This window comes from Vicia villosa, linkage group LG4 (assembly GCF_029867415.1).
Source record: "Vicia villosa cultivar HV-30 ecotype Madison, WI linkage group LG4, Vvil1.0, whole genome shotgun sequence".
Taxonomy (NCBI): domain Eukaryota; kingdom Viridiplantae; phylum Streptophyta; class Magnoliopsida; order Fabales; family Fabaceae; genus Vicia; species Vicia villosa.
This window is the reverse complement of record NC_081183.1, coordinates 15,780,678-15,852,766: the sequence shown is the minus strand read 5'-3', so window position 1 is coordinate 15,852,766 and position 72,089 is coordinate 15,780,678. Positions and strand designations below refer to the sequence as shown.

Genomic DNA, 72,089 nt, shown 5'->3' with positions numbered 1-72,089 from the left:
GCTGAACCAGTAGGGCTTTCATCTTCAAGCGCCACAGACTGAAATCATTCACTCCGGTGAACTTTTCAATCTCATACTTTGTTGAAGGCATCTTATCCACGCTCACCACACCAATTTGTTGTGAATTCAATGCCAAGAACAAAGTATAATACAAGGTAAGAATAAAGGACAAGGAAGAAGAGGAACACAAGAATTGGTTATAACGGCTATTCTTTTACTTTCTCTTAAAACAAGATTACAAGTTTACAAGAATAAAAAATAACTTCTCTCACCCTAGATTAGGATTTGCAGCTTTTCAATGATGAGAGACTAGTATGCTATTTATAATAAAATCTAACATACTAACTAATGGGCTTTTTTCCACAAGACCCATTACACAAGCCAACTTAATAAACAAGCTAACTTAACAAATTAGGGTTTAAACACTAAAACCTAATTTAACATGCTAACAACCCTAGCATCTTCGACACAAGCATGTGAACAACCTTCGACTTCATGCTTAATCCTGTCGAACCAAGAAGCTACCCTTCGACCATACTAGAGTTCGATCCAATATCTTACAAAAAAAATTATGGCTAGGAATTGTTGTCTCACTAGTTGATATGCATGTCAACTTATCCTGATTCACCAACATAGTTTACTTCCTACTAAGTATCTCTTCAACAATGTAGATGAGCATTGGCGGATTCATCATACGTCAAGGGTGGGCCTTTGCCCGGGCTCCACCCAGCCCAATTTTTTTTTATAGTTATATCATATTATAAAAATTAATTAAAAATAATTTTAAAAAAAAAGAAAAAAGGGGAAGGATAAGGGCTGAAAGTTGAAACACACGCTATAGGAGAAGAAAAAAACCGTTTCTTCTGCCGTCTCTCACCTTCCTCCTGGCCATCTCACTCTTTCCTTCATCTCCCTCCCTTCGTTGACTATCTCCCTCCATCGACTTCCTCCAATCTTTGCCTATCTGTCTCTCCGTCTGTCTCTTCGACTCCGTCGCCGTCGCAATCACAAATCTCGCAAATCACACGCTTCCGGATTCCGGTATAATACTTATTTATCATTTTTCGTTTCTGTGTCTGATATATAGCATTGTTTTGATTTGATTAGGAGATTTTGTTGTTATTTAGGTTTTTCACAAATTGGTCTTAGAGTTATAGTTACAGGAACAGGAAGGTTGAAGCTGAATTAGAGTTACAGTAAGCTGAATTAGAGTTATTGACAAGTTTGTTGTTATTTCTGGTATATAGAAGTTTAGAGGGAATGTGAAGTGCTTTATTTACCATGTCATCTACCCTTTTGTTTGTTAGTGCTTTATTTGTTTACTTATTGTATCTATGAAGAGTTCTATAAAACAATTTGTATTTTGTCTTATCCTAAAGACAAAAGTCTATTTAAAATTTAGCTTATATCAAAATGATAAATTTAACTCACATAGTATGACAATGTTCACACTTATATTTATTTAAATAGTTTTTTTTCATTATAAATTGGTTTATAGATTTTGTTGTTATTTAGATTATTAATAAATTAGTTTTCATTATGAATTGATTTATAGATTTTGTTGTTAATGTGAATGTTATGCAATCGAAAGCTGAATTAGAACCACCGCTTAATAATGTGGTTAATGAGTTTAATCCAAATGAGATTGTGCGTGATCCAGGTCGTAGGAAACAAATTAATGAGTATGCTCCGAATATTCAAGACCAAGTGAGGAGGGCATATATATTGAAGGGTCCAATGAAACCAGATTTATCAATCTTTCCTCGTACTCAATTTGGAAGTGTTAAAAGAGCATTTTGTAAATCATGGTATAAGAATTATACATGGTTAGAATACAGTGAGATAAAAGATGCAGCTTATTGTTTTTATTGTTTTCTATTTAAGCAACCCGGGAAGGCCGAGCACTTTGGTTTTGAAGTCTTCACTAAAAGCGGATATAGAGATTAGAAGCATGAATCTCAAGGCTTGAAAGGTCATGTTGGTAGTCATAGTAGTTTGCACAACTCATGTGTCAAGCATTACGATGATTATAATAATCAAAGACAAAGTGTGACAAGTAAGTTTGCTAAAGGAACCAAGGAATCAGAAGAACTGTATAAGATTCGTTTGACTTGTTCTTTAGATTGTTTAAGATATCTCATAGCACAAGGCATGGCTTTTCGTGGCCATGATGAATCCTCTACTTCGCTAAATAAAGGTAATTTTAGAGAGATGGTAGATTGGGTAAAATCTCAGAATGAACAAGTGAGGGATGCTTTTGATCGTGGTGGAAAAAATTGCACAATGACTTGCGGTGACATTCAAAAGGAGCTTGCAACGTGTTGTGCACATGAAGTTACCAAGGTGATTATGGAAGAGCTTGGTGATAGACAATTCTCCGTGCTTATTGACGAGTCACGTGATATATCTATCAAAGAGCAAATGGCGGTGATGTTAAGGTTAGTAGTTGTATTTTCCAATTTCTAATTTTCATTACCTATTATTCTTTACGCCGCCAAGTAAAATTGTTAAATTTTTAGGTTTTTGAACGACAAAGGGAGTGTGGTGGAACGATTTATTGTTTTACATCATGTTAAAGATACTACATCTGAGTCATTAAAGAGCGCTCTTTATGGTATTCCTGATAAGTACACATTATCTATTTCAAGGATACGAGGGCAAGGATATGACGGAGCTTCAAATATGAGAGGTGAATTTATGGTTTGCAAAGAAAAATTATAAATGAAAATCCTTATGCTTTCTATCTCCGTTGTTATGCTCACCGTTTGCAATTGGTTGTTGTGTCTGTTACTAGTAGTTGCTCATCTATTCATGATTTCTTTGAGTACATCACCTTGATTGTGAATACAACAAATGCATCTTGTAAGAGGAGGGATGCTTTGATAGAGGCACAACACCAAGATATTTTAAATAAACTTGAGAGTTGTGAGATATCTAGAGGAAGGGGCTTGCACCAATCATCTAGCCTCACTAGACCCGGGGATACTAGATGGGGTTCACATCATACTACATTGCTTCGTTTGGATCAAATGTGGTCCTCCGTGTTAAAGGTGCTTAGTATGGTTGATGAAGATGGACGTGGACCATCTCAAGCAGCAGGTTTGATAGAAAAAATGGAGAGCTTTAAATTTGCTTTTATTTTAAGGTTAATGTTAAAGTTGTTTGGTATTACAAACGAGCTTTCAAATGTATTGCAAATAAAAGATCTTAATATTGTGAATGTCATGGAATTAGTTGACGTTGTCAAAGCTCGGTTGAGCACAATGAGAGAGAGTGGTTGGAATAATTTTTTTACTGATGTCCAAGGATTTTGTGTTGCTAAAAGTATTCCAGTATCAAATATGGATGACGAAATACCAGTTCGGGGTCGTTCAAGAGTAGAAGGGAGGACTATCACTAATCTTCATCATTACCGTGCAGAAATTTTTTATGTTGCTATTGATAAAATATGTGTGGAGATGGATCACCGCTTTAGTGAAGGAAGTAACATGATACTTGATTGCTTCTCATGTCTTGACCCGAAGAACTCTTTCTCCAAGTTTGATGTTTATAAACTTGCTCGTCTTGCTTCAAGTGAGAAGAAATGCTTCATTTTCCACTTGTGAAGATGTTCAAAGTTTAGCTATGAAGATGGTTCAAACTGAGAAACATTCGGTATTTCCATTGGTTTATAAACTTATTGAGTTAGCTTTGATATTGCCGGTGTCGACAGCATCTGTTGAAAGAGCTTTTTCAACAATGAAGATTACCAAGTCTAAATTGCGCAATAAGATCAACATGTATGGTTCAATGACTTGATGGTATGTTACACCGAGCGGGAAATATTCAAGTCACTTGATGATATTGATATTATTCGAACATTCACCGCAAAGAAGACTCGGAAAGGACACTTGTCTCGCAATTTTATTTAACTCGGTATTGTAAGTTTATGTTTATTTCTTTTATTTTAAACATTTTTTTTGTTGACAAAGTGACGAGTCTCTTTTATTTTGATTGATGACTATTTATATATTATATACAATGTGAATCTGCAGTCCTTAAATTTTTGCCCGGGTTCTATAATTTTTCTGGCTCCGCCACTGTAGATGAGCGAAAGAGATAGAGGATCTCTTTGCCTCAACCCTTTAGAGTAAAAAAAATAAGCTTGCAACTTTTCTATTTATCATGATTGATAGTTTGAATGAGTGTATAGTGATAATTATCCAATCACAAAACTTTTGATCAAAACCAAATTGAACAAAATCTTTAAAAAGATTATTTGAATCTAAAGTATCAAAGGCTATTTTTATGTCGATTTTCAAAGTCATACTACCTCCAAAATATTTCTTTTTTAACATATTAATGGTTTCGGAAATAATCTCAATGCATTCATAAATATATCTGCCACTAATGATGCCTCTTTGGTGTTCTGAAGATTTTTTAGGAGTTAAGATGGCCATACCATTTACAATAATGGTAGTGATGATTTTGAATTGAAAATTTGCAAGTGGAAGATGTCTATATTGCTCTATAGAATCTACTCCATATTATTTACATATCAAAGTTAATTAATTCAACCTTGTTCAAATAATTAATTAACTAAATTGATCATATCATACCCTACTATATTCTAATAGGTTTGAAAAAGCCACCCCCAAAAAGACACTAGTGCCTGGAGCAGAATTACCATTCATATTATGCATTGCATTCTTAATTTCCTTCAATTGAGACAATCTACTGAGATATTTATTATCCACATGATTTTTGTGCTTGATTTTTTGGAACTTACATTTAGGCGTCAGAGAGAACTCTACATTCAAAAGTTGAACACAAAAGTAAAAACTCATAAGAACACATGAATTAAAAATCGATTCTCACAGACAGCATTACAGTTTCGTTCTGGAACTAGAAATATAGAGAGGGAAGCAGAAGTTATGACAAAGTAAAGCTTATGATGCAGCGGGGCAGAGATGTACTTGGAAGGTTAACTCTTTGTCGCTCAAGTTAGTCATGATAAAACGTTTCATTTCAAAGCATTTTAATTTTTCTCTAATTAAACTTTGGATAGGTCAAACATGATAAAAACGTGTTCTCACAATCAATATACTTTTGTATTATTTGTCTTTGACACTTTTAGTTTTCTAACACTGCGATGAATCTTTTACTCAATGGCTCATGCATAGAAATGTTGTATTACCTAGGTTAATTGATGTATTTTTTTCAGAAGATTAGTTTTATCATTTAAAAATGAGTAATAGCTTAACTTATTCTTTATTTGCCTGCTACTTACGTATAATCAATATAATCAATTTTAGAAATATAGTAGATTTTCAAATAATGTTGAAGTTGGTAAAAAAAAAAATTGATTTTTTTTAATTAAATCTATAATTGATGTTATATTGTTAGTATAGAATGACAGTTTTTTAGCAATTTTGTTTGTTAAAAAGAACTAGACAAATTGTAGTGCGTTGCACGGTTTGTTATAAATAGTGTTATTAAGTTATAGTAAAGTATATGATAATTATATTTATCAATTATATAAATTTATATATATAATAATTAAAATTATACAATATAAATAATAAAATATTTGTATTTTGCGCACAGTTAGAAAATTTTAATGTAACTGAATAAAATAATTAAAGACATTATAATTTGATTTTAAATATATGCACCAAATTGTTAAATTTAAATTTTGTATATTTTAAGTGGATATAATTTTCTTATTCGGTTTAGTCCCCTTTTAAAAATATTATCAAAAATAAATATTTCTCTCATGTTTTCTTATGTATTGATATATTGACAAATTTTTGTTTAGTATTTTTTATATTATATTTTAACAAATATTTTTTCCAATTTTTTATATATATATTATTGGTAAATATTTATTAAATATTTTATTATTATTATTATTATTATTATTTAATAGAACAATTAATTGATTAATATTTTCAATGACAATTTTTTTAAAATATTTCTTATTTATAATTATCAATGACAAATATTTGTCTCTAATTTCCATAAACAGCAACGGTCAATTTATGAGATCTAGATTAGTCAAACATCAATACATATATTGATATAAATTAGGAAAAGACCAAGCCATGAAACACAATAAATACACAAATCACCTAGAATTCCAATATAGAGTCAAATTAACAACCTTTCTTCTTTTCTTCCTATGACGAGTGAGAGGAATTCTGTGAAGATTGTGATCATTGACACACACTATGTAGAAACTGATGCTACAAGTTTCAAATCTGTTGTTCAAAGACTAACTGGTAAAGATTCTGATGCAGCAGCAGAAGAAAAAGCTCAGAGAAAAAAGCATAATCAAAGTGGAAGCACCTTTTTTAAGAGAGATGTGTCGTTTAAGGAGTTTGATAGACTTCTTATTGAGAGGCTACCAATATGACTAATTATCATTATTGTATACTAGGGTTTTAATTAAGTCTATACATATGTTGTTATATGATTACTTATGTGTTAACAAATTGTTATATTGATCTATACTATTGGTTATTTTGTAAATCAATGTTGCTATGTTGGTTATAAATATTATATCTTAGGTAATGAATGGATCATTAGTTGAATGACAATTTTAGTTTTTGACTTTTTGCTAATTTATATAATGACAATTTGTAAAGAGGAATTTAAGATAATTAGAGTGTTTTATGGTTTGAAGGGCGATAAGAGTTAGATTAAAAAGCAATTTAGGATGTGTTTTGATTGACGGTGGACAAAATTGATTCTAATAGAATTGAGTTTGGTAGAATTGATTTTTATAAAATTAAGTTTAGCAGAATTGATTTATGTTTGGATACATTTGTGTAAAAGTGAGATGAGCTATCAGTTTTAATATAAAAATCATTCAGAATCAATTCTAGAGGCAGAAATTACAAATTTTAACTTCAAGTAGAATCAATTCTATAGACAAAATCAATTCTACTTTTGATAAACCAAACACCTCAAAATCACCCAGAATCAATTCTACACCTCTAAAATTGATTATGGATATTCCATAAGTCAATCCAAACATGCTATTAGTTTGTTACTTTATAACTTATAACTTCAGCCATTAGAGAAAATGAATAGAATTGAGAGATAAGACAGATAAGAATTATGGAATCGAAGTTTTGAATGATTGAGTAGTAATTACAAGAGAGATGGTGAATTTATATAACATTAATCACCTCTTAATTGGAGTAAACTATTGAGAAATTGAAAACAAGAGATAATATCTATGCATTTCTTAAGGTTCAAGTTACAAACTAGAATTCATCTTTATATTAGTTATAAATGAAGTAAATCATTAGCTATCTAAGCTTTATCACATACTATCGTAACAAACCTCTACTTTAGATTGTCATGCTCTTTTTCATATGGTGTTTTATTTGAACGTCCAAAAGTGGACATTGTATTACAACATAGTTAAAAAATACACACTTTATAACACGCGCGGAGGGAGGGAGGGAGGGAGGGAGAGAGAGAGTTTAAAATTATATTTCTCATTTTAAAACCTCTCACACCTGTTGTACTAAGCGGGAACCGTTTTGATTGTTTCACGTGTATGGGTGTTGTTATCTAAAGGTTAATTGCTATTAATGATTATTCAATTTAATTAAAGGGAAAGAATAATTTTTTAATTAATGTGCTCGCCAAGATTTCAAAATCCCGTGCCTATGTATCCTCATAGTACAATGAGAATCGAACACTACCCACGGAGACACCCTCGTAGTGCGTGGGTAGAAAATATTATTTGTTGGTTGTTTTTATTGAACGACGTTAACATTTTCCTTTTAACAACTAATGTTGTTTTTATGCTCGCCCATGAGGAGGCTTAAGCGTACGTTCCTATCGTGGTAGAACGGAAATAACGTGTTCTTTCTGAAAAGTTTTGAATGAAAACCCTAAGGAAAAAAATGTAGTTTGATTGGTTGAGGTTAATTATTATGAGACGTATATCAAAAGATCCCCCAATACGTTGTATTTGAATATACACAGAATTGGGAGGGTAACATCATCAATTCCTTTTTCGTCCTTTAATTACAAAAATCACCTTGATATAAATCGTACTAAAGACTATGAATGAAGGCGAATACTTTGAATAACTAGGTCATACGTCTTGTATCCAAAGATATTCAGAATAAGGATAGGAATACACCCTCTTATTCTTCTTCGTTTACTTATGGCTCATGGCGCACGATTTGCATCATATTTTTAAGATCTTTTATGGTTTATTTGCAAAAAGATTTTAATCTTACATGGATAAGAATCCAAAATAAAAAATAAATAAATAAATAACATGACGAGATAAATTAAGAGATATCAAAAGAGTAATATTCCTAATGTTATCGTGCAAGATTTATCTATTTCTAGAGTTTTGACATGAATTTTGACCTAAAGGAACATGGAACTACAAGTCCTAAAGTTGTACTAATTCAAATTAAATGATTAAAAGAATTTTATCAATTAATTGAATAAAAACCCAAGGGATCGTGCAAAATAATTATAGGTCATTCTATTGTCAAGCAAGCATACATCATGAATTTGATCAAGCAAGGCAAAATTTTATTCAAGCTATTTTATCATGAAATAAAGCAAAAAATAAGGTCAAAGTAAATCCCACTTTCTATGGTGACCTCTAATCAAAATTCAATCAAAAGTTATCCTAAAATTAATAATTGAAGGCATCATGATTTCTTATTATTTTCTTTAGATGGTATGAATATGGATGTCCATCAATTAGGAGATTTCATGTTGATTTTCTATTTATTACATATGTCCTATAAATATGACTCATATTGTATCAAAATCTCTCACACTTAGGATATGAATAATAGAATATACTATCTTCTTCTCTTTCTCTCTTCTATTGTTTTATTCAGTTTCATAACATGTTATCAGTTTCATAACATGTTATCGGCACGAAACTCTACCAAACTTTAAAAGTACAAAAATTGAAGAACTAACTAATGGAGTTAATATTAGTTCATTATTTTATTTTTTTCATTACCCGTATTCAATTTTGAATAAATTATCAACAATCAATGTATTTCGTATATAGTTTCTGAAGAACTAAATAAATCATGAAGGATAATAATAAGTTTATTATATAGTTCCTCAATAACTTATCAAATATCTCTGAAGAATAATAATGAGTTTATTATATAGTTTCTGAAGAACATATCAAATATCTTTGAAGGATAATTTTTTTTTTTGGAGTAAATAAACTTTTATTATCCAAAAACATTCAAGAATACACCGATCCGTAGATCCAGGTTCAAAATACATCAAAATACCACAGATTATCTAAATCTTGTGTTACTCAAATCAACATGATTTTTAAGCTTTTTCTGAGTAATGCTTCTATAAATCACTTTCTCTTCTATAAGAGGTATAAGATCATTTCTAGGTGGACTATGATTAAAGATAGTAGCATTCCGAGCAGCCCATATTTGGTATATGGTTTCGGCTAACGCAATTATGAGAACCTCTCTTTTCCACCCTTTCTTATGAGTTTCCTGAATGATTCAATTCTTCTCAAGGTCCCATTGTAAAATAGGTCTGTTATAACCAATCCAAGCCAGTATGCTATCCCAGATTTTGTTAGAGAAGCTGCAACAGAAAAACAGATGGGATAGAGTTTCCTCATGATCACAGAAACAACAATTACTCTCTTGTATGAAACCAAATCTCCTTAGCCTATCCTTGGTAGGGAGTCTTCCCATAAGAGTCAGCCAAAGAGTAAATCTAGCACGAGGGGAGGCATAGTTTTGAAAGAATATGCGCTTCCAAGGCATATCTATGCTCTCTCCTCTTAGTTCTTTGTAGAAATTCGCAGCTTTGAATCTTCCACTAAGACTTGCTTGTTGCCACGCATCACCATTCTGAATGAGGTTCCTGCACTTTAAAAGAGAGTTAAACATCCAGGATCCTGTTTTGCTCACCTGCCATTGAAGGACTGGGACCCCTTTCATAAAGAATGTGTCTAGCCATCGAATCCACAGCTTATCTACTTTCATGTGAATGTTCCATAGCATCTTGATCATCATCACCTTATTCCATGTTTCCAGATCTCGAATATTAAGCCCTCTTGCATTTTTGAGTTCACAGAGTTGTTCCCAAGCCACATAAGCTTTCCTGCCCTCAGCCTTAGCAGACCACAAGAAATTTCTGCAGATTGTTTCAACTCTCTTGATCACCTTTTTTGGTATTGGGAATACTTGAAGCCAGTATCCTGAGATGGACATCAGTACACTATTAACTAGTTGTTGTCTCCCAGCATAACTTAGTAACTTGACTGACCAATGTTGTATCTTAGCTATCATCTTGTCTATCAATGGTTGACACTGATTAATAGACAATTTTCTGCTAGAGATTGGGACCCCCAAGTATTTAAATGGAAGTTTGCCCTCAGTAAAGCCAGTGATCCTGAGGATAGCCATCTGCTCCCGTGAAGTAGTTCCACCAAAGAAAACTTTACACTTGTCCGAATTTGCCCTAAGACCAGTAGCATCAGAGAATTTGTTGAAGTTATCCATCATTTTCTGAACTGAGCAAGCATCACCCCTGGCAAACAACATTAAATCATCAGCAAAGCACACATTAGTAATGTTCAGTTTAGAGCACCTAGGGTGAAACTTATATCCAGGAGTATCTTTCAGCTCAGCCATACTTATGTGCATATATTCCATGATCAGAACAAATAAGAGGGGAGAGACTGGGTCTCCTTGTCTCTAACCCCTCTTGGCCTTCAAAATCTTGCTAGCCTGCCCATTTATAAGGTATATATAAGATACTATTCTAACACCCACCATGATCCATTTCACAAACTTAGTAGGAAAACTCATCTCATTCATAATCATTTCCAAAGAGTCCCAGTTGACAGTGTCATAGGCCTTTTGCAAATCCATCTGGATAGTGCATCTAGGAGAGACATGTCTTCTGGTGTACCCTCTCAGCAGTTCATGAGTCATAATGATGTTGTCCTGGATTGTCTTTCCAAGCACAAATGTTGTTTGGCTATCATGTACCACAGAAGTAATCACTTTGCTAAGTCTAGAAGTCAGAATTTTGGATATTATCTTGTAGATTGTTGAACAACAGGCAATGGGCCTCATCTCCCTCATAGTGTTGGCATTCTTGGATTTGGGAATGAGAGTAACCAAAGCACAATTGGCTGCAGCATATAATCTGTCATGGATGAAGAAATCCTGAACAACTTCTATCACATCTCTCTTCACAATCCTCCAGGCAGATTTAAAATTTTTTGCATTAAAGCATCAATCCCAGGGGCTTTATTATCCCCATTGCCCTTGATGGCATCCACAATTTCTTTCTCTGTCACCTCTTGGATTAAGCTAAGTTATTGGCTATGATTCAATTGGGCTCCCTTCCTAAGCACATTGATGTCTACATGTCTGCTAGTATTCATATCTCTGCCAATTAATTGTTCATAAAAGGTGAGGACTTCCTTTTCCAATTCAGTAAACTCCTTTAACCTATGTCCATGTTGATTCATCAGGCTAATAATATTTGTTTGCCTATTTTTTGCTTTCAGATTTGCATAAAAATAAGCATTGTTCTCATCTCCCAGTTGAATCCAATCAATCTTTGATTTCTGCTGCAATATCTTTTCTTCCAACTCAGTCTGCCTAAGGAGTTCATCATTCCAATGCTTGATCTCTCTACTGTACTCAGCATTCAGCAAGTCTGCACTAAGCATAGTCTGGGCATTGGCTAGATTCTCTCTATACTCTTGAATCTTCTTAACTCCCTCAGTGACTTGTCTATTAAGCTTTTGCATCTCTGGTTGTAATCTAAAGAGTTTCCTCCATAGTTTATACATGGGTCGGCCCGTTATCTCTTGTTGCCAATTGTTCCTCAGAATATCCAGAAATTCAGGCTTCTCAGTCACACAATTGAGAAATTTAAATCTTCAATTTTGCCTACTAATCCTATTGTGCCTGTCCATCCAGACTTTCAAGGGGGAGTGATCTGATATGTGAGGGTTTAACACTTCAATCATACTCTCAGGGAACTTTGTGAACCATAAACTATTGCAGAGGGCCCTGTCAATTCTGGAGTGGATCAGATTCTGACTATTTTTGTTTGACCAGGTGAAGTGAGGTCCCTGGGTTTCATGTTCAAACACACCAATGTCTTCCATCATATTTTCTAAATCTCTATACTCAGATTCCTGTACCTCATTTCCTCCCATACGATTATCAATCTTCAAAACATTGTTATAATCTCCAATGATGATCCATGGCATATTAATCCTGTTTCCCAGGCTTTGTAAGTCATTCTAGAGTTGTTTTCTATGATTCAACTGATTTAGGGCATAAATGGCAGTCAGATAATGAGAGAATATTCCATTAGCTAAGTAAATCTCACTATGCAGATACTGCTCAGAAGAAACTATGCTCTTAATATTCCAAACTCTCTGATCCCAACCTATCCAAACCCTACCATTCTCATGCTTGTCATAGTTATCCAAAAAAGACCAGTTTAAGCCTAAGGTATTCCTTATACTATCCTTCTTGTTTATTTTAACTCTAGTTTCAATAAGGACTGCACAACTAACCTGTTGGTTTTTGAGGTGGGCTCCAACCTCCCTGCATCTGGCTTTTTTATTGAGCCCTCTAACATTCCATGCTAGCATCATGGAACAGGAGAGGGATTAGAATTAGAACACTCCCCCTGTGTGAGGATGTCAAATCCATTCACACAATCCACAATACCTGTTCTTGGCTCCTTTCCCTTGCTTTTGGTGGCTGTTTTTGCTTTGATCCAAGGGGTCTCCTCCACTATTTCTTTGCCTTTTTCTTCTTGTTAGGGTGCTGGTATACTAATGATGGCTTCCTCAGGCTTGTTCAGTTGTTTCTTCACATAAACTTGCTTAGGTTTTTCAATCTTCTGTTTACATTGATGTCCCACTTTATTGCATAGAGTACAGAATGGTGGTTTCCATTCATATTCAACTTGTTGGTTCAATTTCTCTCCTGCAGGGTCCCTAACTGTGATGTAATTCTTGAGTTCTTTTGTAACATCTACTTCAATGAGAACACGGGCATATGACACTCTTAGCTTTTTCGTTGTGCATTCATCTGTCAAGATAGGTTTTCCAATAGCACTTGCAATTTTTCCTATACTCTTCTCCCCCCAATACACCAAAGGTAGCTGCGGGAACATCACCCATATTGGAAGAACTCTGAGGATGTCATCTTGCAAAGTAAACTTAGGGTTCCATTCATGTAGCAGTATCGGTTTCTTGTAAATCGTGTAGGGACCTCTCATTAGCACCGCTGCTTTGTCCTCTCCATTCTTGAACCTTACAAGGAAGTATCCTTCTTCATTATAGTATAGGTCAGGTATAGAGACAAAGTTCCAAGTAGTGCTCATAAACTTCTTGACTGAGTTCATGGATAAATCTTCTCCTATTGCATACATCATCAACGCATTTTTCCAGAAATTTTTCTCAGAGATCACATCCTGCTCCTCTATATGCACTTCAATTTCGCCATTGACTATCGCAGGTGCAGTGTATTCAATCATACAACCATTAGATGCTAAACGGTTACCTTTAATGACATCCACCCACGGTTTTGGTGGCTCTGCCTCTCCAGTCCCCTCTTTGGTGCTAATCTCTTCAACAATCGGTGACAACACAGGTACTGCTGCATCTCCTTCAATCCTATACTTTCTTGTAGTACTTGTATGTCCTGATGAGTTTGGTGTTGACGAGAATACCCTAACACTCGCCGGAGGGGTCATTGCCGCCTTTTTCTTTGGCCGGCCTCTCCCCATCCTCCAGACTTCCACTAGTGATCAACTCTAAAAGATCCCCGTGTTGGTCCCTAACCCTAAGGCTAGGAGTTTAAACCATCTACGGAGATTTCCAGAGCTAAATCCTAGCAGAGAAGCAACTAAATCAGTTGTGGTGTTCACCAGAATTGGAATCTCACGTTGCCGGAAATCGCAAACCCTAGCAAATATTTTCTTTTTTCACTTTGAAGGATAATATTTAATTTGTTATATAGTTCATGGAGTAATTATCAAGCATCCCTAAAGGATTGCAATTTTTTTTTTTTTTATTAATAAAAGATTTATGATCAAGTTTCTAGAGAACTACAACAAAAAAAAAACAATTGTGATTGAGTTCCTGAAGAACTAAAAAAAAACTCTTAAATTTCTTTAATGATATCATAGTATAATTCTCATTAACTCATTAAATTTTGAATATGATTTATATATAATAATGATATCATATTAATATGTTTTTTTATTTGATTAAAACATGTATAATCTCATATGAATGAAATTGATTCAATTTTAATTTTGATTTACTTTGTTTTAGGGATGACAATGGGCAGGGCTTGGGAAGGGTACTATAGTACCCATCCCCATACCCGCAGTTTAAAAAAAATCCCCGTACCCGAGCCCAAATCCGCGTGGGTATCAATATTCATGTCTGTACCCGTACCCTGTGGGTACCTCAATGCCCATACCCGTACCCGTTTATCCGCATTTATAGTAAAATTAAATTGTTTAATTACAAAATATATAATTTAAGTCTTTTTAACAATATTAAAAAAATTATGTGTGTTATTGTTGAGTTAAGAAACAAATAAACACTTTTATTAAAATGTGTAATGATTTAATAGCGATATATTTTTTAAAAAAAATTAGAATCATGCATTTTCATATAATAATATAAATGACATTATAGAAATATGTAGTGTGAGTATGGGGCGGGTTGGGTAGTAAGGTACTCGTGCCCGCATCCATACCCGCATATTTTAATGGGTAATTACCCGTACCCGTGCCCATATCCATTTTTATGGGTATTTACCCTACCCGATATGGGGTTTTTTGTGGGTACCCACCGGGGATGGGCCAAATTGTCATCCCTACTTTGTTTGATTCATTCTTATTTCATTTGTCAAAAGAAAATTAATGATGATTATCAAACATCTCGAAGGATAGCAAAAGAAGAATATTTATAATTAAAGGATAATATTAACAATCTAAGAGGGATTGCATCTATAATATTAATGAATTCTAGAAGAATTGCTTCAATTATGCTAAAAATTAGCAAAATGATTGCATCAATATTATTATCCAATTCGAGAAATATTGAAAGAATAATATTGAATACCCCAGAAGGATTTCGATCTAAAAATTTATAATATGCTCATAAAATAATTGTCATTTCACAAGAATGACACAAATAATTTTAACACATCCCAAAAGGATGGTTATATATTTAACACATCCCAAAATGATGGTTATATATTTTAGATCATTGTTTATAACAAATAATTTTAACGCATCCCAGAAGGCTGGTTATATTTTTTTTAGATCATCATTTATAAACTAATAATTTTAACGCATCACAGAAAGATGATTATATTTATTTTAAATTATTGTTTATAAATATTTATATTATTTTAATTTTTTTCTCTAACATTTGACTGTGTTAGAAACTTCTTCAAATTGTTAGAATATAATTTGTTAAATGTTTGAGATTATAAATCTATATATTTCACTAAAGAATTGACTATTTAATATTTTTTTATTGTCTTTGATGATCGAAATATTTTACCAGAAGAAATCTTCAAATTTTTTTCATTGTCTATGTGTTTGGTGTTAAAATATTTTACTAGAAGAAATTTCGTTATGTATAATATATCACTTAATATATTAATGTATGTCAATGTTGTATATTTTATTGCTACTATTAAATTTCTAAATTAAAAAACTTTTGTCAAATATTAAGGTGTATTTGATATTTTAAGATAGTTTTTATATTTCTTAATTAATGTCATTTGGTGCTACAATTTTAATGATATTATTTTTTTTAATTTATATTATATAATAATAGCTTATAGTAATTAAGGAATACGATCTTAATACTTTGACTCATCCCCTATTGACTATCACGCTTATAGTGATAATGTGGTTTATATATTTGTATGAAATTTATTTAATATTTATGATAAAATAAAATTGAAGTGCAGAGAGTTCTTTTGGCTAAATGTGTGTGACCTAAATAATATTATAATGAAATAAATTTAGATCAATTTATAACAATTAAATGAAATAAAAATATGTTTGTATGGTTCATGAAGATTTATTTATTAGGGTGTGTTTGTTTCATGGATACAAAATATATTCTTGGGAACTTAAGGTTGGAAATAAAAATACCTATGTTTGTTAGAAGGGAATAAAAAATTGTTCCTAGGAAAAAATTATACCCAGGAAAGAATTTCTCCCATGTTTAATGGCTTTCTAATCCCCTCTCATGAGTGTGGGAATCTTTTATTCCCGGCGGTTATCACCAAAATAGTAGTTACCTCCACTACTACATACTATTTTATTTATAATTATTATTTTCTATCTATAATTATAATATATTATTAATTAAAAATAAAAGATTCCTAGACTTTTTAAAATACTTTCCAAACACTTTTTATAAAAACTTATTCCTTGGAATGTTATGCATGGGAAAATTATTCCCGGGATTAATTTTTTATACCGTGAAACAAACGCCCCCTTAGAGAATAATATGGTTGATTCAAACAATTTAAAATAATTAAAATACATATATGTATTATTGTAAATCAGAAGTTTACATATCATACATAAGTGTATTATATTGGTAAAATCGATTGGGTCATCTCAAATGTATTATGATGCGAGAATTAGTTTTGAAGAACCAGAAGTTTTTTCAATCCAATAAAATTTGTGTGTTTCCAAAGAAAAATTTGAGAAATTGAGTTTTTATGACATTAATTGATGAATCCACTAAAAGATCATGCATATGTCTCTACTCACAACCAGAAGTTTGTGAAATTATTTTCTCAACTAATTAGACTAAGATCTTGTTTTTTGGATTTTTTAGAAATTCATGTATAATTATCCCATATATTATTAAAATTGATATTGAATATGATGTAATATATGTTCATAAAAATAAAATAGACCTGCAGATCTATTCTTTAGACGTCTAAAGTTAATTATATGATTGATACTTATGAGATCATCAATTCTAAATTATATATTTGAAACACCCAATATATGGTATTAAGATATTTATTCGCATTAAGCCAACAAGTTAGCGTATGATAATTCTCCCCTTAACTTACAGATTATTTTAGATTAATAACCATATACGTCTCATCTAAGTAAACATTTGGATGTATTGTGATTTTTCAATTGCTTGAATAGAGGACGCTAAGATGAGTTTTGAAAGAATGCCGGGAAAATGTATTTTACATGAATTCTATATTTGAAGATATATCTTGATCCAATAATTGGATACTTCTTTGAAGCCTGGTAGGCAGATTATCAATTGATAAATTAATTTTCTCAATATTAAGGGGGGAATAAGCAACCAAAAGTGTGAATTAGAAGTTCAAATGAATAAATTAAAAGAAAATATTATTTATTATTTTGATCATAGAAGTTCATAATACTATTCATTTGCAAAGTTTATGAAAGAAAATTACAGGCTGCTAATACTCCACTCAAAGTAAATTCTTTTATTAGACAATCTAATGTGCCAAATAAGTTGTAACTGTGCTTGAAGCTTGGTAGGAAAATCGATTTCAATGTTAAAAGTCCTCTATCTAGAAAAGAAACTAAAGTTAATGATGACCCAAGTGAGGATATGAAAATTCAAAGAGCATGACTTAATTTATTGTTCAGTTCCAGAAGAACTAATCAAGTATTTGAAATATAAAATAAAAAGATCTTGATAAATTATGTCATGAATTAAATGCGATGGAATTGAAATTAAGATAACTAAAATAAAGTCAATATTGACAATGCCTTTGTATACAATATAACGCTAAAAGTGATCAGTGATAATGAGGATCATGAGTCAAAGTCTATTAAAGATTGTAGATAAATTGAGAATTGACCAAAATAAATATATTCAATTGAATAAGATCTAAACTCATTTTATAAGTGACTCGATTTTGGACTTGTAGTCCGAACACCTCAAGGTGTGAAATCAATGGGATATAAATGAGTTTTTGTGAAAAAGAAAAATAAGAAAGGTATGAATTTTTATTTGTTGCTCAATGATTTTCACAAAGACCTAATATTGGTTTTGACGAGACATATCCCCCTTTAGTGTATTCAATTAATTTTTTGATATTTTATTAGCCTTGTATTACATGAAGAGCTTAAGATGAACATGATGGATGATATAACTTCTTATTTATACGGCTCACTTGATAGTGACATTTACATGAAACTCCCTAAAGAATTTAATATATTAGAGACACATAATTTCGAATCTCGAGAAAGCTACTCCATAAAATTGAATAAATCTCTATATGGGCTGAAACAATCAAGACACCATGTGGTATAACCGTCATAAGGAATATTTGCTTAGAAAAGGATATACAAATAACTCCATTTATCTTGTATATTTTATAAAAAGACCATGAAAAGAATTTGCAATAATAGCTATCTATGTTGATGACATAGATATTATTGGAACTCCTGAAGAGCTTCTAAAAGCTATGAATTGTTTAAACAAAGAGTTTGAGATGAAAGACCTAGGAAAGATAAAATTATGTCTAGGTTTACAAATTGAGCATTTGGACAAAGGAATATTTGTACGTCAAGAATGATATATAGAAAAATGTTAAAACGCTTCTATTTGGACAAATGTCACTCGTTGTCTACTATAATGGTTGTTAGATCATTAGATGTAGAAGATCCTTTCAGACCTCGAGAAAAGGATGAAGAATTGTTTGGTCCTGAAGTACCATATCTCAATGCGATTGAAGCACTGATGTACCTTGATAATTATACACGCCATGATATATCATTTGCAATCAATCTATTCGTAAGATACAGTTCTTCACCTACACTAAGATATTGGAACGAAATCAAACATATACTTTATCTTAAAGGTACAATAGACATAGGTTTGTTTTATACCAAAGTATCCAAACTCAAATTAACAGGTTATGCAGATGCAGTTTACTTGTGAGATCCTCACAATGGTAGATCACAAACAAGCTGCGTTGTATAGGTACCAGTATGTACCCAGTACCCAGTACGGGTACTGGTACGGGGTACGACATTTTTAGAAAAACTAAGGTACGGGTACGTTAGTATAATACTTTAAAAATACAACTATAACAATAACTAAACAATTATATTATTTAAATAACAATAAAATAATATAATTAAAAATAATTTGCTTGAATAAATCACACTTAAAAGTATTAATAATTCATAAATCAAGGTTGAATATCAATATTTTCTTCTCCAATGAATGCAGCTTCTAGTTCAGGTTCATCGAGAGAAAGAGTAACAACTTCAAGAATACCATCTCCATCAAATAGATTCAATTCATGTTCACCAATATCCCACATCTTTGTTACTCCTTCATTATAAATCTTACTCTTTCTTGAAAGAAGACGAAGATTTGTATGAACAAAAACTAAATCCTCGGCTCTTTTTGGATTGAGCCTATTCCTTTTCAATGAGTGAATGAATCCATATGTGCTCCAATTTCTTTTCAATGAGTCTATTTCTTAATTTTTCTTTCAGTTTTTTATTTATAAACAGAATAAATAAATAATCTAATTTTTACTTAAGCCCAAATTATGTTATCCAAAAAAATTTAATATCGAAAGAAATAAAAAATTTTGGGTACGTGTACCAAATGTGTACCGGTTGGTGTACCAAAGCAAAATAAAAAATAAAAAATTTGGTACGACTTCAGTGCGTACCGTACGCGTACGGTACGTGTACCGGTACCCGGTACGTACCCGGTACGTACCCGGTACCGGTACTTTACCTAAAACGGAGTACCCGTGCTTCACAGCAAACAAGTTATTTTTTTACATGCGATGGTACAACTATTTTGTGAAGATCGGTGAAACAAACATTAGCAGTAACTTCATCTAATCATGCAAAACTTTTAGCACTGCATGGGGCTAGTCGAGAATGCGTTTGGTTGAGATCCCAAATTCAACACACAAAAATGACTTATGGAAAAAGAAATAAAATAATCATATATGAATATTATACTGCATGCGTTACTCAATTGAAAGATGGTAACATTAAAGGAGATCAAACAAAACACATTTCTCCTAAGTTCTTTTTCACTCATGATCTTCAGAAAAGTGGTGATATAAGTTCCAACAAATTTGTTCATGTGATAATCTTGCACATCTTTTAGTGCAAAAATATTGGTCTTCATCGTCAAAGAAATAATCGTTCAGCTAAGGGGAGAAATGAATTCGTTCAGCTGAGGGGGATAAATGAATTTTTCTTAAAAGAATATTGTACTTTTTTTCTTTCACTAGATTTTTTTCCACTGATTTTTTTTAGTAAGATTTTAACGAGGCATATCCTAAACAAACATTAAGGAGGACTATTATGAATAAAGCATTATTGTCTCTCCCTATAATTTTCTTTCTTAGTTGTAATAATCTGTATCGATTAATAACGAGGTAGTTCCTTCACAAAGAATGTTGTGCTCTTTTTCCTTCACTAGAATTTTTTCCACTGAGTTTTTTCTAGCAAGGTTTTAAAGAGACATTATTTATGGACATCCAAGGAGAAGTGTTATAAATGGTATGATTATGGATATCCATCAATTAGGAGATTTCAGGTTGGTTTTTCATTTATTACATGTCCTATAAATATGACTCATATTGTATCAGAATCTCTCACACTCAAAATATAAATAATAAAATATACTTTTTTCTTGTTTTTTTCTCTTGTATTAATTTATTCAATTTTATAACCATAAATATTTATTTTTTATTCTAACATTTAATTCGATCATATTAATTTGGGTCATAAAGACACTAAATAAATAAAGACACTAAATAATAAATTCCAAAGTATTGCCAACTTAGGTCTTATTTATAAAAAAGGTTTATTTTTTAAATATATTAAATAATTAATATATATATATATATATATATATATATTAATATATTGTTCAAACACATAACTAATTCAATATATTTAAAAATTAAAATTTTTCCTTTAAGAATAAATGTATAAACTTTTAAAAGAGTCAATACACAATTTCCAATGCTCAAATTAACCTCCAATAAATGCATATCAAAATTTAAAATAAAAAAAAAATCTTAATTTATGTCTTAGTGCATGAGTTAATATTTCTCTATTTTATTTAAATTAATTAGGACGATTTGACTCAATTTAATAAAAAAAATTATTTTTTTATAAGGATATTTCTTAGTATATATACACATTACACACACTCTTCCTCATAAATAATCATACAACGTTTTGGCTATTAATTTGAAACCAAAACAAAATGAGAAATCAAAATATAAATTGTCTCGCCATTCTTTCTCTCATCCTAATGTTGTTGTGGTACATAAGTCTTTCCCTTTTTCTTTTTAATACATAATATTGTCTTCATTCTTATTCATAAGTTTTTATCTTCACTTTATTTATGCATCCATTTTACTTAATATGTGCAGTGCAAATGGAGAGGTGACAGCACAAAACGAATTATGTGACCCTGAAAAATGCAACAAGGGATGTTGGGATTTAATTAAGTACATTGGATATTGTGCTCCTAATGGATCTTGTCAATGTATCCCAAGACCAGTACCTCCAACTCCAAGATCCATACCTAAGTGGAGTCATGTATCTAAATCTCTACCATAGTTTTATTTTAATATAGTGCTGAAAAATAAATTATAAAGGTGAAAAAGATCATGTATGTACTCATCATTATTGATCTTAAAGAATTAATAAATGTTTTCTTATGAATATATCAAGATGGTTTGATGATTTTTGCTGCCAAAAAAAAATGATTTGATGATTTTTTTTCCACACTAAAAATATGGTAAATAAACAATGTATATAATTATGAGGTCATTAAATTATCTTTTTGAATATTCATATATTTTAATATAAAAAATATAAAGGGAAAATATAACAATTTAAAAATAATGTAAATAATATTAACTAAAACTTATTTAAAAAGCGTGTCTCCATAATAATGTTGATTAATTTTTTAATTAATATAAATAAAATTTTAAAATATTGAATACTAAATTTTATCAAAGTAATTTATCAGTGTTGGTAAATGGGAGTCTAACAAAGGAGTTTAAGATGGATAGAGGTCTTAGACAAGGGGATATGATATCCCCATTTCTCTTCGTGATTACAATAGAGGGATTCAGTACTTTGATGAAGAAAGTAGATGATAGGGGACTGTATCCAGGTTTCATATATCAAAATGGAGTTGATCGGTTTAGCCATTTACAATATGCAGATGATATCATGATAATAGGGGAGAAACGTTGGTCAAATATAAAAATCATTAAAGCAAATTTGTGGTTATTCGAGTTGATGTCGGGGTTAAAGATAAACTTCCAGAAAAGTTCAATAACCGGGATAATTGTTTATCAAGAATGGGTGGCAGAGGCAACGAGGATTCTAAATTGCAAAATCGGTGATGTTCCAATCAATTGTCTCGGCATTACGATTGGGGAGAATCCAAAAAAGAAAGAAATGTGGAAGAAAGTGGTTAAGATACTGAGAGATAGATTATCAAGATGGAAGAACAAACATCTTTCATTTGGAGAGAGAGAGAGAGAGAGAGAGGGTAGTTCTATTAAAGTTTGTCATGTTCGCGATTCCGGTTTACTTCCTCTCATTCTTCAAGGCTCCGGGAGGTATAATTTCTAAACTAGAGTCTATTGTTAAAAAATTCTTATGGGGTAAGTGAGGATGAGAGGAAAATTAATTGGGTTAGTTGGAACAATGTTTGAAGATCTATTGAAGAATGTGGGTAGGGAATTAGAAATTTGAGAGCCTTCAATGTAGCATTATTGGGCAAATAGGTATGAAAAGTGTTAAAAGTGAAAAGGGGTCTTTGGTATAGGGCTTTGGTTAACAAATATGGCGATTCAAATGTCGCGGTCGGGTCGAGAGGAAGAGGGAGTTCAATTTGGTGGAGGGATATTACTCAAATTGATATTACCAATTTGAGTCATCTAGAGGCTTATTCGGTGAGCGAGGCGAACAAAGGATTAATGTCGCATGGTCAAAGTGATTCGAATAACCCATGGGGTAAGGTGTGGAATAAGGCGATCCTTTTAAAAGTGGCGGGGATGGTTTGGAGAATGATTCAAAATAGAATACCAATTAATAATTTAATTAGAAGGGGTGATTGATCACAATTTGCGCAATTTTTCGGAGAGTGTAGTGGAGAGGAATCGGTGTCACATTTGTTTTTCGAGTGTACTATTTTTGCAGGGTTGTGGAGTTCCATCCTCAGGTGGCTACGAGTAAAGTTAGCATTGCATTCCAACAGATGGCATCACTCGATTCAATTTGAAGGATTGCTTCGTCGAGACTAAACAACTAAGTCAAAGTTGGCTGCTATCTGGTTTTCATGTGTATGGACCATTTGGAAGGCTGGAAATGAAAAGTTGTTCCAAAACAAAGAAATAAATCTAAGAAAAATGGTGGAAGAGGTGAAGATGTTATCTTAAAAATGGTTACATATTAAGTCTAGATTGATAGAAAATAATATTACACAATGTTTGGGTTTTGAAATTGTTGAGGGGTGGGTGATTCTAATTGTTAGTAGTAAGGGTGGACATCAGTTCGGGCCGATTCGGGTTCGGGCCAAACCCCCTAACCGAAGAAACCCAAGGATGGCACTTAAAGGCTCATTTTCAACCTCTTTACGAATCGGGTATTTCAGGTTCGGTGTATCGGATTCGGGTATTTGGTTCGGTTAAATTCGGGTATAGTTTTAAATGGTCGTATTGGATTTTCAAGCCCAAATCCAAAATTTAGCAGTTTTACTTAATTTTTTGGTGCAGTTTCCACATTTTTCAAACCCAACTATTCTGAATTTTAAGCACATATAACGAAATACTCTAATATATAAATTCATTGTTGGATTATATTATAAATTCCAACATAATAACACATTGAATTCAACATAAATTTCAACATTACAAATTCCAAATAAAATACAAATTACATAATAGTTACTAGTTAGAATACAAATAACCAAATCATCCACAATGCAAATGTTATTGTTGGAATATATTACAAACATAAATAAACTTGACAAGCCTGCAAAATAACTCAACCGAGATAAATTCAAATTGAATACAACCAGGATAAATTTGTCAGCAGTAACACAATCAATATAAAACATGAGTTCAACTTCCTTGAGCTTCATAGTCTTTTTCTTTCATTTCTTTCAAATCCTACAAATATATGTTAAAAGTAAGCAATGTGAATTAGTACAAAATCACTAAACCAGTACACAATCATTATATTAATAATCATCACAAAATCACTATATCACTATATATGTAATCATCACAAAATCACTATATTATCACAAAATCACTATATCAGTATCATTAATCAGTTGTTAAAATTGAAACATTTCACCTAGATAAATTTTATGAAGTTTCCATACACAACTTAGTTGGAAATACATAAAGAACATAGAGAACAATGTCTTAGTTCAACAATGATAAAAGAACCTTGAGAATTCATCAACTTACTCACGTATGTGGCCAATAAAAATAACATTTACATGACTTCTGGTAGTCATCCCCTTGTCCTCTTCATTTTTCACTAGTGCAACCTCTTTATCTGTCTATACACATTGAAGTCATGATGTCAAAATTAGAAAAATGGAAATCTACATCTTTGTTAGAAATGAGTTGTTTAATTTTGATACCAAAATGTAAATCACAAGATAAACATTATCACATAACTGAAAATGAAATAGTTATCTGTTACCTTTTGTCTCAATCTTAATAGATTGTGATTCAACGTCCGACTTAAGATCTAAAACAGTCTAGAGTAGAGCTGGCTAGTGCAGTAAAATTCTATTACATAACACAAAAGATCACATTACCATTATTGTTAAATAACGAGTGTTCAAAATAAGAGTAGGTAAAATCAAAATTGAACAGACTTAAAAAATAGATATAAGACAAGCCATTTTTGAAGCATAAAACAGAGATAAAGTTGTACATACGCTGCACACTGAAAATCCAAAAGGGCAAAGTTTGGTTTAACTAGATATCTTAGCTCCAAATATAACATCTGCATAAAATATCATAAGGATCAATATGAGCACCAAAACGGATAAAAATGAAGATCAAATATAAGCCACTGATATGCTTATAAAACCGCTGAAATACCTTTATACCTTCTCAAAAACTATTACCATCCATTGATTGTCCATAAAAATAGAAGCACTGGTTTGCAAGGGATTCATATTCCTTCAAAAACATAAGGAAGAAATTAACAAAATCTCAGCAAACAGATTTAAACTCAGCAAACTGTATATGACTTCAAAAGTCTCTTAATACCTTACTCTCTCAAAAGTGTCTTGGATTAAAATTACTCTTGATATTCTTTCAAAAAGTGGTTGGGTGTGTTATTCATGGCTTCAAAATATGAGTCATTGGACTCCAAAAAATTCAGCAAGTTGTTGTTGCAAATACAATAGAAAACATTAGAATTCTCACAACTAGTTAACCTTATGTTGTTGCTGTCTAATTCATTGGAAAATATTAGAATTCAACAAGTTTGTAACCTTAATTTGTTTGAGGCATAACCAGAGATGGTTGTGACTGAGTTTGAGAGGATGACGGGGCTCCGCTTCCAACTGAAATTTCAGTAAATCTTATAATAGATTTTAAAAAAATAGCAACGTATTACAAAACAAACTACATGATTACACTTAAGATAAAAACAGTACCTTGTAACGCATCTTCAGAAACCTCTTACTCCTCATTGAATTCCAAGTCTTTGAATTGGTAAAAGGAATGCCTCAACCAATTTTGAGCACAAATTAATGCCTCTGCCATTTTTGGTTTGAGAGAGCATCTATATACCTCTAAAACCCTCCCACCCGTGCTAAAAGCACTCTCTGAAGCTACGGTTGACACTGGTGTGGGAATGATATCTCTAACTATTTGGGACAGAACTGAATATTGACCCGCATTATATTTCCACCAACAAAGAATGTCAAACTTATCTTTATCTTGTTCACTAAAAGTTAAGCATTTTCCATTTATATAGCTCTAAAGCTTAGTTTCTTCTTCCACTGAATTCATAGCCATCAAATTTTGTCGAAAAGCATTTTTCCTAGCTACATATGTGGGTACTTCATTGCTGGCAGTTGTTTCACCATGAGAAACAACCGCTGCAACATATGCAATTGAGCCTCCAGCAGTGTCATATTGTTCATTGTAAAGATTGAACATCTTTGAAAGATTGTCATTGATATCTTTTAATAGGAATTTCTTAGTGTCAAAATATTTTCCATACATATAATCAAAACATCATTCCACAAATCTTAACTTATATCGTGGATCAAAGATAACACCAAAATAAAGGAGTTGTTTCATCTTTGTCATATCAACTAATATTTACTATACTTGTCCAACATATTCCTAGTCACCTCAACAAACAAGTCCAATGTAGATTGAATCCAAGAATGAGAAAACAGCATACAAGCTTGTTTTTTGTTGAAGCACAAAAAAATTTCATCGCTTCATAATAATTCTTCAAAAACTTAATAAAAACCCTAATATTATCTCAACTTGATTAGCGGTGTTGCTGTGTGTTCGTTGTGTTTGCTCTAGCATGTCTTATATTAGTTTTTTAATAGTATTAAATTTTGCCTTTTTTATAAAAAAAAAATTGTGTTTAGTTCTTATTGTTTTATTTAGTGTAAAAAATTGCCAAATTGTTGTTAGATGATTCTCATGTCAGGCACGTGTAGAGAGATTTTGTCCATACACACAAAATCAAACACTTGTTTACTCAAACCAAAAGGCAAAATCCATTATTTATATGTAAGCATTGTATTATTTTCCACTCCAATGAATATTAAATTACTACAACAACATTTTCAAACGAAGAACTCCATGCATGCATTGCGAGTTTTTTTGAATTGTGTAAGAAACTGTTAAAACAAAAGGAAAATGTTAAAATATCAAACAAGTTTTTTGAATTGTGTAAGAAACTGACAAAAATACCAGTGTTGTAGAGTAAGATAAAAACAAAGTTGGATTTCCAAGAGAGGAACACTCTTATAATTTTATTTTAATTTTTTAAATAGGAAATTTAATGAAAATATGATATTTTGTCTTTATATTTAAAACATGGTTAGAAAATTAATTTTTTAATTTTCTGTACATAATATTAATTTTATTCAAGCGCTTGGAGCCTTAAAAATATGGTTAGAAATGATCTTTTAAAAATTTGTTTAAGCTCGAGAGGTTAATTTCTTTCTAGGTTAAATACTATTCACCCTCCTGCCAAAGTAGCGAGATTCGGTTTTCTCCCTTAAATTGCAAATAATCAAACTTGCAAAACTTGGGTTTCGAACACTAATGTTACATTCCCACTAGCTTACCACCAAACCATGCATGTTTTGTTGTTTATATTTGCAAAAATGTTCTATATAATAATATTCCATTCTTTTATTTAGTTTTTCAATAAACAGTTTTAATATTTCAATATTTTATAAAAAACCGTTAATTAAAATAGATTTAAATATTTTAATAACTATTTTAATTGCCCAGTTTTTTTAAAATGTTAAAAAATTTATAAAACATTTTTATTAACGTTTTTATTTTATTAACGTTTTTATTTTATTAACATATATATATATATATATATATATATAATATTTAAAATATACATTTAAAATACATGTATATAATTATATAATTATAAAATATTTAAAAATACATTTAAAATACATTTAGATATTTTATAATAATATAATTATTAAATAATACATTTAAATATTTATTAACGTTTTTATAAAATGTTAAAAAAAATTTGTATGTACAGCTTTTTTTTTATTAAATCTATATTTAATTATTAATGTTTTTATTAAAAATATTTAAAAATTTATTAACGTTTTTAAAAATTTATTTAAAAATGTTAAACGTTTTTAACGTTTTTATATGTTTTTAAAAAATATAAAAATTTAAATCTATATATTTATTAAAAAAACGTAAATTAAATAAAATTATTAAAAAAACATTTAAAAAAAATTATTAAAAAAACTTTTATATAAATTAAAAAAACTGAATAAAAATGTTTATGAAAATTATTAAAAAAATGTTTATATAAATTATTTAATATTACATTTAAATAAAATTATTAAAAAAACTTTTATATAAATTAATAAATAATACATAAAGTAATATATACATATTAATAATAAATTTAAATAAAAGTATTAAAAAAACGTAAATTAAAAAAAATTATTCAAAAAACGTAAATTAAATAAAATTATTAAAAAAACATAAATTATTAAAAAAAACATTTAAATAAAATTATTAAAAAACGTTTATGTAAAATAAATAAATAAATAAATAAATAATACATAAAGTAATATATACATATTAATAATAAATTTATAAATAAATAATACATTATAAATATGAATATATACTTTTATTGAAAAAAAGTAGAAAAGTAGAAAATATGTTACATATACAGATCCTTCCATATGTAAAACATGAAAGCTTCTATAGCTTAGTGGTAGAGGGAATTCATGTGAACCCCTTGGAGCTGGGTTTGAATCCTGGGTTGTTCAATTAACAAAAATTATTATTATTAAATTTGATTTTGAATTTCAAATTTATTGTTACTTTATTTACGTTGAGAGTGTATTTCAAGAATGAAAAGTTAAATAAAATATAATTGATTATTTGATTACAGTTGAAAAATGTTTTTGTTTGGCCGCTTTATATTTATTATTTAGGGTGTATTTGAATTGGTGATGAACATAATTAATTCTAACATAATTAACTTTGGTAAAATTAATTTTAAATTAGGTTTATCCTTTCCGTCTAATTTTACGAACGACGTCTACTTTTGCACTAGTAGCATCTGACGTGGTAGCTGTTTGTACGTGTGGCATGTGTTCACCATCAAAGATAATCAAAATGATCAAAATATTCCAACATTTTGTATTGAGCTGGGATTCAAACCTAAGACACATTGGTTGCTATCCAACATGGGTACCACTCTGCCAATTTATTTCACGTTTATTTAATTTACAAATGAATTATATATATTTACATTTCATTTTTTTCTTAAATCTTAGTTTTCCATAGCAGTAAAGTATTAAACTTCATCCATAGCAGTAATGATTTACAATCTTAATCTCAGGGTATTGTGTCAAGTATGTTCCAAAAAGAAATGATTTACAATGCTATTCTCTATGAATATCCAATACAAGGAAAATCCAAGATGATGACTGATCACCCGGCAGGCAAGTCGGACACTAACATCTTCGGCATACAGATGCAAAACCAGATGAGGAATAGTTGGGTGTACCTTTGAAAAATAATCAAATAGCATGAAATGAACTTGATAAAATACTGAGAAGCTATATAATCAAAGATACAACTAAAGGGCTTAAATATCTCATTGTAGTTGGAAAGTTGAATTTTAGAAATCTGACTATTTTGCAACAAAAAAAAAACTACATCTAAATTTGAACTAAATAGTAAACAAATGAGAAAGTATGAAACTTCCATCAACCCAGATCTGCACAAAACTCTTTAGTAGCAATATAAAGCACATAAGAGTGTAATTATGTATTTGGAAATCAGTAGTTCGCTTCAGAAGTTGGAAATGAATTGTGTGCGCTTTGAATTGGGTAATTTTGAATTGTGTGTTCTTCCAGTTTTGTAGTAATACCCCCATATTATTTTCTAGAGTTTGTAAATATTCATCGTTTAATTTAATTTCTAAGCTCTAGGGTTTCTGAACAAAATTTAAAATTAAATAAGGTTGATGACGATTCTGGGAATTTGGTTTGGAGGTCCGAGTTAAGGGCAAAAAAACGAACTAAATCATATCTCCATTATTAATTTTCGGTTGAATTTTGAGGTTGAGGAAAATTTGGCCATGGATGTTTTTATAAGGGACGACGAAGAAGATGATGGAAAGAAAGGGGGAAGGCTGAATGAGTTACTCTCTCTCATATTTCTCTTTTTTTATATATAAATTATATCATATCTAAATTGTATCAACATGAGATACATTGGCTTGGTGATAAGCTTGGTAAGCTTGTTGTCTAGCAATCAAGGTGTCCTTGGGTCAAGGCAAAATTTTAGATTTTTTTTGAAAATTTTGATTATGAATAGATGTCACGCGTACAAACAGATGCCACGTCAGATGCCACTAGTGAAAAAGTTAATGTCATTTCAAAAAATTGGACGGAAATGACTAATACAAACTTTTTTGAACAATTAAAGGACCACTTTGGAACTTTTTAAAGATAAGGGACCATAATGGACCCCTAGGTAAACTTAAGGGACTAAAAAGAATATTTAGCCATTGATTTATGTTTGGATACATTAATGTAAAAGTGAGCTGAACAATAAAGTTTAGTGTAAAAATCACCCAAAATCAATTCTGAAGGTAGAAGTTATAAACTCTAACTTCAAGTAGAATCAATTCTGGAGGCAGAATCAATTTTACGTTTAATAAAACAAACACCTCAAAATCACCCTGAATCAATTCCTCACCTCTAGAATTGATTTTGGGTCTTTCAAAAGCTAATTCGAACATGTTATTAATCAAAATAGGTTAGAACTTCTTTTTTTCTGGATGTTTCACTTTTTCATAAGTTTCAACTTTTGTTTGCGTTGTACTCTATTTAATTCCATTCATCAATGTTTCATCGCGTGGAGTTTTTTTGAAAATGTTTTTTTAATTAGAAAAATGTTATTTATTCTAGGGGATTATTCACTACACCCCGTATCATTATTCACACACCAAAGATACTTCTTTTGCACCGTCTGAATATTAAAATTCAAACGCATCTCAACATTACAAACTCAATATCAAAACCATGTTAAAGACCAGTAAATAATACATCTGAATTATAAAATATGGGTGCACCACACGAACATTAAAATTTGGGCGCTGTCATTTAAGTGGTTTTCAAACAACCAAGGTATAGATAGACATGGTTGTCTGACTCAACATGCTTGAGTATGAGAGGAGAGAGCCAAATCATTACGAGTTGCTAGAGAAACATCTCAGGTTGGTGATGGATCATCTTCTTCTGGCCATGTATCTCCACCTCAAAACGAAGCACTTGTTGCTCCCTTTCATTATCCTCGCGATGTTGTACATCCAGTAGTTGAATCTGTTGTTGTTGCACTGGTATTTTCCTAGAGGTCCAAATGACAGGCCACTACTTTCACTTGTTGATCAAGTAACTCAAAATACAAGATAGAGTGAATTGTGTTGTTTGAAAAATGTTTTTCAATTTTAAAATTTTATTTTATAGAAAATCTTTAAGTTAATTTTATTAGTTAAAAAGATATTGAACAGGAAATAGAAGAAAGAAAGAAAAATAGATGCGGAGAAAGAAATAAAGCGTAAAGAATATAAAGTAATAAAAAATAAAGAGATAAGAAAGGGAGAGCATGCACCAAAGATTTATACATGTTCAACCTAACCACTAGGCCTACTCATGTCCCCAAGAGTTTGCTCTTGAGAGTTTCGCTAAAGATGTTAGCTTTTTACAAGTTATTCCCACGAACTTTCTTACAATTAAGTAGAGATTTTAGCTGACTAATCCCATGAACTAAACAAGATATTTTATCAGACTAATCTCTAAACCAAGCAAAAGATTTTGACATGTTAATCTCCGAACCAATCAGAGCTTTTTAACAGGTTAAGCTCACAAAGAAAATAGAAATTTTAACCGACTAATCTCAAGGACCAAACAAAATTTTTCACTAGTTAATCTCAAGAACCAAACAATAGATATAATACCATCTTTAGTAAATTACAATAATTCCACATCACTAGAACGACTCTCACAAATATTTTTCACTCTCAAAGTAGTAAGACAGTTTTGGTGAAGAAAGAAAAAGACGAAGTAGAATATAGTAGAAATGAGAATGAATAGTTAAAAAATTGTTTTCTAGGAAGAAAGTTGGCTCAAAAAGAAAAAAATAACCATGGGTTTTTTAATGACTTAATCCATTAACTTTAGGGTCTAATCGATTAAGAGCTTCAAAAAGGAGGTAACCCTAACCTCAAAATGGAAACCTTATAACATTTATGTTACTTAATTGGTTAATAATATTTCTAATCAATGAAGAATTTGGTTTCCTTGATCTAATTGATTGGATTAAGTCTTAAATTGAGTAGGCAAAGAACAAATCTTTCACAAATTATTAGGAACACTCTTAGTTAATTCCACATGAACCTTAAGTTTCTAGAGGTTTTAAGGTGATTTAGTAAATCCAAAAAGGTGTCAAAACATTTTCAAGTATGTGTGTGTTAGTTTTTTTAGTAATTTGAGAATTACTCTTACACATTTACGTTCAACTGATCACTTAGACATTATACTAGGTGAGCTTTCACCATTTCCCTTTTTCACAACTTTGAAGCTTCCAGATCCCTTGCTTGATTCATCATTGATTTAAAACGTCATATGGGACTTGACTCTTCTAACAAATGAAGCTTGATATAAATTCTTTGATATATGTAACACCCAAAATCTACCCCGCAATTAACACGGAAATCAGAGTATAAAAGTCTCAAAACTAACATCACATTTGAGGCGTCACAATTTTGACTTAAACCAACTAATAAACATGCTCATAATTCATAGATACATAACACATATATCGGAGGAAAAACTCATAACTCATTAGTCATTCAATTCAAACAATTTAGAAACATCGTAGCAGAATTCATTAACAACATAAACCAAAATATCACATCTATGCCAATCATGGCAATCGACAAATCCCACATATCTCATAAGGATGTAACAATATAATCCAATAAGAGATAACAACATTCGAATATAACAACAAGAAGCAACAAGATAACACGACATAATCAAGACAAGCTAGACGTCCCCCGAGTGCTACGTATCAGAGCATCGACACACCGACTCGAGCTAATAGGTACACGACTACTCCACGTCATTACCTGCATGTTACCAGCAAAGGGTAACATTCAAACAAAAGGGGTGAGATATCATTCATTATAAAGAAACGTGTGATAATATTCAAAACATAGTAAAGATCGTACATATATCACCACTTCTCATCATATAAGATGTTACCAACAATTCACATTATTCAAACATCTTACAAAACGGTACTCATGTCAATAAACAAGTATGACAACATATTCCATTCACAATTATGAGTTCAATACATCACAATAACATCTCATCATCACGTCACAACAAACACACGTTCAAGCAACATCAAATTTATTTCTAATGTGACTCGACTTATGCAAATGCATGTGGTACCATTCGAAGTAAAACTCTTGTCTCAATCATTGCCATTGGGCCATAGTCATTGTCGTTTTCAAGCTAATAGTTGTTTCCATTTTCAGGCTAATAGTCGTTGTCAACTTTCAGGCTAATAGTTGTTGTCATCTTTCAGGCTAAAGGACACTTATGCAATGGATGTGACACAATGACACACATCTACAAAACACATATTCACAACATACGACAACATCTTCCAAAAATCGACTAAACATTATTACTTTTATAGTAATTAATCACTTCACAACCACGTCACTATGTTGCATCATCATACAACAATGTTTTACTTCACAACAACAAATACAACACCAAACGGTTCATTTCAAGAAAAACTTCAAAAGGTTTTCCAAAAGGTTTTCAATCATATTCATTAAAAAAGACATCAATTAGAGATTCACGGAGATTCAAATGACATTTAAAAAGGATTTACAGATCAAAAGATATGCACATTTGAAATTTCTCAAAACAGGCCTTTCGCTCGGCGAAAACAATCACTCGCCCAGCGCTCGGAGGCAGTAACTTGGTCACAAAAACCCTCGCTCGCCCGCTAGACTCGCCTGGCGGAACCATATGGGCGCTGGCTCGCTTGGAAAAGCAAAACGCTCGCCCGGCAGAAGCCATTAAACAGCACTCGCCCGACGAAGCAAAACGCTCGCCCGACGCTCTACACCAGAACCAGAAAAAAATCTGTGTGTTTCAGCACTTCCAACACTAACCCAAATCAATTTTTAACCATTCAAACTCATTTCAAACATCATTTTATCACATGTTATGGGTTCTTATTCATGTTTCTAGGCATGGGTTCTCATACAAACATCTACAACATGATTAATGGCACAATATAAAGGATTCTATCATAAACCCTAACAATTTGAAATCACACATTCATGGAGAAACAACATATGATCAAACCTACACTAAACATCATCATACATCCCTTTAGCATGAAAGAATACCACCCTTACCTTGGGATTTGGATTGAATCCAACTCTAATCTTCAATCTCTCTTTCTCTTCTCTCTTCTCTTCTCTTCTTTCTCCAATATTCCCAAATGAGTTCTAATTCTCAATTCCCTTCAATTCTCTTGTTTTGGTTAAACCCTTACTAAACCTCAATTACTAATGAGCTCTAATTAACACTCCTCACTTACTAATGCCAACATAGGCCCAATAACTAATAACACTTACTAACTTATGCTATTTACTATTAATACTCAATAAATAACACAAATATCACATAAGCACTTATAACCACACTTAATCCACATAATTCAAAAATAATAAAATAAAACACAAAATAATAAATACGGGTGTTACAATATATGCCATCATCGGATTTACTTGACATGAAATCTTCAAAGACTCCACTGAATGTTATTTTACCTTAGGTGTTGTCATTATTAAAATTATCAGGATTATCTAAATGTTGCAGACAGTTCTACCTGTAAGCACATAGATCCTCACCACATTATTCACTATATATTGTTAGGCATATGTGGAAAGGATTCGTAGCATAAGTGTTTAATTACTCTTTTAAACATTTGTTTTATACAAATTATATTGTCATATGTTGATGTAGTTTTTGCAGTACTGTGACACACTGAAGTGCATAAACCATGCTAGTAATATAGAAAATTTTCCATAGCCAAATAAACCTTGGTTTATGGACACATTTGAGTTATCTGGCATGAAAGACTTCTGTGGGATAGAATATGGTTATATTGACCATGGTTTTTTGTGCATATTTGTTGAGAAATGGAACATGGATACCCCGTTATTTCATCTTTCTATTGGGAATATGAGCATCACACTTGATGACGTATTGTGTCTCCTTCATCTTTCAATCACAATAACATTGTTGGATCATTTTACCATTCATAGATCTGAAGCACTTGATCTAATGGTGACAAAATTAGGACTTGATGCGAGTGAGGCCCAAAAGGAGATGTAAGACACTAGAGGGTGTCATGCCATATTTTCATTCCTAAGAAAATATATTGACCATTTGAATGTAGATGTAGATGTTGTATGCGGTAGGTTTCCTACTATATACAATGTGCATTGAAGACATACGTTATGATCTTTGTTAGCACAAGCATTTTTATGAACAAAAGTCTGACCAATGTCGATGTTGACTACCTTAAGTACTTCATGGACGTGGATCATATTCACAAGCACAATTGAGGGCATCATGTTTGGTTTACCTATACTCCAAGTTAGTTAGAGGTAGTAAATGAAAGATGAGACAAATGATTTAATGTAGCTGTCTATTTCAGGAAATCGATTTACATGTCATTTATTAATTTCATACTATTTGTTCTTTATCCTTAGTGATATTTCATTTGAACCATTTTGAGGCATGGATCCTCCAACATTTCTCAATTATTGTCAGTTGAGAATAAGTTCCAGACTACAATTAGGAATTTCCAAGTGTGTGCTTAACCCACCAGGGGGGATCCGGCGACTGGGCTGTATAAACTTGCTCTTAAGCATATTCTTACAAATTATATTTGCTTCTCACCATATAGATCGCACCATTAGTCATGGCATATGGAGGTGATATCTTGGTGCTCTAGATGGATGGCTTATGGGTTTAGACATGTTTACTCACATCTACCTGAGTGAGTATTGCGGAAGTTTGGGTATCTGCAGAGTATACCTAAGGACCCCAAGTTTATACTCATGTCATTGTCTTCCACAAAAATGTTGATGTGATATTTGTTTACTCCCATGAGCATCGAGTGCCAAAGGATGTATGTAGTGTTCTAGATCCTCGTGCATGGAGTACAGTATTCATATACATCCAATAATTTTATAGAGTATCTTATCCTTACATGACATCAGTTCCTGAAGGAGATCCCCTAGGCCAGCTCGTCGAGAGTTACTAGAAGAGAAACACGCAAGGGCATACCATGTTGTGGATGTTTTGTCTATTTGTCATTGTATTGTTGCACTTGGAAGAGATGATGTTATCGCTACACGAGAGTTTCATGAATGCACTTCTAGGAGGGTCACTTTGGATGTGATGATATTATTATAGACACGATTTGCACTGTATTTTAGGAGGCAGAGGAGAAATATTAGTGTTAGATATACCCAATAGTTGTATTTTAATTTGTATTTTAATGTAAACATTTTGCATGAATATGTTATGAATTATGTATGGTTTATAAAATGACTAATGTATGAATGACTTATGCAAATGACATGTGTGAATGACTTATGAAAATTCACTTTTTGTTAGAAATGACATTTGGTTTATGAATGACTTATTATGATTTATGCTATCCAAAGCTGTCAATGTAACTTATACCAACAACATTGTCCCAAAGGTGCATTCGAAGATTGGAATCCAGATTCATCTCTCTATTACTAAATGTACCAAGAAGTGTGCCAAATGTATTGTGTTACGGGTGCATTCGGAGATTGAAATCAGGACTCTCCTTTTCTTACCAAATAAACGAGGAAATGTGTCTAACACATTGTCTCAAGAGTGTATTCAAATATTTGAATCTGGATTCATCCATTTGTTATCCCATATAGACGGAAAATAAGCCACCAATAGTGTCCCAACGATATACCCGAATATATATGTGTGTGTATATGTATATGTGTGTATATATATATATATATATATATATATATATATATATATATATATATATATATATATATATATATATATATATATATATATATATATATATATATATATATACGGATCAAATATAACTTCAAATTATTGTATTTTAGGTGCGTTCAAATTTTAATCTTCGATAGATGCAAAATGGTAATTTTGAGTTTCAATTGAGTTTGAGAATAGTGTATGGGATGTCGGGAACAATTCCCTTATGTTATTGGTTGTTGATTTTAAATTATAGCAAAGTTCTCTCAACATTTATATTTCTTTTATATTTTATTTAATAGATGTGCAAGAATATCTAATTATATAGGTGACATCTCTTTTATTTACTTTTAATAGATAAAATTTTGTTCATTAATCTATTAGAAAAAAAACACTTGAACCTTTTATTTAAAATATAAAATCATATTACTTTCTTAAAATAATATATTCTTTCAGTCTTAAAAATAAATAAATAAGATATTGTATATTTGAATTTATGCTCATATAATTAAATATTCTTGCATAACTACACAGAACTATCTTAACGAAAATATGTTAAATAAATGTATGTTTGTAATAAAAAAATATTTCTCTTTCAATATGTAAAATAAATTTCCCTTTGAATATGTTAAATAAATAAATGCATGGTGGTAAAAAAAACATTTTCCTATAAAAAAATATAATTTCGGATTAAGTGCTTTTTTTGCATTAAATTATTGAGAATCTATTTCCCAAAATGACCTTTTTTGTTTTGTACTCTTTCTGGACAGAGTTTCAAAGTTGAAACTCATAAATAAGCATTAGCTACTAGCTAGTGTCCTCACACAGTTCAAAACAGCTTTAATTCAAAAACTTTCACACAAAAAACCCACACTTCTCTTCTTCTTTTTTGTGCCCCTCTAGCTTCTCAATATGTGATGCTTTCAACTCTTCTGTTCTTGCAAAATACTGTGTTATATCAAGGTAAGTGCTTTTTCAAATTTCCTCATTAACTTTTTTTGTTCACTTTCATTCTCATTTTTCTTAGCCCTTTGACTCTGCTAACATTTTTTCACTAAGTTCTTGTTCTATATGTGTGGTGTGATGATTTTTCTTTTTATATATTTTCCTACTTTTTGTTTTTTTTTTCATTAATGATACATTAAAATTACTAATTATTCCTATGTCAAATAATGTCTCAAATCTCCTTAAATTGTTCCTATGAAATCTGCAGGATCATTGTTGTCTTGTCTTTTTGGGTGTCTTTTGTTTAGTTTTTTTTTTCCTTTCATTGATGATACATTAAAATCACTAATTATTCCTATTCAATATTTATGATACCTATTAACTTATGTAACTGATGTAATGATTTAGCAATCACTCATATTATTCTTTATTTATTGAATAAAAAATTTATTTTAGTTTTCAAATTTTCTAAGTGCTTCTAATGATTACAAATTTTCATTACACATTTTTCTTGGTCTAGTAGGCTAACTGAAATGTCGTGAGTTCGAACTAATGTCTGAAAACTTGAGAGTATACTACATTCTCACGTCTCAAATCTTCACCAACAGACCAACCTCTGAGGTTCAAACGGTACATATTTTAGAAAAACATCTTAAAACTCGAATCGCTAAGTTTAACCTAGTGGTTCTTATTGATTTACTGCTTTGACTGCAACAACTTGAATGTGTGGTGGGCCTAATGCAATTTATGTGAAAGTGAAAGACTTACTTATTTTCTAGTACTGTATCAGGCTGCACATATGCATAAGGTCACATAAATTATTTTTTCCTTAAATGTCCTGCTAGGATTAATTCATTTTAACTCTATAGATTGTGTACAGCGTAACCGCACGCAGTCAGTCACATCTGAACCGTCAGATCAAGATCGAACAGTTCAAATTTGTAGTGAGTTGGCTTATTTATGACACACAGCTATTCATGTTTCTTTCTCTTAAACATAACTTAAGAGCTTAATTGTGACATTAACTTGAAAAGGGTCCATTTTGTCTCAACTCATGTGTGTGTGCTAGCTATGATAGTGTTCACTTTATCTTTCATTTGAATTTTGCATTTTTTGTTAACTTTAACAGGTGAGTGTGATTCTCTTTTAGCTTAAAAAGTTCCTTACAAGTGTTCATCAAGCTATTCAAATGCCAAGATCAAGGTATGTATGTATTGTTAAACTTTTCGTTATAATGTAATTACTTGATCTCGGTATGCACGTTTCGATTTGACAGTAAGTTAAGCAGAATTTTGATATGCCTCCGTGATTTTGTAAAACTCGAAGTGATTTCAAAGATGCTGATATGTAATTGTTGTTTTTTCGAATAGGGGATCTGATTTGCCTCAGAGGCAGTCGCCGAGAGGTGGTACTCATCAGCTTCGAACATCAAGTTCTGACTCGGATCCATCGCATCATCGAAGTCCAAAGCTAGGAGAGCGGCGTTCTCCGAGAGGTAGTACTCAATCGGAGACGGTAAATCAGAAGAAGCTCGGTACTCGCATTGCGGATTTGGAATCGCAGCTTGGTCAAGCACAACAAGAGTTGTTAAATTTGAAGGATCAGCTGTGTTCTGCAGAAGCTGAAAAGAAAAAAGCTGAAGATGAGCTTGTGAAGAAAAGTGTTTCAAAGAAAGTTCAAGAGTGTAATAATAAAGAACAAGATGTTGTTAATGTTATACTTGATGAAAATCAAGAAGAGACTGATGTGTTTGAAGTTCCGATCGAAAAGTTGGAAATCGAATATAGAAAGCCTGAAGATCAGTTAGAAAAGGAAACAATATCGCCTTTTGTGAATGAACTGACGCTGAAAAACGAAGAGATAGCGTTGTTGAAATTGAGTTTGTTAGAGAAAACGAATGAGTTGGAATCAATGAGTAAGGGAAATGATGATCTAAAGACTCAACTGAATGAAGCATTTTCGAAAGTGAAAGCTTACGAAACCAAGGAAGAAGGAATGGTACTGCAGGTGAAGCAATTGAGTGAAGAGTTGGAAGCGAGTAAAGGGAATGCGGAGAAACTGAGCATGAAGTTGAAATCCGTGGACGGAGAAAAGGAGTTGTTAGAATCAGAAATGAAGAAGCTAAGAGTGCAGACAGAACAATGGAGAAAAGCAGCGGATGCTGCGGCTGCAGTGCTTGCAGGAGGTTTTGATATGAGTGCTGCTGCAAGGGCTCCGGAAAGGTGTGGTTCGATGGATAAGAACTTCGTCGGTGGAACATTCGAGACGCCTGGTGGTGTTGGAAGGTATCATGGATATGTAGGTTCGCTAGGTATGAATGATGATTCGGATGACGGTTTTGGAGGTGGAAAAAAGAAGGGTTCTGGTATTAGAATGTTTGGTGACTTGTGGAAGAAGAAAGGCCAAAAGTGAGATTTCGATAACTCTTTGATTCACGGCAGAATCACTGCGTGTCACCGTGATTCTGACAAAAAAATATACGAGGAAATCACGGTGTCGTCGCTGTGATTCTGTCTAGTATTTTAACTATGATCATGGTTTGTAATGGTTTTTAGTTACCTTCTCAAACTGAGATGAAGGGTTTTTCAGCAAATTTTATAGCTTCATTCCTTTGAAGTAATATCTAATAACATATTCATAGGTTTTTGTTCTCTTTAATATAATACATTAAGTATGTGTCGGTGAGTTCCATGTAGTCTGCAAATGATGGAGGAGAAGCTCTAAGAAATCACTTTGAAATGATAGTTTCTTTTCTTGAATAACTTTATGATGATTGATGAAAGGCAAAATATCCTTTTTGGTCCCTTATGTTAACCTCGGGGTTCATTTTGGTCCCTTAACTTCAAAAAGTGTCATATTGGTCCCTTAACTCCCCAAAAGGTGTCATTTTAATCCTTTTTGTCACATTAGCGACGAAAAAACTCAAAAATTGGTCGCTAAATTCGTCGCTAATATGACAAAAAGGACTAAAATGACACCTTTTGAAGAGTTAAGGGACTAATATGATACTTTTTGAAGTTAAGGGACCAAAATGAACCCCGAGGTTAACATAAGGGACCAAAAAGAGTATTTTGCCTTGATGAAATTATAAATATGGATATAATACTCAAAAGGTAAGAGTGAGAGATTCATAAAGTTATACTCCAACTTTTTGAATTATCTTTGAATTATCTGAATCTACTTTTAAGTTCGTTTGGTTTCAGGAAGAATAAAATTCAATTTCAATCGAGATATATTGTCCACCAACTATGAATAGAGATTGTTGTCTCTGAATCTGTGTTCCAACACTTTAAAAGTTAAACGAACTTAAAGATTGTTTTCTTTCAAAGCACATATTTATATGTCATGAGTTTGTTGTCAATTTCCTTTTCAAAAGAACGAATAACTCTAAAACTTCAAATTTAGAATTTTGTGGAGTTTTTTTTCTTGTAAAAAAACTTAACAATGGAGAAGGAAAAGTTGAGATTGAGACATATAAACATGTTTCAAAAGAAAGCTTTTGGTTATGAGTAGGGATCTACCCATTTACAATGGAGAAGGGAAAGTTGAGATTGAGACATATATTATTTCTTTCAACATTAGGGGATGTGGTAGCTCCATCAAGAGAAGAAGGCTGAGATTGTTAATAAAAACAGAACAACCTGATATGTTATTCCTACAGGAAACAAAAACTAAAGTATTGAATGATAAGTTCATTTGCAGCTTGTGGGGGTCAGATGATTTTGAATGGTCTGGAAAGGAATCTATTGGGGCTTCGGGTGGTTTAGTCATTATATGGAAAAGGGGAATTATTTCTCCTTTGTTCAGTTTCAGATTGGAGGGGTCTTTGGGATTAGGAGCAGAATTCAAGGGCCAGGTTTGTTTTTTTGTGAATGTGTATTCATCTTGTCATTTAGCTGGGAAAAGGCAGTTATGGGCAGAGCTGATAGGCATGAAAAATAGGGCTGGACCAGGGTGGTGGTGTGTTGGGGTGATTTCAATGCCATCAGAAATCACCGTGAGAGGCAGGGAAGAGATGCAGGTGGGAGGGGCAATGAGATGGGTGAATTCAATGACTTCATAGATATGATGGATCTGTCTGATGTTCCAGCTATAGGCAATAAATTGACTTGGACAAACAAAGATGGTAGCGCTAAAAGCAGAATTGACAGGTTCTTGCTCTCATCAGGTTTGATAGATGATTGGAAGGTCGTGGGGCAGAAAGTGGGGGTGTGGGATATTTCTGACCATGCTCCAATATGGATTAAAACAACAGAATTGGATTGGGGTCCCAAGCCCTTTAGAGTAAACAACTGCTGGTTTGATGACAAAAATTTCAAAGCATTTGCGGAGTTATCATGGAACAATTTGCATATTATAGGAAGTAGAGCTTATGTGCTGAAAGAGAAATTGAAACATTTTAGAAGCATTCTGAAAGTTTGGAACAAGGAAAGCTTTGGTTGGATTGATCTCAATATCGAAGCGGCAGTAAAGAAGATAAACAGTAGGATGGTTAATGAGTCGGACTGTGCAAGGGCCAAGGATGAGATGTGGAGACATTTGCGTCACAAAGAAAGCTTACTAAGGCAGAAATTGAGACAGAAATGGCTTATGGAAGGGGATCTTAATACCAAATACTTTCATCAGGCAATAAAAGAAAGAAGAAGGAGGAATAACATTGTAGCATTGCAAGCTGAGGACGGGAGTCTTATTGAGGATGTATGTGGAGTGCGTAAGGCGGTGCTGAACGCATTCAAGAATAGATTCATGGAACCAATGGAAATTAGACCGGAGCTGCATAATTCCTGGTTTAACAGGTTGACTGAGGAAGATAGACTATTCTTAGAGGCTGAATTTTCAAGAGAGGAGGTTCGCAAGGTGGTTTGGCAGTCTGATGGTAACAAATGCCCGGGTCCTGATGGATTCAATTTCAAATTCATCCAGGAGTGTTGGAGTTTTTTGGAGGAGGACATTTTTAGTTTTATAACAGAATTTCATAAATCAACAACTCTACCAAAGGCAATCTCAGCTGCCTTCATAGCTTTAATTCCAAAAACTCCCAACCCCCAGGGGCTTAAAGAATATCATCTGATTTGTCTAATAGGGTGCTTATACAAGATTCTATCTAAGTTATTAGCAAACAGAATCAAGGTGGTGTTGCACAAACTAATCTCTATGTCTCAATCTGCTTTCGTTCCGGGTAGGCAGATCCTTGATGGGGTGCTAGCTCTGAATGAAATCATTGATCATGCTAAGAAAGAGAGGAAGGAGTGTTTTATTTTCAAAGTGGATTTCCAACAAGCATACGACTGTGTTAGCTGGCAATTCCTGAGATCTCTGTTTGGGAAATTCGGTTTTGGTAGTACTTGGAGCAAGTGGATGGAAGCGTGTGTATTCAACAGTTCACTATCGATTTTGGTGAACGGGTGTCCAACTGATGATTTTGCGGTTGAGAGGGGTCTAAGACAAGGAGACCCCTTGTCTCCATTTCTGTTTACCTTGGTGGCTGAAGGTCTGAATGTGTTAGTAAATTCTGCCGTGGCATCCGGATCATTCGAAGGATACAGAATTGGGGATAGTATTGAAGTGAGGATACTACAGTTCGCGGATGATACGGTTATTGTCGGAAAAGGGAGCTGGAATAATTTGCGAAGCATCAAAGCGATTTTTAGAGGCTTTGAGTTAATTTCAGGGCTAAAAGTGAATTTTCACAAAAGTAAAGTGGTTGGAGTGAATTTGGAAGAGAATTTTTTGGATACAGCAGCACAATTCCTGAGTTGTAGCAGGGAAAAACTTCCCTTCAAATTTCTAGGAATTTCGATGGGAATAAACCCGAGGAGGTTAGAGTCATGGAAGGCGGTTGTGAGTAGTGTCAAAAACAGGTTATCAAGGTGGAAGTCGAGACTTCTATCAATTGGGGGCAGAGTCACACTTCTTAATTCGGTTCTGTCTAGTCTCCCAATTTATACTATGTCATTTTACCGTGCTCCCGTCAAGGTTATCAAAGAGTTAATAAGTATTCAGAGTCGTTTTCTTTGGGGTGGAACCGAAGATAAAAGAAGCATAAATTGGGTTAGCTGGCACGATATCTGTAAACCTAAATCAGAGGGTGGTTTGGGTGTCAAACACATCGGGCATTTTAATAACGCGCTATTGACCAAATGGAAATGGCGGTTATTGACAGAAGGGGCAGCGTTGTGGAGTCATATTTTAAAAGCTAAATACGGAGATGTTCATAAAGTTGTGTTTATGGGTGCAATGTTTAAGTCGGAAAAGAAACAATCAGTCTGGTGGAAAGATATGATGGTGGCAAGCATACATAATACTAACTTTGTTGATTGTTTTGCAGGTAACATTTCTTGTGGGCTAGGTGTTGGCAATTCTATACCATTCTGGAATGGCAGGTGGCTGGGTGGCAGTACACTAATGCAGCTATTTCCCTTGCTGTTCAGCCTATCAAACAGTCAGCGGGTACGTGAGCGATATGGGTTCGTGGCAAGGGCAACAGTGGTCTTGGGATTTTCATATAGAAGCTGGAAAACTTTTAGATAATCCACTTGCAGTCCTGGAGGCCCTGGAGTTGCTGGAGATTTTGGCCGATATTACTCCAATAGTGGGCGGTGCTGATTCTTTTAAATGGTGGCCTAATACCGATGGGATCTTTTCCGTTAAGAGCTGCACTTCTTCCTTGAGAGAACATCAATTGGAGTGGGAGGTAGACACTAATAGCTTAGCGGTGATAAAAAGGTTTTGGGATACTGCTGTTCCATCAAAAATAAAATTTTTTGGGTGGCGTCTAATACTAAACCGACTGCCGGTGCGAGACCAATTAGCGCATAGAAACATCATACATAGGGAAGAAGATAAACTCTGTGTGTTCTGTGCAGCAGATATCGAAGACATTGATCATCTTTTTTTCAAATGCCCTTTCTCCAAACAAGTTTGGGCGAATATTGCTTTATGGCTGGATGTGCAATTGGTGGGTGAGCAGAGCGGATACATTCACTTGGAGCAATTCATTTTAAGTTTGATTGGAAAAATGCCAAAGCAGAAATTGTGTTTGGTTTGGTTAACAACAGTTTGGTCTATTTGGAATGCAAGAAACAACTTCATGTTCAACAATGAGAATGTTGTTCTAGATGAAGTTATTGTTAATATTAAAGTGGTTTCTTGGATTTGGTTAGTGATAGGTGCTAAGACAGGAAAATGTAATCCGTTATTTTTCTGGTTTCAAGCACCTTTAGATATACTAAAAGGTGTTTAATGTTTCTGATAACTTTGTAATGTTTATTTGGTTGCTGGTACTGCTAGTAGGGGTGATCAAAACCAAACCAACCCAATAGAAGACCGCAAACCAAATCAAACCGAAACCGCAAAAAACTGCATTTGGTTCGGATTAGTTTGGGTCATTTTTTACAAAACCGCATGGTTCGGTTCAGTTTGCGGTTTGTATTTTGTAAACCGAACCAAACCGAATCAAACCGCATTATGTTACAACCTAAATTTTACTTAACTCACATCCAACCCAAACTTAAACTTATTATACATTAGCATTATGATTACGAACAATTTTCTCATCCTTACACATATAATTTCAGTCCCGATCTTCTAAAATCTCTAATAACATTATCGCACCTTCTTTGCCACATATATCTTCCCTCTTCTTCTATAATCTCTACTCTCTTATATTTTTTCTTTTTCACCTTCTCATTTTTATGTAAATGTTCCGTATTTCAGTTTCGTTTTTATCGCATATCTTCTTCTCTAATCTCTAAACACTTTTTTTCTTTTTCACTTTCACTAATCTTTCGTCTCTTCTATTTGTTTGTTTTGTTATAATAATTTTTATATTGTTTTATGCTATTACTTTATGTTTAATATTACACTTTTGTCTAATTTAATTTTTACATATTAAATAAAAAATTGTTGTCAAAATATGACGAGTTTTGTTGTTATTTGATAGTGTATAAATGTATAAATACAAAATTATGTTATCATCTATATGTGTATGTATGGCTCAATAAAATATTTGTAAAAAACCGAACCAAACCGCATTAGTTTGGTTTGGTTTGGTTCGGATTTTTTTAAAAAACCAACCGAACCAAACCAAACCGCACTATTTTTTCTCTTGCGGTTCGGATAATTTTTTTCGTTAAAACCGCACCGCGAACACCCCAAAATGCTAGTACCTCTCCAAGTTTATTAATCAATTTGGTTTATCAAATATATATATATATATATATATATATATATATATATATATATATATATATATATATATATATATATATATATATATATATATATATATATATATATATATATATATATATATATATATATATATATATATATATATATATATATATATATATATATATATAAACATGCTTTAAAAAAAGGCTTTCATTTCCAAAAAAGAAACAGAGAATCCATTATTATAATTCAGTGTTTGCGAATTACGCATAATGAATTGAAAATTTCACAAAATTACATCAAAAATTCGGAATATGTAAAACGGTTAAAAATGTAAAAATTCCCAATATGTAAAACAGTTAAAATATAATATATTGAATCTTGTCTTCTATAATTGATTGAAAGAGAAGACTTCTGTATACAACACTCCATTCTTTCAATATTGTTTTCTCTTGTATTTCTTGAAAAGTATATTCAGCCTCTAATTCAATTTATTTCAAAATTTTGAACACTATTAATTAAAACGTAGATCTGCAGTCTGAATCTCTAATGATATCTCTCTAATAATATCAACATTCCCAACAAAATGTGATGGAGGGATTTAGGAACGAGACATACAGCACCATATTCGGTTTCACCCTTTTCTTCCTCATTTCCAATGGTCTTAAAAAATATGACAGCAGGAAATTCTGTAAGAATTTGATATTGAAGAATCTATATTCTAAATCATAGTATTTTACAATCCATTGGAAGAAACTAATCCTCATCACTACTACCATAATTTTGGCACAAAGATAGCAGTCCAATAGGAGAATTAGTTTTAGCATCTTCCTTTTTTTCCTTCTCTTTGGATTCTGCAGGGCTTTTAACATTAGAGGTCCCTGGTTTCTTAATAACAGAAATCGACACCAATGGATTAGGCTTTGCTCGACTGCTGCTCGTTTTTTCTGCATAAAAATGATAGGATACTGTGTTAGAAAATTAATGTGTACCGGGTTGACGGTATCATAAAAATTCTATCCAACAAAATAAAAATAGACAATAGCAGTATACTTGAATCAAAATGACTTAACTACTAGGCAAACTAAGAACATAAGTTAACTAGCACCAGGACAATGCAATGGATCACAGATTGCAGAAAATAGATATTTGTTTGGATTTTGCTATGCTACAATGCTATAGCATGCCACTAGAGTTGCTACTTAATAACACGTACTAAATAGTGTATCGTGGAACAATAGCAATTTGTTTAAATTTTTCTAGACTATATTTGCCAACGTCGTATTAATGACAAGTCAATAATGCAATAATCAAGTTTGATGAATCTGATTGATTTGCCTGAAAACATGCCCAATAATATACCTTCTTTGCCGGAGTCATCCAAACTGGCTTTTGTCAAAGTGTCAGTTGCTTTTCCAGGAAGATCTTCTGATATCTTTTGTCTCTGCATACAGATACAAAAAACAAAGATGAGACAGCTATTATTTGATTTCAACATAAAGAACTATAACTATACATTTGTTGATAATATTCATGCGCAGTTGCACAATATTTTTCTACCCTATTTCAAGTTTTAAGAGTGTGGTTAGTATAAGCAAAAATATAGACATCCTTTAAATATAAATAATTGTACACAGGGCAGAAATAAGTTTCACATGATCATGTTTTGTTTGTATCTGGAAGATAACAAGATGTTTCATAAGTCCATCTTACTTTATCATCTAGCACTAAGAAAAGATTTTTAAAAAGGGAGCTTTACAGAACCTAACACGAAAATTATATTAAAGCATGTAACAAAAAAATTTCTGAACTTCCAGGATAATTGATTGAAAATGTGAGATATCAAACTTAGTTCAAAGAGCAGCTACAAGGCTGAAGATTTAAGTTCCTGGATTTCAACAGTAGAGGGTGGGATGAAAATGATTCGAAGCGAGGTTATGAATGATGATGCTGCTACGATTTATCAGCCAAAAAAGATATTAAAGAAAATATATTACTACTTATCTTGGTACCTTAGGATTATCATGGGATGTTTCACCATGTCCACTTGAAAACTGAAACAATTCCTCCTCAGTTTCAAAATCTTCATCACGAATTCTGCTGATCGAAACTTCAGAACTCTGTTTAAGAAAGCACAGAGAAAACTATATAGATTAATTTCAATAAGAAAAAAATAAACAGGCACTGAAAGTAGTTAAAGTAAGAAGGAGAACTGGGAGTATAGGACAGAAATACTCACATTGGAGAAAATAGATTTAATAAGGGCTTCATCTTCTTCTTCAATTCTTTTCTCCTAAGAACAAAAAACAAGGCTTTAGTCAAATCATCTGGGGCAGGGGGAACTGAAAAGTAAGAACTAAAGAAAGCACATACAATTACATGCCCAATTTAAGTCATAGCCTGAATCTCAAAACAATTAGAATAACAGTTAAATGCGGACTGTTTTATGATTCTAAGGTTCAGGGTTATCCAATTCAGGTTTTAAAAGTTGGCTTTGCATTGCAAGATTGTGCTAAATGTTAAAAGAAAGTATCCTTCATGTACCATGTACATATTTACATTTAGGTGTATCAAGTGAGTAGGTCAGCAGAGATAATATTGATTGTTTGTTGTGTTAATGTTGAGTCCAGTGTCAGCCTGTTTGAATGTACATCATAGCTACCAGTACCAGCCAATTAAATGTCAAACAGATTTTAAGAATTTCAACTTGTGATAAAAAACAACCCATTCCTTCAAGAAGAAATTTCTCATACAAAACAAATAATACTATATAGCAAGCTTAACCATACCTTGTCTGCTGCAGTACGTTGCAAGGCTGCAAGCATTTCATCGACACTGACAGTAGCATGCCTGGACTGGAAAACAAAAGAGATTCTCGTCAGCAATTAGTACAATGGACAGCCTTCAGAGCAATTAATACAATGGATAGCCTTCAGATTAATGAACAAATGTAATGTTTTATAAGAACAAATGATTCCAAATATAAATCTCATATTTTGTAGGAACATGCGTAATAATTTAAAATTTAAATATCCAGATCCATATAGAATCATTTATGCACAAACAAGCATCCAATCAAACACATCGCAAAATGCATTGATGTTATAGTAGTAAGTATACCTTCATTGACTTCATCTCATCCAGTGCAGCAAGGATGTCCATCTCTCTCTTAGAATCAAGGGTTCGATTCTCTAAGGACTTCATAGCATCCCCCATTTCTTCAGCCTCCCTTTTCTTTTTCACTTCATCAGTTTCTTCATCCTCAGCCCGCCAAGGTTCAAAATTCCGGGTCGCGCCAGACTCAACAATATAATCTGAATTCTGCGGATCAGTCTTCATAGTAAGTTCCGCAGAGCACCGGGTGCATTTAAAATAGAATCTGAATATTTGGATTCCTAGATATGTCTGCACAAAAAAATATCAAAAAAAATAATAAAAAATTAATTCAAAGTCAATATCATAATCAAAACCAACTCACACACAAAGAAAGAAGAAACTCATAAAATCATACTCCATCTTATGCCCACTTCTTAAGATATAAGGATATAATAGTGAAATAATGTAATTAACACTTCATGGTAATCAGGAACAACAAATAATACAAAGCAAAGCAAACAAATATTTGAAACGTTGTAACACAAGATGAATGTTACTAGCTCACAGTAGAACTAGGGAGAGCTAAAAGTGATTCCAAACACATAAAATTAATTGTGAGATCATCAAATGATGTTGATTTGATGCTTAGCTTAGAACTAATTTATAGACTCAACTATCATTCAACTTACTTTCATGTGAATATATTCAAACATAAACCACTTCAAATCCATTGTTCAACTTATTGTCAAATGAAATTATTCAAACATAAATCACATCACATTCATCTCACTTTTAACTAAAATCAATTTTTATCATTGCAAAACCAAAAACATGCTTTAATTTGAGGAGGGAGCATAGTTGGAATCAATACAAAAAACATACATTCTAGCAGGCTTCTCTAAAATCAACATTAAAGGAAACTGAAATACAGATACTAAATATAAAGAATCTGAAGCTGAACAAATTAAAAATATTCTGAGATAACAAAGATGTATCAGGACCCTAAGAGAATATTTTGGTGGCCAGGTAAGGATGTTTCATAAGTAAAGTTTAAAGTTCAAGTGGGGGCAGGCAACTTAAATTAAGCACTGATACAGTGATGCAAGTTGTGCCTACCAAAGTCTTATAGAATACAGTAAGTTTGTGTAACTCTGTTTCAACAAGCACATATTGAAAAAGGGGGGAAATGAGAAAATGTTATAATGACTGCAAAATTTTAAATAACTTCACTCAAATAAATGAAGTTATGTTCCCAATTTTATAAGGACTTTTTTTGTTGGTTGGAAAAATGAATGCTTATCTCAGTTGTGAAGTTCCTATAAGCTAGATACTAATTCAAAATGGTCCAATGATTCAAGATATACACAAGTCTTTTATTATTATGGGCAGCGAGAATGTTTATCTCAGTCTGTGAACCTCCTAAAAACTACTAATGCAAATTGGCAGCTAATGCTTATCTCAGGCAGTGAACACGCACATTTTCACATAGACCTTGTTCTATAGAGACCTTGGAAAACAGAAGCAAAGAAATAAACAAAGAACCAAACCAATTATAAAAATCTCACTCTAAGAGGTAGGTTTTTGTAATCTATGAAGTCAACTTCTACCAATGGTGAATTTTGAAGCAAGAAGTCTACTATTCCATCATACCATCAGGTATGAGTAAAGATGGTTCTGACCCTTTTCCATTCGAAATTGGTTCCATAATCACTTGCAATGACTTCGAGTTACCCAAGGAAGGGAAATCAAACTTTCTAGGACGGAAATTATTCAAACATAAATCACTTCACATTCATCTCACTTTTATCAATTTTTATCATTGCAAAACCAAAAACATGCTTTAATATAAAAAACACACATTTTAGTATGCTTCCCTAAAATCAATTAACATCAAAGGACACTCAAATTACATATAGTAAACATGAACAATCCAAAATCAAACAAGTTAAAGAAATTCCGAGAGAATAATCATACCTCGCCGATAACATCTTCTTTTCGCGAATTAAACTTTGTCCCTTTATAAATATAATTGCCGCAGGTGTTGCATCGAATGCTCATCGGAAGCATCATACGAACTTTAATTTGTAGATTCTTGGGTCTTCTGACCCTAGGAAGCTTGGCCGGATCGAAATCCGGCGGGTAATACTTGTTCAAAACCTTCCTCTCTCCCATTTTTCCTTAACCTGAGATTAAAATTACTTCACCAATCAAAAAAACCACCAATCAAAATCACAAACAAATAGTACTGTGTGTAATTTGATTACTATTTATCTATAGAACGCACGGTTCAAGAACCCTAATCAGAAAAATCTCTCACTATCGTTTGACCTAAAAAAACTTTCATAAATAACAAAGAGGGAGAAGGTTTCGTACCGAAGAGTTGAAATTGGCGTTGACAGTTGGTGGAAGATGGCGGTGGCTCGTGACCGATGGGAAAGAATCCGGTGGCGCGTTGAGAGATGGCGGTGGCGCGTGGTTTGGACGCGGAATTATCTTTGAACCAAATTGAGTGCAAATAGCTTGGTATATATATCGAGATTAGGGTTTGAACAAAATGAAAATGAAAAGATATTTTTGAACTATAATAGATTTAGTTATGAGTTAAAAGATAGTGCACTGACGGTTGTAAAAAATCTTTACACTATCATTTAATAGAAACATTTTATTCTGCCATATCATATCTGTAACTTAAAATTTACGGTATGACTTGGCGTTTAACAAGGTCGTGATTGGTTGACAGTGTAAAATATTTTTACATTGTCAGTGCATCACCCATTTTCTCTAATAGATTTGACTTAGAATTCAAATTTAAATTCATATTATATATTAAATTTTATTGGTATTTAAATTTAAGATAAAAAATAAAAGAGTTAATATACAGTGAAATGGGGGAAATTATAACAAAACTTAGTATAACTTTAATTACCTAATTAAGAATATAACATGTCAATTAATCCCTAATCAACTACTTAACTAAGTATAATATGCCAATTAATTTCCTAAATTACTCTTAACTAAAAAATTTATTGCACTAAAAAATACCCTTAATTGTAATTTGTTAAATCAAATTTAATTTCCACCGATCACCTTTTACCATTCTTCCAAGTGGCATCCATTTTACATTTTCCATATTAATTGTTGGCTAATACATGTATTAACCATCGGGTATTTCCCCACCCTTTCAAATTTGAATAGCTTGTCATAACATATCCACCTCTTTCATTTTCAATATATTTCATATTTTCATAAACCTCACATCTTCCTTCTATCTTCCTCATCCGGTTTCAACAACTTTTCACTAAGGTATCTATTGTTTTTCTAAATTCAATTGTTGTATGTTGTAGTGTTTCATTCTTTGTTTTGATGTTGTTTTCTCTAACTTCAGTCTGTGTTAGCTATGTTCCAATTTTCCAAAAACTCCATTTTTCTTTTTTGTGTAAGCTTCTCCAAGTTTTCATTTTGTGGATACTTACCGATTTTATGTCTCTTTGCCATTTTTCTGTTTGATTCTATGTTATCATGTTATTTTATCTATCATATCAACTCCTTTTTTTGTTAGGTTATCCAATGTTGTAGGTTTCATCAGGTTACAACTTCTCAGTTTGAGAATAGATTCTGTTTTTATGGCTTTGGCTCATCACTATTTCATCCGCTTGGAGAAGTTTTATGTTTGATTTGTTCTCGTCAGTTTTCCTTTGTGTATGTTTGCTTAATAATCATAATAAGTTTTACCATGGGTTAGTTTCGTGTTAAAGATACGATTTTCTTCACATTATGTTGCCTTATTATGCTATTCATCAAGTAACAATTTTTATGTTGTGTTTTTACCTTTAACAGTTCTCTCTCCAAAGATGTCAAGGCCACCAATTATGATGAGCGACATGAAACCTGAACAAAATGTTTGGAAAATTGTTGTTCGTGTCATCGACATATGGATCGTCAAGGAACGTAATGGCCAGCAGCATGTTGAAGCAATTATTTAGGATACAAATGTATTATTATTTCTATTTGGCATGTTTTCTTACCCTTTTACATTACCCTACTGTATTATCATTGTTTGGAAAATTTTAATTTGTGGTGAAAATAGGCTGAGCAAACACTGCTTCCACTTCAAGTCATTTGCAGAATTCCTAAATGGTGATTTTGTTGTTGATCTCCTTTATAGTACATAATTACCAACTCTTCTATTAATAAGTAAGATTTCCATTTTGTCATAACTTCTTAACTATCGTGCTTTTTTTCTTCTATGTCATAGGAGCAAGTTGTTAGGACTCAAGTAGTTGGTGCTGGAAAGATGTCTTGCGTAGATCTCACGTTATTGGTTGAATGGTCATGAATGGTCTATTCCTATACTTTCTCAAAACATTTGGACTTCAACTTTTAGCTACAAGCACTTATTTTAAATTAACACTCATTTATATTTTCCATTGTAGTGGTACTGAAATTGATCTTACTCTATAAGAAGCATATGCAAACCATTATTCATTATTCTGCTAAGCCTATATGCATTTAGATTAGTAATCCCACAGTAAGCCTATATGCATTCTATTTTAGATCAATTCCACTCCTAAACCATTATTCTGAGGCCAGTAACATTGAATGCTTTCACTATTTCAGACAACAACTTCTGCGGCACAAAATTGGAACCCCGAAGCTTGCAATAACAATACCCCTTCAAAGAGGTTGTCTCCACTAATTCAACTCAAGATCCAGAAGCCCCTAATTTCTTGACACCCAAGCTATCTGCCACAAAGTCTTAAAGGACCAAGGCTGGAAGGCACAACAAAATCAAATGAACTTGAAATGCTTAATATTATGTGATGGCCGAATTTACATTTTGGACACAAGCTGTTGTTTTGGGATTTACCATGGAAAACTTCTCTTTTGATTTAACTTGCCTTTGTTTAAGCTATCTTTGATGTTAAATTATCTTTTGAATAATGTTTTAGTTCTTTTTAAAGTTTTTGTTAGACAATATGTCACTTAATGTTGTAATGATTTTAACTAGAGCTGTCAAAATGGGCTCGGCGTATCGGGCCGGCCCATAAGCTCAAAAATTTAGCGCGGGTCGGGCCGCAAAATACCTTAAAAAACACGACCCTATCTTTTTGGCCCAGCCCATCAGGGCTATGTTTTTATGGGCTGGGCCAGGCCAGGTCAAGCGGGCTTCGGGCTGACCCATTAAAAAAAAGATTTTGGTAAATTTTGAGGAAAAAAGATTGAGATAAGATATGATTTCATAAATGTGTTTTCAAGTGATAAAGAAAAGTTAAAGAGGATGAAAATATATTTTCAAGATGATGTGATAAAGGAAATTGTTGTGAGATGGAGAGAAAATTTGATAAGTATGAGTGATAATATTAAGTTACTCTGTAGTTTTACATGGATGATTTTGTTGTATTCATATATATTTATGGATAAATATTTTAAACATCACATATATACGTTTATGATGACTCTCTACTTATGTTATGTTGCATTTATCCATTACATCCTTTTTATAAAATTAAAACTATAATATTAAAATACGGGCCGGACTAGCCCATCGGGCCGCACGAGCCTTTGGAAAATGGGTCAGGTTCGTTTTACGTGGCCCATTTAGTAATTGGGTCGGCCCGAGCTAGCCCATTTAAAAACATTGGCCCACCGGGCCGGACCGGCCCATTTGACAGCTCTAATTTTAACAACTGGTTCGTAAACGTATCAGCCATATTTTAATGCATTACATCTTTTCATGTTCAACCATATTTGAAGTATGCTAAAATTTATATGCTACATTAATTGAATGGTGATTATATTCACCTTTGTGTTATATGCAAATTATCTTGTTCCTTTATCAAATTATCTATTCAATATTACATACCCTTAGGAAAGGGCATGAAAATAACACAATTCTTCTCACTTCCATCTAACAATACAAATACACTTGAATAAAACTAAGGAAAAACTATTCTTTGAAACTACATGTCAAACAAGGTAGAGCTTTTCTAAAACATTAAAAGTACTTTTTCATATGGTGTAACACCTGAACATTTACACGACTACCTTAAGGACATTAAATATAATCAATTTAATCTATCAAACAGTTATCATGCAATCCAAAAGTCATTTTTGATGACAAGCTGACGTGATTGAGAAACAAGGCAGCGTCTAGAGCTCCTATTTTGTGGTTAAATAATAGTATTTTTATAGAACACATCTTTCAAGTGAAACAAAGTACAAACATAAACTCACGTATCTCACTGTTGGGTAAGTAGTGATGGTCAGGAGATAATTTTCATAAAAATTTACCAAACACAATAACTCAGCATAACAAAAAAAAATTCTCTCTAACTCTCACTTATATTGAATCTCAGACTAGGTACTTCCTAATTGTTTATATTAAATTAATTGTTAAGATTCAATGTCTAACCTCCTCTCTTCTTTCTCAAAATAAACATAATGAGATATTGAATCTCAATTGAAAATGTCTCTGTCACATATTACTTATATTGTTTAAGAAAAATTATAAAGTAAATGCTTCAAAATTGGATTTTGACTTACTACTTTTATCATCATTTTTGTGGTTAAAAAGCTACATTGTGACAACTTGGATTTGACACCTTCATGTTTTTTTTGGAAATCCTGCAGCAACTGATCATTTCATCATTAAATGCCGCATGCTGCCTTTTACAACAAGTCATCTTACTGTCATTACATACACGGTTTCATGTCTATAATACTACCAGGTACAATTTTTTTCGATAGCTACATCATTGTTTGTTGCACTTGGAAATTAAATTATAGTAAACATCTATCCAAGTTTTAATGCTAGTAGTTTTAAGATACTATTTTGCTTGAAGATTTTACATAAAATCATTCATAGCCTGCAGGAAAATGATAACCCATGGTGTAACATTAATTGAAGTGTGACATTGCAATAAAAACTACATAGAACAAGTTTCGATGAAACCATCACTTTTTACCATTTGATTACAACTTTAACTACATTACACTAACATAGAGAAATATACGATTTCTAACTAATTAACCATCCATTTAGAATATGCCAATATAAGCTAACAAAACTAATAAAGAATCATGAACTCCTTTCCATTTGAAATCTACCGATATAAGTTTTACTATGTTAGCTTGCCTTATGCTTTTAATATTTGACTTCAAACATATCAAGAAAATATGGTTTATATTTATTAACAATTGCTTGTAACTTCCATAATGTGTATCTAGCTTTCAATACGTTATATTTATACAAACTCAAACTTGCTTCAATCATTAATGAATCTTTAGCCACCGCCACTTCCAACTATAATAAATTATGTGATGTTATATTGACTGGTCTGTATTAATGTAGTCATATTGGTTTGTACTAACTACTAACATTGATAAGTAATATGTGACAGAGATAATCCATTGGTTGGTACTAACATACAGTGGCGGAGCCAAAAAATTTATATAGCTTGGGCAAAAAATTTAATTGAACGTTACATGTGACAATATATAAATAGTCATAAAGTGTGCTACATTAGAGAGATGAAACCTCACCTGCGAATAGTGTGCTAAATAAAATTAACAGGTAAATGCCCTCTCCGAGACTTCTTTGCGGTGAATGTTCGAATAATATCATCTTTAAGTGACTTGAATATCTACCGCTCGGTGTAACATATCATCAAGTCATTCACATCGTTGATCTTGTTGCGCAAATTAGACTTGATAATCTTCATTGCTGAAAAAGCTCTTTCAACGGATGTTGTCGACACCGGCAATATTAAATCCAACTCAATGAGCTTGTAAACCAATGGAAATACCAAATGTTTCTCAGTTTGAACCATCTTTGATACTATATTAGAACCCAAAAAAAAAAAAGTAGAGTTTCTATTAAAATAAAAACTACAATATAAATATTAGAAGAAAAATTGAACTATCATTCATTCTAAATTAAACTATGTAAAATTAACCTATATTGAACTATGTAAAACTGACCTATATTAAACTATGTTAAAGCAAGATACAAAAATTAAACTACGAAGGATTAAGAAAAATCCATATATGCAGGATAAAGAAAAAGGATGAAACAAGAAAATTGAACTACGAAATTAATAATAAATTGGAACATCCAAATTGAACTATTGTTATAATATAATATAATATAATACTAGTATTGTATTGTTTTTTTTTTATGGGAAAAGCTATTTCATTAAGAGAAAAGCCAAGAGGCATTACAAACAACAATAGACTTATGGTATAAGACAAACCCCATCCATAGTTGAGAAGTATCTAAGACATTACACATAGATTTATCAAAAGCTAAAGGAATACAACCAAACTAGAAACAACAATATATCATCAAATCATCAACTCTTGTAAGAGCACCATTAGTGGCAATATAAGAATGAGAATCTATTGTCTTTTTCCAAATCCAATTAAGGATGATTTCTTTGACTTTTGTATGCGCATATCGACTTTCTTTGTTCTCAAGATTGTCCATTTTCATGGAAAGCTCAAACCTTTGTTGTTGACTAGAAATAGTGTTGCTCCAAAACACAAAAATCCTTTGAGGCTTTTTATCAAACACCATGAGTGCAGTCTTAAAACCCAAATGACCAAAGCATAAAATAGACAACATAAAGACATAAAAAACTAGATCTGAAAGAGGGACAAAATACAACCTGTTGTAAAACCACGACGGCTTTGGGGGTGCGCGAATCGTAGCCAGTAGAGCATAAATAGAGGAGAGGGGCGGATTTGAGATGCTAAGACCAACTTTGAGGATATTTTCATCTTCTAGTAGTGGTGGTGGTTCAGGCGGCGACCGGTTCAACAGAGAGGAGGATGGTTGAGTGGTGGTTTGCAATGGAAAGAGGGAAAATCCGATGAGGGGGTTAGATCGATGGACGTATGAGAGTGGGATTGGGTGAAAGAGGGATTACCCTTCATAGAGGGAGAAGTGACCATCATAAAAGTGGTAGATGAGAGCCACCATGAAGGTGGGGGGCAGCCACCAACAAACCATAAAGGTTTGGGAGGAGGTATTCTAGAGAGAAGAGAGAGCATCTCTCTCTAGAATTTCTTACTCCGTGGGAATCTTAAAGTTACTAGTATTGTATTGTTATAATAACTAATAAGAAGACAATTTAAGAAGTATATTACCTCTGCTAGTGCTAGCTGGAAAGTGACGTAAAGGAGAGAGAGAGAGGAATAGGAACAGGCAGGCAACAATGGCGGAGATAAAGAGAGGGTTTTAATTTGCGGTACTGTTTAGTTTTGTTTTTTTTTAATTTTTGTTTTAAGTCACAAATAATTAATTAGGTTGGGTCTGTCTGGACCATTGGGTATTCATCTGTTTTAATTTTTACACCCTTATTTTTACTAATTTTGCCCCTAGTTTTGTTTTAAAATCGGCTATTAAATTTGGGGGAATACAAAGAAAATAGGGGTTGAGCCTGGGCGCGTGCCCGGGCTTGCTGGGCTATAGAACCGCCCCTGCTAACATAGAAATGCATTTATATTTGTTATGTCTATTTAGCTTCATTAAATACAAATGTAAACCAGTGTAACCATGATGTCGCAGGCAGCATGTAATGGAAATGCATAATCAATTTTTTCTCCTATACAGGGCAAGTTTCAAACTGTTCATGTTATGTCTTATGAAGCAAGTGTATATATATATATATATATATATATATATATATATATATTATGACAATCAATTTATATAAATGTAAGTTTGAAAATTTTGGTTTATTATATTTAATCAATTCGATTTATTTATTATTACTAAAAACAATAATTTTTTTTATTTTAGTAAAATTACTAAATTATTTTATTAAATTGGATAATATTCAGTAGTTGTATAGACAATTAATTTTTTTTATTCAATAATTACCAACACAATACCTATTTTATTTTATTCAATAATTATTTTTATTTGAGAGACAAAATCTTTATTTTAAGGGAAACCATGAGAGTGATATTTGTAAATTTTACCAACACCTGTGAACTTTATCACTGAAACTTACTATTTTTATGGGTCACTATCACAATAATACCTTTTTATTTTAATCAACAAAATATTTGTAGTTATTGGTGATATTTATAAATATTTATAGTTATTAGATATATTGAATTTATCATGTTAGTGATTTACTACATATTTATTTTTAAATATTAACCATTATTAATGATTTTAATAACAATAATATATCAACAACAACCAAACTTTATTGAATGATTTAAGATAGAAACTAATTTACCCGTACAGACGCACAAGTCAGTATCACCACAATACCTTTTGTAAATATTTATAGTTATTAGTCATATTTGTAAAAATTTATAGTTATTAGACATATTAAAATTATCATGTTGGTGATTCGATAAATATTTTTCTTAAAATATTTTCAGTTATTAGCGATTTTATAATAACAATTGTATATCACCAACAACTCATCCTTATCGAATGACCTAAAATATGAATTACTATTGCATTTCCATGTTTTTTTTAACATAGCTACAATATATAGATTCATTACATCTATATTATGTTTTGTGAATCTTAAATTAACATTCCTCATTCAAATTTTTAAACTTCTTTTTTTACGTTTGTAATACATTATTCATTTTAATATTCGACAATTAAACTTCTACTAGTTTATATATGAGTATTGATAAGATAAAATTTTGTGATAAAAGAATGAATTGTGAATTTTTTATTTTGACAAAGTTAATGAAATATGATTAATTGTCAATTGTAATTAGATTTCACAATCAACCACACTTAGATCACATTGACTTGTTAACTATTGCACGCCAACTGTTTGTGAAATTGTTTGTGCATAACCACATTAGCACAAATTGACCAAGTCAATTTGTCAAATATAATTTATTGGAAGGAGGTGCTTGAGTGTTTAATTGTTCAAACGACTATTTTTGTAAAATTAATTGATTCAAACTACTTCTCATTTTTAGCAACTCTCACATTTATTAAAGGTTTAGCCGCGTGTTTGGTTCTACCAATAGCGGTTCAGAATAGACGCAAGTCGATTCCGGAGCACTTCCGTAAGCCATCCTTAAAAACCATTTTAAAAAGCGAATAATTTTTTAAAGAGATCTATTCACCCGCTTTAGATCCTAAGGCTAGCGTCTAACAAGTTTTTCTCTTTTGTTTTTTCATATTCCCTCAATAATTATTTTCAATACAATTCTTTACTACGACAATATTATTTATGACGCGGAAAAGAATAGCTTTTTCGATGACATTTTTATATATATTCATGTCCAAGTCGCAACTTATGTAACTTAATCCTAAAAATCTATTTAAACATGATTATTAAAAACCATCTACGATAATTTATTTGATTCAAGATTATTTATACAAAATTAAATTATAAAAAAAACTCATCAAACATCAATTAATTAAATAACTTAATATAATGCACATTATGGCCACAACGATGTCTTATTTGCATCTAGAGTCAAGCTAGTTTGAATTCTCATATGACTCCACTATCTTGCTAGTATTATCTCTAACAGCTTCGCTAGAGTTATAAGCAATTCCATCTCAACAATTTGAACCTTCTTCCATCTTTTTGTAATCATAGCATTATTTGATTCTCCCATCAATTCCATTTCCTTTTTCATAGCATCCAAACTCTTTTTAACATTTTTCACAGTATCTTCCTTCTTCTTAGCAACTAATTCTTCTATAGCAGAAACAGAACCCGAGCCCCTTTTCGGTGTTATCTCTTTTTTTGAACCCAATATTGTCGAAAAGTTCAAAAGCTTCCCGATAATGTTCTTTGGTGAAATTTCCATTGCTTTCAAACTTATTCTTCAGACTACGAAGCTTACGCCTCAGTTGATCCTTGTTAGCGTCAGCTCAAATAGAGTTCTTCATAAAATTGTAAAATGCTCGAACGGAGTTCTTCACAAAATTGTAAAATTCTGTTTTTTGAACATAATATTCATAATTCCATATCTCTCATAATAATCATTTTTTGTTGAAATGAGATAAGTGACAAAGTTGTTTATTTGATCAAGATCTACAACTTTCATGTTGAGAGATTTTTGAGTTTGTAGGTGAAATTTGAAGTTCCCAAAATGAGGTCAAAATCACTTTAAAACCCTACTTTTGACTTTTGTTGACTTTTTGATTCTTGATGAATTTTCTTGATTTATCTTGGTCAAATGTCTTCAATAGTCATATGTTGATGCTTTGAATCCTTAAAAGCTCATGGTTGACCATTTTTCTCAAAAGTCAAAGGTTGACCCACATAGTTGACTTTTTCCATATGAACTACAGTTTTGTGGATTCCATATGAATCAAGGTCTCTTCTTCCAATGAATGATGTGAATGGATTATAATGTTAATTTGGATTCCCTTGAATCATGGTTTGAGTCTTGGATCCATGTCCGGATTAAAAGTTAACCCTCTATTGGAAGGTCAAAACCCTAATTTGGGCCTCAGGTGATCTTGAAAGTGATTGATCTTGAATTGGGTCATATTTGGACTTGGATATTGATGAGAGAACCCTTTGAATCATAAGAGAATTTTGAACTTCCTTGTGGGCCTCAAAACCCTAATTTGCTTACTCTCCTCTCTTGGGACACAAGTAACAAGCAACAATTTTTAGTATTTTTGGTTAGCAAATAATGTGCATGATGATAATGATAATCCTAATATTTGGAAATATGGTGGAATCCCAGTGGTAAAAAATTGGGGTGCAACACTCATTACACGTATCATAAATACACACATTATCCCAATAACCTCAAACATCATAACACACAAGTCAAGTAACGACAAGACACAGTTAATTCAACTTCATAATAAAAACATGTTTATTTTTAATTCATCGCAAGGTATCATTATCTCATCATAAAACAAATACTAGGAAACTATGTCCTATCACTCATTTTACTCCACCAGGGTATAGATTATTGTATTAGCTATCCTATACTTCGAACGACGCGTCAAACAGAGTATGGAAACTCAAGTTACGGCTTTTACAAAAATACTGGTTCAGGCCCAATTCACCCGGCGAGCCCTCTCATTCGCTTGTCGACTGAAGGCGCGGTAGCCAACATCTAATTTTCCTCAGGCCATTCGCCCGACGAGCGTCCTCTTCTGCCCGACGAATGCATGCTTCAATCTAATTGCCCGACAACTGAATCGATTCGCCCGACCAATCTCCACCAATAGGGTTTTCTTGTTACGATTTCCTACATAAAACCAGCTCTAATTCCTATGATTTCTTCACATTATAAGTCCTAAATCATCATCCAAACTCAGAGTTTCATCATATAACCACAACCCAATGGATTCTACATTATGGGCATTATTCAATTGCAAGTTAATACCCCTAACTCATCATTATTTATCACATCATCATCTATTCATCATAACCCATGAACCCCAAAACAAATTCTACAATTATCTAACACTTAGACCACTTTCAATAATCAAGATAAACTCCCCTTACCTTAGAATAATAGTTTGATCTCGAATCCTCTTCGTGCTCAACCGAGATTCCTATGCTCCTCTTGCTTCTTTGTGCCCTAGCTTTTATCTCTTTCATGCTTCTCCCAACTTTCACGATCGAATGAATATCTCTCTTGCCTCTTCTCTCTTTTTACCCCTATGACCCCTTTAAATTTATTATCTTGCCCTTATCATCTCTAACACGAATATAATTTTATTTTACTGATTAAAAGAATCCCAACTAATTATTCTAATTATTCTAAAACATCCTTAATTCTCAATCATCCTCATAACACACATGAACATCGCATAAATCACCAAAACATTACATATCATCGTCAGAACATCACATTTAACAAATACTTCACATATACACATCATAAATGACTTAGATAATTAAATAAATACTCTAATTATTTTTTAGGTGTTGCACTGGTTCTCCAAAATCTCCTCATAAGCTGACCTAGGTGGACGTCCAAGAGCATCTAGGGTCATGATAGAGCGTGACACTGTGTAGAACCGTGTCATGTATCCCTCTACACAATGCCAACTGCTGGATGTCGGTATCAACCGATAATCCTCTAACACAGTATGATGCTCTAAATCTTCAAAGATGTCATCAAGATCCCGACGAACAATTGTGTTAGGTGTAGCCTGAAATACAGATCTGGGTATAGTCTGAACATAGCCAAAATGCCGAATGCATCACTTCAGCAGATACCTGATCATAGTGCCACTCCCACATGCCAGCCACCCGGAGTACAATGAGATAGAGTCGAATGGGATAATCTCACTATGATCCTCGAACGACGTTCATTGGATGTCATCATGAACAATCAGATCAAGATACACAAGGAACGACAACACAATATGATTCCCTTTGTGGGAGATATACATGGAAGCCCTCGACATCTCCTCCCTATACTGCGAATCAAGTTCAAACCATAAATGTGGTGGAAGTAAGAAATGATCCATCCCTGAAAAAACGAATTCGAGTCATGTAAAAACAAATTATTATAGTAAATTAAATTTAATACTTGGAATGAAATGTACTGTTATCAATGTAGCAGAGCCTGTTAGTTGTTTGGTCCTCTAGTTTGAGGCTTCATTCAGCTTTTGGTATTGGTATACCAAGCAACCGCCCCTCCAGTTCCCCCCTCACTGTATCCGAATCCATGAAGTACCTGAGGTATACTAATCCACGTAGTTTGCACTTTTGTCCACAAAAATGGACGTGCCAACCAAAAACATGAAGTAACACCTCAAAGCACACTGACGGTGATACTGAACAAAGAAGTCATCGCCCTTAGTCTTGGAATCTCAGCCATTTTTCTTGGGAAAGAATAATCAGTATTGAAAGGGAAAGAACCACAACAGGTTTAAAAAAATTAAAAAAACTCAGGCATAATTTCGGAAATGCGTATCTAAAATTACTTAGAGGTGTTTTCGGTTATGCACTTTCGAAAGCACCTGCGACTGCCATTTTCGAACCTTCAACTTACATCCTCCAAATATGCAATTTTAACACAAAACAACCACATTTTACAAGTTATACTTCAACCTATTTCATTTAAATGATTCTAAACAACTTATTATACACATACAAAGTAGAACAAAGGATTCAGAGAAACTTACTTAAATTTGAGCTTTGAGAGTTGTTGAAATGTGTTGAAATAAAGAGTTGCAATGAGTTGAGCTGAGTTGCAAATGAGTGGAAATGAGTAAAAATCAGTTGAAATGAGTTTTGATTGGGATTTTGGGGTGTTTGGGTTTGAAACAAAATAGAATTAGGGGTTTTTGTCGCTGGTTTGTTGTACATAACCCCAATTCGGACATGTATCTTCGAAAAATCCCAAAATTTAAAAAGTGAATTTTTCGGAGATGCATCTCTGAAAACACTAATAATAAAATGAAATATGGCGCATTCAGAGATGCATTTTTGAATTCAGGAGTTAAAAAAAATTCACCAGAAACCTCTAAAAATGTTAAGAGATGCATAAAGAAATTCCGATAAATAATACCACAAAATTCTATCTACTTATAAGAAGCATTATCATCATTGTTAGAATTTCAAACAATTTTCACGCATGGGTCAGCCATAGATCATATGTGACACTTTCCACAAACTATAACACCATGATATGCCTACAAACACTAAAAAATAGTATCATATTTCACTTACAAATAAAAATAAGAAGTCATGGACACAACTCATACACCTACATTAAGTTGATATGATCTTATAATTGAGGTTGATTTTTTCAAGAACTTGGATTTTCCCAATAATTGCTCACCACAACACTATGTCTTGACTCCAACCAAATATGTTGAAGAAATAGAACATGTCATCACTCTTGGAAATGTTGTGTTAAGTCTCTCTCTTCTTACGCGGTTTGTTTTGGGCCTAGAATGCCCACGGTTTTGATATTCCACTCAAAGATCAAAGAATGGTCCCTAAAGGATATGAGCCCACAAAATGTTCTATGAATACCATGTGCTACTACTATCTCCACTCTGTATTTTTTTAGTACTTGTTGGAGTTTTGGGATATGTCATAGCTCAAATGTTGGTGCTTTATCTTTTACAATTTTCTTTCTCTCTTTTTTCTAATCATATATGGAGAAGTGAAGAATTTCGACTTCGAGTCCTAACTCCCGCTCACATCTATACAATTATCAATTGAGTTGTATTCACGTAACAATTATCAATCGAGTTGTATTCACGTGACGTAATTTTTTTAATAATTTTTATAAAAGAATAGGCGACTAATATAATCATATCTATAGATACCTTATAAATCGATTTTGTAAAAATAAATTAAATTAAATATAAAATTTTAAAAGTGATATTAAAGTCTTATATGCTTAACTCATCCAATGAATTATGCATACACTAAATCTATATATTAGAGTTGAAAGTGAAAGGTTGTATTAAAGAAAGTATAAAGGTCCACATTAAAGAAAGATGATACCTAAAAGAAAAAAAAGAGTAGGAATGTGATCTTTTAAGATAGACTCATTTCATGACTTAGTCAATTAAGTTTTTTTCAATTGGTATTTTATGTTTTAATATATTTGTATTGTTAGTTTTTTTTTTATATAATTTTATTAAAAAATCATATGTGGCATTTTATTTGTTAATATAATTAGCAAAAACATGTTAGATTTGTCACTTGTATTTTTATAAATTTAGAAATTACAATTAATGATTCGAATTCATGATCTCAAAACAATAATTTATTTATCTTTAATATGAAGTGTGATGAATAGATATTAAAATGTCATACACTTTATTTGTGGAAAATTAGAACTATCACTAAAAAAAATAGTGCAATATAAGCTTAATATAACATAATATTCAATTAAGAAAAAATTAAAATAACAATTAAAAAACAAATTTAAAGAATTACACATAATTTTAACTCTCTAAAATTATTTTATTTAGAAAAGTATTTATACATTCTACATTCTTAACTCATTTCTCACTAAAAAGAAATAAATTCAAATAAAAAATGCATGGCACATAGTAGTTAACACAAACATATTTTATATATTTAGAAAAGTACTTACATGAGTGTTGAAGAAAAGGGGAATAAATACTATCATATCTATATGACACCTCATAACTTATAATTTTAACCTTAAAAGTACACAAAGAAAAAGACATTAAGCAAATAAAAAAAAAAATTTTTAAAATAATTATACTACATACTATTAATATTCGTTTCGTTTCACTTAGTAACCAATATATCTGATGTGCGCTTCATTGAATAACCGATATATTTGATCTGCATTGTATCCATATAGCTGTCTGCATTGTATCCACATTTCTATTGACAACCTTGTAATATTAAGAGGCAGCAATCCTTTCATAATTTCCAAGCCTATTATCAGCCAACCTTGAACCATAAGTTGAACTCTTGTACTCAAACCATGTAAATTCCTTATACAAGCTTTCTTTTCCTTTCATGAGTGAAGGCAATGGTGCTATTTTCTCACTCAAAGGTGGTCCACAAAAGTAAATCATTGACAGCCTTGGGTCTATCCCATTTGCCAAAACTCTATGTCTCACACTTTTGAACCTTCCATTAGTCATAACCTTTGTTCATGCACCAAACAAACCAAGAAAAAAAAACCCAAGTTAGAAATAAAGATAATTGCATTAAAATCAAGAGACAAATCATTCCTTTTGAATATATAATATTCTATTCTCACCTTCCATAATATTTTCTCTTTTAATTTTTTTCAATACATTAATTAAAATATTTTTTATCTAAACATAGTAAATTTCAACCCCAAATAGAATATGGTCAATGTCAAAAGACAATCCAACTAAGCCTATGTTCGCTTTCGCGTGCAAATCAGACTGAAAAAACACGTGTCTCTGACCAATGCTCTAAATAGAAATTTCTTTTTTTTTTTTACGTTTTCTTTACATACTGACGGAAGAAATATCTCTTAAATAGGTTTTCAGACGCTAAATTTTTGTGAATAAGGAATTTTATTTAGTGGAATAAAAATTAGTAATTGTTGTATAAATTTTTATTATTATGCATATGTAATCAAAGTATGATGATAAATTTGTGTTGTACCTGAAGAGAATCACCAACATTGATAAAGAATGAGCTATGATCAGGTGGGACTGAAATCCAGCTTCCATCTCTAAGAGAAATTTGAAAACCTGAAGTATTGTTTGACCTCAAAATTGAAATAATTTGAGGGTCAGTGTGTTCTCCAAATCCAATCAAATTCTCACCACTATTTATAGCTAACTCAGGACAAGCAGGGTAATGATTAACCCTAAAAACACAATCACTCTCTTCATCATTCACAAGCTTGCTAAACACATTCTTTGGTTGTATCTTTAACCCCTCAGCCATCAAATCAAGTATCTCACATGCCATTTTCCTCATTGCACTCTTATAATCTTTCAACAAACACCTACAAAAAAAAATATTCATAAATTTAGTTCAAGTCGAATTATGAACTACTAGCGTCAATAACATCTTTTTTAATCCGATTTTATTTATTTATCAGAGTAGGAATCAATAACGTTAAAATATACAATTTTTTAGACAGACTTTACTTATCTTCCGACCGAATTTTAGATTATCAGCAGCGTCGATGTAACAGACTCAGACTCAGTGGTTAAAATAAAAATATATATAATTTTTTTAGTACCGAAATTTGTCAATGTCTTTGCCATGAAGAGAGAAATTATGTTCTTGATTGGTGGTGAGGAGAAGATATTCAATCCAACCAACATCACCATTGAGACCAATACGTTTGTTACCATAGCCAAAAGGGTTAGCAGGCCCTGCTTTATCCTTCTCTGTTTGAGGGAGAGAGAAGAATTTGAAGGCCTCAGATTCCAATTGGGCCATAGCTTCCAAAGGGATTCCATGGTTTATGACTTTGAAGAATCCAAAATCTTCACAAGCTTTCACTATGAGGCTCATTGCATCTGGATTTGATAGGTCTACAAGAGGGATTGATGAGGAAAATGTGGTTGGCATGTTGTTTCTAACGTAGGTGTATTGTTCTGAGGATGGTTTGGATAGTAACACCATTTGAGGTTGTTTTTTGAGGATGTTTTTTGAGGTTGTTTTTTTTTGAGGTTGTTTTTGGAAGAAAGTGAAAGAGAAGAAGAGGAGAAAGATGGAGAAGATTTTGGTGAGTCAATGAATGAAAGAGAAGAGTTTGTTGGGTATTTATACACAAAATTGGTGGGGTAGAGTGAGAAAGGTACAGAGAAAAAAAGAAGAAATTAATGATGATTTTGGGGAAAACTCAAATCTTAAGTTGAAAAAATGGGACACTAGAATAGTTTATTGAGGTTAGGGATGGCAATGGATACCCATGGGTACGGATACTAGTCTCCCGCTACCCATCCATTTAATAAAAATGATATCCATATCCGCTCCATATCCGTGTGGATATCTGCCGGGTGGGTATCCGTGATATTTTAAATATCCGTGGGTATTTACGGATACCCATGGATACTTTTTTTAATTGAAATTTACTAATTTTTTATATATTGAATAAAAACTTATCTTTTTATTAATAGAAAAGTATGTATTATACAATCACTATATTAAATTCAAAAGCATCTCATAATGAATATTGACGTAGAATGTGAGAAAATGTTAAAAGAATATTTAAATATACTAATTGATATTAAAAAGATATTCAAGTATACTAATTTTAAAGAAATATTTAAGTAATTTTAATCACTATTAACGGATATGGATACCCGCGGGTATGGATACCATTAAATCCATATCCGTACCCGTAAGTAAACGGATAACTAAATATCCGTTTATCATACCCGTGGATACCCATTAAGCTATCCAACCCGTACCCGTGACGGATTTTATCCGCGGATACCCGTGGGTATGGGTTTTTTTGCCATCCCTAATTGAGGTTGACACTTTTTACGGTATAAATGAAATAAAAATATTATTAGAATTTTACTATAAAATAAAGTCTATAATCAAATAAACTTTGTAAATCGGTAAGAATATTCAATAATATAGGAAATTTTATAAATATAAATTAACGGTAATATTCTGTTTATTTATTTTTAAAAGATAAAATTTTAATTATTAAATTATTAAAATTTAACTAAAAAAACATACAAAAACATCTTATTTAATTATGATTTAATATGCTTTGAATTAATTATTGTTACTATAAAATAAAGTCTATAATAAAAATTATCATAGGATTAATTTTTGTTACTATAAAATAAAGTCTATAATAAAAAATTATCATAGAATTAATTATTGTTACTATAAAATAAAGTCTATTATTATTATTTAATTATTACTATCTAGCATTTTAATCGCGCATCAATTCTCCAATAAATTTTCGATGTTGTCAACTTCCTCTTTTGAATTAACGATCTTTCAATTGAATAAATTATTGTTTCCCTCCGAGCTAATCCACCAACATGTTGATTACCATAATAAATGTGATACTTTATTTATTTTTTATCCTCTTTCACAATAAATTTGAATGATAATATGTTTTTCACCTCCTCATCTCTAAAACGCTCAATTTCAACCAAACCAAATGAAGATAAAGCTCTAAATGTCTTTCACAATGAAAAAAAAAAAGATCACGAGTTTCAAAATCATTAGAATAAAACACTTAACATTGTTGGTGAACAAGCTAACTTTTGACGGAATTGATGTTTGTCATAGTCTATTAACTGCACAAAAGAGTATGTTATCTAGATAAACTTCAATTCGCTTACTACACAACTCTGAGTAGCAAATTTTGAGTGATAAACATTGCTGCAAGTGTGACAAGGAGTTTAAGCGATCAATCTCACGCTTGATTTATCATTGTTTGTATTAGTATATCAGTAAAGGGCCTTCAAGGCGCGATGAGGAGACAAAGGATGTAGCATTTCACCCATAAGATCTCCCTAGTCTCTCGCTTCCTAGATCAATCACCCGTTTATTAGATATAACACCCCTTCCTTAAGTACATCGCCCATTTCTCAGATAACTCGTTCAAGGTGGGAAAACGTGGGAAGTGATGTGCCCTTAGTCCATAATGATATAGAAGAAGTCAAGCTAAAGCTAACCATGCTCCCTTGAATAATAAAGGATCAGTTATCCCACTCCCCCGCTCTTTGAAGCAGTTGTTACCTCTTGGGAATCTAAGATACATGCCTAAGAGTTCCTATAAATATCTCAACCCTAAGCGTGAAAAGGGAAGAATATAATATTCACGTAACTTCTGGATACATAAAGCTTCTCACCTCCGTACGTTATAACATACCTTAAAGCTTCTTGTAACACCCTTCTAAACCCCGCGGTAATTTAAATAAATATATCAGAGTAAAAACATAAACACAAGGGTGTCACAGTTATTTAAAATAAATAAACCAATCATGGTCAAGTCATGCTTTATTAGGAAACGATTTACCAAAAACACAATTATGTTTATCACAGCGAAATAAGAAACATCATTAACATAACCAAATGGAAACATAATCCAACACCAAATAAAATAGATAACTCTCATAAATCTCTATAACTATCGTCCCCCAGTGTTACAAGATCAGAGCATGACCGACACGACCCAACATAAACGGATAAACCCTACGAGTCATCCTCACCAAGTACTAATGCCGCTACTTCTCAAATCTGAAAAATGTCAACAAGTAAGGGTGAGTCTCATTCTCAATTAATCAATGTTATGCATTCATAAGCAACAAAACATCAAGTATATCATTCACCCAATTTGTCATATATTCAGATTCGCATCTATTATTCATCAATTCACACAATAATAGATTATAACACAGAACACATAAATCCATACAATCATGTTATGACAAAATGCATATGACACAACCGACACTATGCATGTGGTACCAATAAACCGTGGAATCAATCCACCTAACCGATCTACGCCTCATCGAGATACGGCCCACCGACACAATTTCCACACAATGGGAAATATGTCCACCAACGATCCAAACATCACCGAGATCCATCATCAAATGCATATGAATGAATGTACACATATACCATACTTAAAAACATCACCGATCCGATGCACCACATCGTCTCATCATAACTCACCATTTTCATCACCGAATAAGTATGTACACGCTGCACAATCATTCAATTATTCACATATATTTACATCAAATATATCATTCAATCATCACCGTCATATTATCACAAAAATCATGATAATAGTCACTACAAATCTATCACCGCATCAACACATTGTCACATTCAAAAATATATGCACACAATGTTACATTCAATCATACATGTCCACATATAACATATAATCATCACATTAATAATAATAACGGTTCATTCACCATCACACTAAAACATTGTCATGTTTACACAATTCCACATACCAACAATGTATATCACCGAAGCAATTAAATAATCTTTTAAAAATAATTCGGGTCACCACCCATCTCACCAATTCATCATATAAAATATTTAATTTGCTTCACAACGCCCCCAAACGGCACTAAGAAAGGATACACGGATCAAAAGATACGCTATTTCTAAGTTTGGAAAATGTTCTGCCCAGCAAGGTCCGCTCAGCGGAGCACCAGCGGGACTAGGCAGAAGCGAACTATGTTGGAACCTCCGCTCAGCGGACCCCCCTCCGCTCAGCGGGCCTACGATTTCAGCAATTCTCAGGTCTGCGACAGACATACGATTTCGCCTTCCTTTCACCCAAAATTCATTCCGAACATCATATAAAGGTATAAAAACACAGTAGACATCATCACACATCATCAAACATCATTAAAACACATTTTCCAATCATAATTTCATGCAATATCATCAATCTCCCTAAACCCAACAATCCCAATCCCAATATACTCAATCGAATCGAATCACATATCAATCTATTCTATTACCTATAATCACATAATAGA

General features: G+C 32.2%; 5 protein-coding genes and 1 long non-coding RNA gene across 8 annotated transcripts; 4 read left to right on the top strand and 2 right to left on the bottom strand.

The window, feature by feature from the left end:
- Positions 1 to 1,578: 1,578 nt before the first annotated feature.
- On the top strand, positions 1,579 to 1,947 carry LOC131596815 (uncharacterized). Its single transcript, XM_058869553.1, has one exon. It carries the CDS (start codon positions 1,579 to 1,581, stop codon positions 1,945 to 1,947), a length of 369 nt encoding a protein of 122 aa, XP_058725536.1.
- A 204-nt stretch (positions 1,948 to 2,151) lies between these two features.
- Positions 2,152 to 3,798, top strand: LOC131596814 (uncharacterized). Its single transcript, XM_058869552.1, has 5 exons — positions 2,152 to 2,438; positions 2,520 to 2,700; positions 2,826 to 3,099; positions 3,235 to 3,573; positions 3,689 to 3,798. The coding sequence occupies exons 1-5, from the start codon at positions 2,152 to 2,154 to the stop codon at positions 3,796 to 3,798; spliced, it is 1,191 nt and encodes a 396-aa protein (XP_058725535.1).
- A 17,458-nt stretch (positions 3,799 to 21,256) lies between these two features.
- LOC131598887 (uncharacterized) lies at positions 21,257 to 21,773 on the top strand. Its single transcript, XR_009282411.1, has 2 exons — positions 21,257 to 21,366; positions 21,477 to 21,773. It is a non-coding gene; the product is annotated as an uncharacterized LOC131598887 (long non-coding RNA).
- A 16,024-nt stretch (positions 21,774 to 37,797) lies between these two features.
- LOC131598886 (interactor of constitutive active ROPs 4-like) lies at positions 37,798 to 40,531 on the top strand. Of its 2 annotated transcripts, none has more exons than XM_058871456.1 (3): positions 37,798 to 37,933; positions 39,045 to 39,118; positions 39,286 to 40,531. In XM_058871456.1, the coding sequence occupies exons 2-3, from the start codon at positions 39,105 to 39,107 to the stop codon at positions 40,325 to 40,327; spliced, it is 1,056 nt and encodes a 351-aa protein (XP_058727439.1). In that variant the 5' UTR covers positions 37,798 to 37,933; positions 39,045 to 39,104; the 3' UTR covers positions 40,328 to 40,531. The 2 variants fall into 2 exon arrangements, with proteins under 2 accessions (XP_058727439.1, XP_058727440.1); XM_058871457.1 differs by lacking the exon at positions 37,798 to 37,933 and adding an exon at positions 38,437 to 38,545.
- A 6,091-nt stretch (positions 40,532 to 46,622) lies between these two features.
- On the bottom strand, positions 46,623 to 51,753 carry LOC131594582 (uncharacterized). Of its 2 annotated transcripts, none has more exons than XM_058866756.1 (8): positions 51,560 to 51,753; positions 51,161 to 51,384; positions 49,211 to 49,495; positions 48,880 to 48,945; positions 48,330 to 48,383; positions 48,103 to 48,210; positions 47,453 to 47,534; positions 46,623 to 47,037 (listed from the first exon to the last, which is right to left on the bottom strand). In XM_058866756.1, the coding sequence occupies exons 2-8, from the start codon at positions 51,356 to 51,358 to the stop codon at positions 46,847 to 46,849; spliced, it is 984 nt and encodes a 327-aa protein (XP_058722739.1). In that variant the 5' UTR covers positions 51,359 to 51,384; positions 51,560 to 51,753; the 3' UTR covers positions 46,623 to 46,846. The 2 variants fall into 2 exon arrangements, with proteins under 2 accessions (XP_058722739.1, XP_058722738.1); XM_058866755.1 differs by having other exon boundaries at positions 51,161 to 51,369; positions 51,560 to 51,751.
- A 14,436-nt stretch (positions 51,754 to 66,189) lies between these two features.
- LOC131594580 (gibberellin 2-beta-dioxygenase 1) lies at positions 66,190 to 68,354 on the bottom strand. Its single transcript, XM_058866754.1, has 3 exons — positions 67,841 to 68,354; positions 67,252 to 67,600; positions 66,190 to 66,758 (listed from the first exon to the last, which is right to left on the bottom strand). Exons 1-3 carry the CDS (start codon positions 68,227 to 68,229, stop codon positions 66,510 to 66,512), a joined length of 987 nt encoding a protein of 328 aa, XP_058722737.1. The 5' UTR covers positions 68,230 to 68,354; the 3' UTR covers positions 66,190 to 66,509.
- Between the last annotated feature and the right edge of the window lie 3,735 nt (positions 68,355 to 72,089).

Bases quoted from the DNA above. Each gene is read 5' to 3' on its own strand.
- LOC131594580 (XM_058866754.1), bottom strand. From the start codon at position 68,229: ATGGTGTTACTATCCAAACCATCCTCAGAACAATACACCTACGTTAGA. The intron at 67,601-67,840 runs GTACTAAAAAAA...TTTTTTTTGTAG, and splicing joins AAAGACATTGACAAATTTCG to GTGTTTGTTGAAAGATTATA. The intron at 66,759-67,251 runs GTACAACACAAA...GCATGAACAAAG, and splicing joins ATGTTGGTGATTCTCTTCAG to GTTATGACTAATGGAAGGTT.
- LOC131594582 (XM_058866756.1), bottom strand. From the start codon at position 51,358: ATGGGAGAGAGGAAGGTTTTGAACAAGTATTACCCGCCGGATTTCGAT. The intron at 49,496-51,160 runs GTATGATTATTC...TTTTTTGTGCAG, and splicing joins AAGAAGATGTTATCGGCGAG to ACATATCTAGGAATCCAAAT. The intron at 48,384-48,879 runs GTATGGTTAAGC...TTTTGTTCTTAG, and splicing joins AACGTACTGCAGCAGACAAG to GAGAAAAGAATTGAAGAAGA.
- LOC131596814 (XM_058869552.1), top strand. From the start codon at position 2,152: ATGGCTTTTCGTGGCCATGATGAATCCTCTACTTCGCTAAATAAAGGT. The intron at 2,701-2,825 runs GTTTGCAAAGAA...GATTTCTTTGAG, and splicing joins ATATGAGAGGTGAATTTATG to TACATCACCTTGATTGTGAA. The intron at 3,574-3,688 runs GTGAGAAGAAAT...TTATTGAGTTAG, and splicing joins ACTTGCTCGTCTTGCTTCAA to CTTTGATATTGCCGGTGTCG.
- LOC131596815 (XM_058869553.1), top strand. From the start codon at position 1,579: ATGCAATCGAAAGCTGAATTAGAACCACCGCTTAATAATGTGGTTAAT.